At 38.1% G+C, this 72,089-nt stretch overlaps 3 protein-coding genes and 2 non-coding genes across 5 annotated transcripts in view; 1 reads left to right on the top strand and 4 right to left on the bottom strand.

Moving 5' to 3' along the window:
* The window catches only part of LOC110780094 (uncharacterized), a 4,879-nt gene extending 518 nt beyond the window's left edge, over nucleotides 1–4,361 (bottom strand). The window contains exons 1-6 of the mRNA XM_056840413.1: nucleotides 4,186–4,361; nucleotides 4,075–4,105; nucleotides 1,116–3,339; nucleotides 699–1,019; nucleotides 525–624; nucleotides 1–428 (exon numbers count right to left, since the gene is read on the bottom strand). The exon at nucleotides 1–428 is cut by the window's left edge and continues 518 nt beyond it. Coding sequence (XP_056696391.1) covers nucleotides 1–428; nucleotides 525–624; nucleotides 699–1,019; nucleotides 1,116–3,328 — 3,062 coding nt within the window. The 5' untranslated portion in view covers nucleotides 3,329–3,339; nucleotides 4,075–4,105; nucleotides 4,186–4,361. The remainder of the gene's footprint in view (nucleotides 429–524; nucleotides 625–698; nucleotides 1,020–1,115; nucleotides 3,340–4,074; nucleotides 4,106–4,185) is intronic.
* Nucleotides 4,362–7,727: 3,366 nt separating this feature from the next.
* LOC130471180 (small nucleolar RNA snoR86) lies at nucleotides 7,728–7,855 on the bottom strand. Its single transcript, XR_008931842.1, has one exon. It is a non-coding gene; the product is annotated as a small nucleolar RNA snoR86 (small nucleolar RNA).
* A 227-nt stretch (nucleotides 7,856–8,082) lies between these two features.
* Nucleotides 8,083–8,178, bottom strand: LOC130471178 (small nucleolar RNA R41). The gene has a single exon (XR_008931840.1). It is a non-coding gene; the product is annotated as a small nucleolar RNA R41 (small nucleolar RNA).
* A 27,503-nt stretch (nucleotides 8,179–35,681) lies between these two features.
* LOC110783515 (ATPase family AAA domain-containing protein FIGL1) lies at nucleotides 35,682–42,589 on the bottom strand. Its single transcript, XM_021987861.2, has 13 exons — nucleotides 42,235–42,589; nucleotides 41,073–41,205; nucleotides 40,337–40,720; nucleotides 39,827–40,065; nucleotides 39,000–39,127; nucleotides 38,799–38,917; nucleotides 38,622–38,714; nucleotides 37,170–37,271; nucleotides 36,827–36,929; nucleotides 36,325–36,408; nucleotides 36,131–36,226; nucleotides 35,907–36,034; nucleotides 35,682–35,801 (listed from the first exon to the last, which is right to left on the bottom strand). Exons 1-13 carry the CDS (start codon nucleotides 42,507–42,509, stop codon nucleotides 35,700–35,702), a joined length of 1,986 nt encoding a protein of 661 aa, XP_021843553.1. The 5' UTR covers nucleotides 42,510–42,589; the 3' UTR covers nucleotides 35,682–35,699.
* Nucleotides 42,590–60,379: 17,790 nt separating this feature from the next.
* On the top strand, nucleotides 60,380–61,090 carry LOC130469748 (uncharacterized). The gene has a single exon (XM_056839206.1). The coding sequence runs from the start codon at nucleotides 60,380–60,382 to the stop codon at nucleotides 61,088–61,090; it is 711 nt and encodes a 236-aa protein (XP_056695184.1).
* The last annotated feature ends 10,999 nt before the right edge of the window (nucleotides 61,091–72,089 follow it).

Genomic DNA, 72,089 nt, shown 5'->3' with positions numbered 1-72,089 from the left:
CATTGGGCTTTATCCCTCTTCAAACTGGGGTAGTGTGCAAAGTATACTTGACTAACTTGGTAAGACAATACAAACGGGTCATACTTTGGGTATCTCTTAGAATGATTGACCTCAACAAGTTTGTATTGTTCATGAATGTTCATACCCTTCACGGAATCCATCCAGCTGCACTTAAACAAGATTGTCTTGTACTCTTGAAGCTTACCACAATAAGAAAGTTCAACCACCTCCTCCAAAATGCCAAAGTAGTCAACTTCATCAGGACTTTGTACACACACTCCATAATTCATAGTTGACTTGTGTTTGCCGTAGTCATGAGTTTGAAAATTATATCCATTCGCATAGAACCGGCTCCATGTCCTTACTTGTCTAGAGGGGCCCATCGCAAGCGCCCGTGTCACATCATTAGGACTCAAAGACCGGAGAACCTAATTCGTAGAATTAGTTAGTAATTTTATTTTCCTTTCAATGACTAGTGTAAGTAATATTGTTTATGAATGAAAGCAAAATACAATTAATCTCACATGTGATTTAAACCATTCAGGGAACTGGGCTTCGCATTTACTCCAAATATCCTCCATTACTATGTGAGGTTGAGTTTGGATAATGTGCTCCTCAAATTTCCTATGGTAATTAAGGAAATAAAGGTTAAATACGTCGTTAGAAGAGTTTACAATAATTAAATTATAGTTTTTTACCTTTCATATTCACCTAAGATGCCACTGTTTGCAAGCACATAAAGATGTGCTCGATCATACTCCATGTCTTGCAAGAAGCGCAAACGGCCATTAGTAGGTGCACGACCACAATCCACCCTGAACATCTCGGGGATATTAACGTCATGTTGGTTCTCAACAACCGAATGGACATTTCTTCCTAGATCCCTTGCTTTGGTGTCAACCTCAGGTTGAAAATAGTGGGAACAAAAGTTCGTAATCTCCTCCATTAGGTAAGCATTGCATATGGAGCCTTCTACACGTGCCTTATTTCCAACCTTACGCTTCAAATGGTTAAGAAACCTATAAATTATGTAAGTTTGATTAATAGTTACTAGTAAACATATAAGATATTTAAAGTAATAATTTATTTACGCTAATTTGTATTATTTTGATTACCTTTCAAATGGGTACATCCACCTGTACTGGACGGGACCACCAACCTTTGCCTCATGTGGAAGATGAACTGGCAAGTGTTCCATTGAGTTGAAAAATGCAGGTGGAAAAATCTTCTCTAGCTTGCACAAGATCTCAGCTATATTCTTATCCAAGCGATCTATGTCACTCGCTTTGATAGTGGGGGCGCATAAGTCTCGGAAGAATTGACTAATCTCTGTAATTGCCTTCCAAACATGCAAGGGAAGCAACTCCTTCAAAGCAACCGGAAGTAACCTCTCCATGAAGACATGACAATCGTGGCTCTTCATTCCATACAGCTTGCATGATTGAAGATTAACACACCTGCTCAAGTTTGAAGCATAAGCATCCGGGAATTTCAAGTCTCGAACCCATTCACATAACACCTTCTTTTGAGCCTTGTCAAGTGCAAAGGGTGCTTTTGGCATGGTTTGATTTCCATTTCCAAGCTCTAACTGCCGACGTTTACAATACTTAGCCATATCTTTCCTTGCACTAGTGGTGTCCGAGGTGCTACCTTTCACATCCATCACAGTGTTTATGAGTTGGTCAAAAAAGTTCTTTTCAATGTGCATGACATCCAAGTTGTGACGAAGAAGCAAATCCTTCCAATATGGGAGTTCCCATAGAATACTTTGTTTGAACCAACCCATTTTGGCACTCTTCAACTTCTTAAGAGCTTCAGGACCATCAGTTGCTTTAGGCAAGTCCTTCACGCATTGCCACAATTCTTCTCCACACATTATATGCGGACCCATGCCATTTTCAACTTTGTTTTTGCAGAAAGCTGTTTTATTCTTTCGAAAAGGGTGATCATGTGGAAGGAATTGTCGATGACAATCAAACCATGAAACTTTACCTCCATGTTCAAGCCAAAATGCCTTGCTTTTATCCATACAATAAGGGCAAGCCTTCTTTCCGGCCGTGGACCATCCAGATAGCATTCCATATGCAGGAAAATCACTAATAGTCCACAAAAGGGCTGCGCGGAGGTTGAAATTCTGCTTGCTTGAGATGTCATAAGTCATAGCCCCAACCTCCCATAACTGTTTCAACTCTTCAATGAGTGGTTGCATGTACACATCCAAGTTTCCTTTAGGATTTTTAGGACCGGGAACGAGCAAAGAAAGGAACATGAATGGTCTTTTCATACACATCGATGGAGGCAAGTTGTATGGTGTAAGAATAACCGGCCAACATGAATATTGGGATCCAAATTTACCATGGGGGGCAAATCCATCTGTGCACAAACCAAGCCTGACATTTCGTGGCTCTGATGCGAAATTAGGAAAGGTTGTATCCAAGTGCTTCCACGCTTGACTATCACTAGGATGTGCGAAGGTGTTTTGAACTCGGGGATTCTTGGCATGCCAAGTCATATCCTCCGAAATGTTCTTGGTAGCATACAACCTTTGCAACCTCGGTGTGATTGGAAAATAGATTAGAACTTTTGCTGGAATAAGCTTACCCTTTGCAGTCTTCTTATACCGATCACTTCCGCATACTCTACATTTATCTAACTGTGCATCGCCTTTCCAGAAGAGCAAACAACCTTTAGGGCATGTGTGGATCCTCTCATGAGGAAGTTCCAAGCCCTCAAGAACCTTCTTTGTGCTATTGAAAGTTCTACCCATTTGGTTGTTATTTGGAATCGCATCATTCATCAAAGATGCAAACCCATCCACACACCTGTGTTGTAAGTTGAATTCACATTTCAAACTTGCAATTCTTGATGCCATCTCCAACACAGAGAGTTTGCTCCCTTCATATAATGGATCTCCAGCTGCCTTTAGAAGGTCTATAAACTTCTTAGCTTCATCATTTGGTTCTTCTTCAACTGAATTACCCTCTTCATTCACCAAATGCTCTTGATTATTTCCAAGAGCATCAATAACCATATCCCGATATTGATTTGGCTGAACACGCGAGGACTCTACTAAGCTTTCCCCTTGACATATCCATTGATAGTAATTACGAACAAACCCCTTCTTGTACAAATGTACTCTAACTGTTTCAGTATCATGAAAACGCCTGTTATCACACAAGGGGCATGGGCATCTTATTTTGTCACCATCATTGCATGTTGGATGCTCTTTGCAAAACTCAATGAACTCTCCAACCCCCTTGAGAAAGTCGGGCTTAAGATTGCGCCCGTCGAGTCTATCATACATCCAACTACGCTCTCTTCTTTTCATGATACCAAATTCTACATATCTCACAAAAAACATGTTACTAACCAATCTCTACACATCTCACACTAATCATGTTACTAAACCTACTATATAGTCTAACTACCGCTCGAAGTTTTCTAAATAAACAATCAAATAATTGATTTTATTAATTATATAAAAATCAATACTTATTAATGATATAAAGTTAAATAATTTATTAATGATATAAAGATCAATAATTTATTCAAACGCACTTATAAATTATATAAAGTTCAATAATTTACTTATAATTTATATAAAGATCAATAATTACTTAAACACAAGCCAATAAGGATAAAAATCAAATATAAATAATAAAATGCATTTACAATAAACACCTAAACATGCACAAATTTATTCAATACACTTACTTACTACTCAAATTCATTCTCTAAATTATTCGTTGTTTCTCATATGACATTCCTTGAAACTTTGGCATAAAATTAAATTTCATAAAATCTTACACCTACACCTACATCAAAATTCTTACACCTACACCTACATCAAAATTAAATTCCTTGAAATTTTGGCATAAAATTAAATTTCATAAAATCTTACACCTACATCAAATTAAGTACGGCATTCCTTGAAAATTTCATAAAATTTCCATAATTTTCCATAATTTTCTAACAAGTCATTCCATAAATTCATTGAAAAAAATACCCATTAATTATCTAACAAGTCATTCCATAGTTATGGGTCAAAAAATTAGAAGAGAAAAAAAAGATTACCTTCAAAGATCGAAGAGTTCACATACAAGATCTACAATTGATATAAACAACAAAGTTAGGGTTTGAAAAATTAAAGCATTATATTATGAAAAAACTAAGAATAAAGGTTACCTGGAGTGGAAAACATCGACGATTGAGTAGTCCGGTCCGGTGGGTGGTCCGCCTGGGCTGCTGGCTGGGGGCGCCGTGCGCGGCTCGGGGGGGGGTTGGGCGTGGGCTGGGCTGCTGGCTGGGGGAACCGTGCGCGGCTGGGCTGGGTGGGTCGTGCACTCTGGCCGAGTCGGGGGGTTAGGGTGGCGCCGTCGGGGGAGGGGGGTGGTTCACCGGCGGGGGAGGGGGGTCGAAGGAGGGAAGGCTCTTCAAGTTTTTTTTGGTCGAAGGAGGGAAGGCTCTAAATTGGTCGAAGGAGGAGGAAGGCCATACAGATTTTTTTTTTCTTTTTTTAATTTAGTGACCGTTTTTGGTCATTGATTATTTATTTATTTTTTTATTTTTTTTTTTAATTTTAGCGACCGCTTTTTTGGTCGGGTATATTATATAGGCGGTTGGTAAAATTTTAAATTTATTTTGAAAATAGTCGGAATTTACCGACTGCTAAATAGTCGGAATGAAAGTTTATGCAGTCGATAAATTTACGACCGTTATGAAAGCGGTTGGTAAATTTTAAATTTACCAACCGCTCTACATTCGGTCGGTAAATTTAGCGACCGTTTCTATTTCGGTTGGTAAATTTATTTTTACTGACTACTTTCACGGCGGTCGGTAAAATCAGTTGGTAATCAAGCGCTTTCTTGTAGTGAAATAAAATAATCCTTAATAACATACAACTTTTCCAAAAATAAATATAACAGGATATCTTAACAACCTCAGTAACAGGATTTCCATAATACATAATTTCTCATCTCGATATCTCCATAATAAATAACCAACTCCAGTAATAACTCTCATTTGAGCAACTTGAGCTCCTTAATCGAACCTATACATCATCGTAAAAATAGAAAACAGGAAAAACACAGAAAATACAAAAATGAGTGGAAAACTCAGTAATATTACTCCAGCCCGTCAAAACGGTTTTATTTTGAAAATCATTTGGCACATATCAATCATTAACATTTATTGTTCGGAAATAACTAACTTAATCTCGTTATCTTGAAAACTGTGTCGACAAGGAATCATTTCCTTTACAGTTCATTGGCAAGTACAGGTTTTGGCGGGACTTTTCTTACATCATTTCAGAGGGGAACTGTTTCCCAAACTTTAACTTTAACTTTAACATGGCCTCTACCTGTAACTTGCCCATTTACTAGTTCAGTTCACTTTTCCAGGCCGACAAAAGCAACATCGTATTTCTTTAAAATAACTTTATAAAAATCATAATTATTCCCGAACAATTAACATCATAAGATAGTAATATATTATCATAATCGTACTCATAAACTTTAAATCATACATCATGCCATTAGCACATAAATCACATAATAATCATATAATCACACATAACACACATACGGGCATATAAAGCTTAAATACTGGACATAATAGTTACATAATAACATATACGGGCATATAAGATAAAATGCTAGACATAATAATTACACCTTAAAATATTATACGGACATAAATATAATTGCTGGACATAATAATTACACCTTAAAATATTATACGGGCATAAATATAATTGCTGGACATAATAATTACCTTAATCACTTGTCCTTATTCCTTAAATATTACCTTCCATGTAATCAAGCACTATCGTAATTTCCCAATCCTCCAAGCTCATTTTCATGCAACATAAACCTTAGTTAGAAATAAATTACCCATCATAATTTAAATATATAGATAAACCTCAATTAAAGTAGGAATACTTACTTTTATCCAATAATACTTATTACTCTTTATTTTCTTTGTTTTCACGGTCCTCTAAGCCCATAATTATTTTTGCCCCCCTTTTTTTTAAAATTGGAATTCAAGACCCACACAAATAAACCCATTCCCTTTTCTTTACTTTTGGGAGTATTTGATAAGAGATATAAGCAGCAGTAGTAAAGCCACGCAACAACAACAATACCCGCAGCAACTGGGCCACAGTGGGCGACTCCGGCGACGGAAAAACAAGATGACGCCGGGTTGAGGGTCTGAAAAAGGGTGGTTGATCCGCCGGAAGAAGGTGGTGGCTCGGCGGTGGCCAATGGGTGGCTCCGCGGTGGTCGAATGGAGGAGAGAGAAAATGCAGGAAAAAGCTTCAAGATTCATCAATGGAGTACCCATTTTCTCTTACTCATTTCTGAATTGGGTTTTTGGTATTGCAATTTACTGAACATTAGGAAGCCATTTATAAAGATTTCTTGAGATGGTGAGTCATGAAATTGAGAAATGGTTTAGACATTTGGCTATCCGAAATTGTGCCACACAAGAATGAAGAAAGATGAATTGGCTTTTCTATGCATTTGGACAGAATTTGGAGACAAAGGAAAGTCAAAGGCTTGGTGGCAAAGCTCTCCATTTACACGTATGGAGAAGGAACAAGAAGAAAAACGGGTCTTTGGTTTTTCAATTGATATAATGGCAAAATAGTAATTTATGAACTTAGAATAGAAATAAAGATGAAATAGAAATCAGATTTTGGGCAATAAAGTTGGCTTGAAAGAGCAAACTCATCGTATGAAAAATAAATTGGGCTTAAATAATTGATACTAGTCTTATATGCACGCGTTGCGTGCGGGAATATACATATAAAATTAATATTGTGTTATTACAATTAATCATCACAAAGAATAGGCAAGAAAAAAAATTATTCACAAAATTCATCTAAAAAATTTAGAGATCATCGATCTCAAAGTAAGAGTACATTTTTAGCTAAAAAATAAAAAAGTACACTATAAAGTTTTATGACTTATAAACAGACTAATGTAAAACGTTATAGTAAATGAATGTAATTTTCCTTGTATATCTGAAAAAATAAAGGAATCCTAATGCATATTAATTAGTCGTTAATAAATGTGTAAAAAGACAAACGTAATGAACAAAATGAAATGGAGGGAGTAACTGTTACAAATCAATCATAGGATATAATTATGGGAGAAGTTTATTGAGCTAATTATCCTAGGCTATAATTGTTAGAATATATGAATATATTCTGTAAATATATCTCATTATTATCTTGTAATATTAACATTTAGGCAATGATTTAGCAAATCATGCATTAATAGCAAGAGTAATAATATCTCACGTGATTGTAGCAAGGGATATTATTCTCTCACGTTATTGATTATGTAAATATATAAGTGTATTATTGGATTAAGATAATTCAAGGGATTAATCTCTTTCAATAATATTATTTGATTTACCTTTTATATAGACTTGCTTTTAAGTTTTAACTGTTAGTCGTGTCATATTATAGACGAAATCGAGTCCCTTATTTCTTTCCGTAATTATAGGTTGAAGATGACACGACTAAAATTTATATTCTTAATCAATAATTAACTTAATACATGAGAAAGATTTGTGAAAGTGTAGAGGGTAGTTTTTTCCAAGAGGGACACCAAAAGTGAATTTACGAAAATAACCTTATCTCTTAACTTATAGAATTAGATATTAATGCATAATAACCATAAAAATGAAATTGCAAATTTATTTAGTGTAAAGAAACCGAAAATGTAGTGACTTGTTCGAGGCCATAATCGACACAAACAGAATTCAAAAGGCACGAAGAATCATGCAATATTTTTATTGCCAACCTTCAATGCAAGATTGCATTACTCTAAAATTAGTGACCTTGCTCTGCAAATTGGCTAGTCTTTAGAAAAAATTGGAAAAGGAGCTATTGGATCAGATAATTGTAGTATGTAATTATTGTCGACATATTTTACATTCTGACTCTAATTTCATCACTTCAACCGCTCCATTTTCATAATCATATCATCAAAAATCAGTACCAAAATATGAAAATTAAGAAATCACTGTAATTTCATAAAAAAAAGGTTTTAAAAAATAGAAAAATTTTGAGAGAGAAAAGCTCGGAAGGATCCATTGGTAAATATTGATCAAAGAAACAATGAAGTTTCCCAGAAAATAGGTAGTTTTGAATCATCATTGCAATTTCTCTAATTTCTTTCAAATTAAAATAACAGAAAATGCAATAAAATGAAAGAGAAAGACGAAACAAGAAGATAACTATGAAATTGACTGTTGTGAAATGGGGTTTATATAGGATTACGGTGAATGTGATTAGGGTTAGAGAGTAAAAAGGTAGAGGACATATTAGTCTTTTTGATTGGGGACACCAAAAGTGGGATTACGTTATTGCCCCTCCCCTCTTCCCTTATGTAATAGAGATTAAGTAACAATAAATAGATAGACATAAGTAGGATAATTAAAATAGCTCGGAAAAATTTAGGACGTAATTACGTTAATAATCGTAATTACAGAATAATAAAACAGGCTTAAAAATACGGGGTGTTACACCCTCCGTCCCAGAATTATAATCTTGTTTGACAAAAAATACGGGTTTTAAGAAAAGAGGAATATAGTGTATGGGAAAGTGGGAAAGTGTATGGGAAAATGGGAAAGTGAAATATAGTGTATGGGAAAGTGTAAAAAGTGGAATATAGTGTATGAGAAAATGTAAAAAGTGGAATATAGTGTATGGAAAAGTGGAATAAAGTGTATTGAATAGTGGGAAAAGTAATGTCCAAATAAGAAAATAGGGCTATAAATTTAGGACGTTCGAAATAGAAAACAAGACTATACTTTTGGGACGAAGGGGTAAATTTTTGATGTGCAGAGCTTGGATTGTCTGAAGGGTATGCTAGTGGTTTCGCTCTTATATGGTCAAACTTATTTTTTTTGGTGCAAATTATATGGTCAAACTTATGATGGCCATGTTGTAATTTTTTTTTATTACCGGTCAATAGTCGGTGTTGCCTTTTGGGTGCGTGATAATAATCGCAAAAATTGATACTTTGTACTCCTATGTTCCATGATAATGTTTCTCTTCAAGTTTTTGATACTATTTACAGTTAAAGATATTCTTATAAAATCTTTCTAATATATAAGAAAAAAACATAATTGTGAATTATTTTATTTGATTTATCTCAATGAAACCTTTAAGAATATCAAAATTTTCTACGGATAATTGTTATATTGTGTAATTAAATATAAAATGATATAAAATACGCATTGGCAAACGTAAAAAAAGAAACTCAAATATCATTTGCACATCGGTCCAAAACCAGACTGGAACCGCAATCAAGAAATTTTGTAGACCGAAAACTGAACTGAAAAAATTCCGGTCTGGACAGGATCTGACCTGTAATTTTTGGTCTGGTCCGGATTTAGACCGGATTGGACATAAATTATTGAATATGCCTCAATACAATTTTCGAGGTTATTATTTCCAAACAAAATATAGTTATTAAATTTTTTAAACTTTAATTCTCCAAGTTTAAGGGAGTAGAGAGGGATAGAAGACTAGAGTAGGAAAACAAAAGAAAAAAACACATGATTTTAGGGCACTAAAGAAGATTAATATTTATTAAATATAAACCAGATAACCGGTCCGGACCAAAAAATTCTGATTTTGGACCGGACCAGAAAACCTGAAACCAAAATTTAAAGGACCGGAGATTGGATTTCGGACCGATCCGGTCCCAAACCGTTCCGATTTCGGTCTATTTTCCGATCCGAACCTCATTCTAAACACCTCTAAATATCCTTATGAAACAGAAGAAGCATATGACCTTGTTTATCTCAATATTTTCTATGATTTGTAAAATACAGGCAACAACTTGTAATAATGAATTAAATGCCATCTAATTAGCTAAATATAAAACTAATTATTGTGTATACTATATTGGGCATTTGGAAGAGAGGACAACAAGTATAAATAGGACTCCAAATTCTCCCTAAAAATTATAATTTGTTCTTCCAAATATATTAACTCACATAACGACAATGGAGGGAAAGAATAAGAAGATCAATATATTTGCAAGCTTGATTATCCTTGTATTAGGTAATTATAATATGGAATATTAGTTTTAATTTGTATTATTTTATCTTAATTATGGATTAAATTTTAAAAATCAACCAAAGATCTTGCACTCACAAGGTGTATAATAAATTTATTCTATATCGGGATAACGTTTAGTTTTTTAAAACTTTTAACATATTTTGATTAACTTTTTATTTGAAAATAAGTTGGTGAATAAACAGTTTAAAGAGTTAAATAGTTACCTTTATACATTATTAGAGATTTTTGAAAAGAAATTTTTTATTAAAAAGACAAATTTTATAACTAAAAAATAAATAACTTTTACATTATATATCGGGGTAACCTTTAAGCATTTTAAGTTCACGTTTACACCAATGTACAAAATTTGTCGTACACCGCCTTTAAATAAGAATTTGTGAATATATGAAGCATGAGTAAAATTTTAACCATTTCTTTCGATTGTTTAGTAATGCCCAGCAGGAATGTGTTGGCATGTGAAGGGCGGACTTGCCATCCTTTAAATGTGTGTTGTGAAGGGTTTATTTGCAATCGTAATGATGGTTGGTCTGGTGTATGTAAAAAGGGTAAGTCATGACAATTTGCGGGATCATCATTATTCATATTATTATCATTGCCCTTAATTCGTTTGCCTAATAGATTCACACTACGTATATAACATGTTTTGGTCAGGCTTGGCCTAGTGATAATTTTTTGGCCTCATAACTTCAAAGGATCAAACCCCACTAGGGGCTCTTTGTAGGTGGGGATTTTCCTTATAACCCCGCTTATTTCCAATGAGTCTGACCTCAGAAAATGGCTGAAAATACCTATACGAGGTAGCAGTTCAGTAGGGGCAGGAGTCAATTTAGGGATTGTTATATCCTAATTATTCTTACAATGGTGTATTGGAAAATTGCAGACGAAAATTGCTTTCCTGAGGGGCATGTTTGTGGGATTTTGCGAGAGAAATCGGGGCATTGTTGTGACCCGTTAAGATGTTCAACTTATGTTGGTGGTAACTGTGCTGGCTACTTCGCAACTTAATTTGATTCACTGAATTTAATTTGTTACAATACCTATGGTTATATCAAAAGTCTCCCATTGGGTTTCTTTGTATGAGCTTGAAATAATTCAATGTACTTGAGAATTGACCTACCTCTCTAGACGGAACTGTATCCAAAACTAGATGATTCGGTCCTAAATCGAGCCAACACGGCTTAAAATTGTTATCACGGAAATTGATGTATTATTATTATTATTATTATTATTATTATTTCTTCTATTATATGCAAAGTACTTGTTATTAAACCAATGAAGACTCAACTTGACTTGAATTTTACTGAAGAGGGATAATCTCCGGGGTATATATGATAAAAACCGAAGCAAGAGATCTTTTCTTGTACTTTCAAGAGTGAGGAAACAAAAAAACAACAAACACAGTAAATCGTAAACTAAAATTTTATTGACCGTAAATTGTTGAGCAATTTCTTCCAATTTGAGGAAAAACATTCACTGTAATGAGTTTTATCAGAAATATTATAAATATCCCTCTTCCACTGGCTTCAAAGAGCTACAAACTTACAACCAGTATAAATCTTGTAAGCCAAACAAAATCCAGCTTCCACATCAGGATGTTTATTCACAGTTTCATTGTTTTGGTTTTATAGATGACAGAACGATGTTGAGATGATGTGGACCTTGAGAGAACATCTCTTACACTTTAGGTTGCACCAAAATTGGCTAGATGGACACGGACAAGATACGGCTAAGGGGAAACTCTATCTTAAAAATAAGGGACACTCGGACACGGGAAATAATAATAATAATATAATATGTCAAAAAAAGTATAAAATTACAATGACTAATAAAATAATGGAAATTTTGTAATTATTAATCTAACCTTTGCCCGGTTTTCTTTAATTAAGCCTACCTATGCAATATTTCTAAATAATCCAACCTTTATGACCCAACTACTATTATTAAGCCTGGATGACCGGTTACCTGCTACAAAGTCAAGGAAAATATGTAATTATTAATCCAACCTTTTCCCGATTTTCTTTAATTAAGCCTACCTATGCGATATTTCTAAATAATCCAACCTTTATGACCCAACTACTATTATTAAGCCTAGATGACCGGTTACCTGCTACAAAGTCAACGTTAAAAACGTTGACAACCTAAAGTTGGTTTCCCTCCTAAAATATTGGACACGTCATCATCACTTGCCACCTAAACAAGGATTTCATTTTTTTTCAAAAAACCCTTAACCCTTTTCTTCTCTGTACCGTGTTTCAATTCCTCTCTCCTCCATTACTGCTGCTTCAACCACAATTGTACTGGTTCATGACATCATCAGCGATTTTCTTGTGGAAATAGGTGACTTCATCCACGCGCATTCAAATTTCGTCTCCAAAATCGTACAATTGAAGGTGAACTTACGAACCTTAGCGTTTTTGTTCCTTTTTATGTTGTGGGATGTTGGTTATTGTGGTGTTGAAAATTTAGAAAGAAAAAAACCTTGAACTTGAAGAAGATCCAGATCCAACAGGCAATTGCTTTACCCCAGCCATTGCAATTGCTGATTATTTTTGATGAACTTCGAATGGAGAGGTATGACCGTATGAGGGATCGACAATGGTGGAGAAGAGGTAGAAGAGAAATAATGGAGAGGAGTGCAGAGATGAAGCAGAAAATAACAGAGGAGAGAGGAACGAAACTTAAAATAGCAATTAAAGAAAATAAGGGGAAAAAAATAAAAAAAAAATTATAATTGTTATATGTCATGTAAGGGTGAATACCGCCTATAGCAGGTTAGTAACTTGTTAGGCTTAATAATAGTAGTTGGGTCATAAAGGTTGGATTATTTAGAAATATCGCATAAGTAGGCTTAATTAAAGAAAATCGGGCAAAAATTGGATTAATAATTACAAATTTTCCTAAAATAATATGCAAAGTAATTAAATCTAGTAACGACATTCAAATAGGTAAATAAAATTATTCTATACAAATTGACACAATAGTTAATATATTCAATCTATATAGAAGGATTAATTAAAATTGTCATACGAGTACAAACCAATATCAAAGCATACTCAAATTCCTTACAAATTCAAGTCTAGAACCCTAAATATACCAAATGATAGTGTTACAAATTTAACCAAGTCAAACGTCTTCGGCTATATTATTTTCATCAACATCTTCCAAAGTACAAATTATTATTTGCAAGTGGTGTACAATAAATATACACCGGATTAAAAGTTACATTTATATAGGTAAAAGTTATTTATTTTTTGTGATAACATATTTTCATTTTAATAAATATTATTTCTTGAAAATCACTAATAATGTATAAAATTAATCATTTAACCCTTTAAAATCTATTAAATTTTTTTAATATAAATGTTAACCAAAACATATTAAAAGTTACAAAATACTAGATAAAAGTAACAAATAAGTGGGTAAAAGTTATCCTGATGTACAATAATTTATTGTATACCTTATGCGTGAAAATTAATTGCATACCTTATGTGTGCAAGACCTTTTGTTTCCAAAGAGAGGATATTTTCCTATTCAGGCTCACTGAGAGAGAGGTCTGTCATTCCTAAAGAAATAAAGTCCGCTAAATTTCATAATCATCTGAATACTGACTAATTCTTAAATATGTGTCCAATAAGTGTCAACTGTGTATTCAGTCCGTATCCCTGCGTCCTGATATTTTTTTAAATCAGACACTTAATTTCGTGTCTCGGATACATATTTTCGCGTAGAAGTATCGTATCCAATACGTGTCCGGCACGGGACAAGTGTTCTGACACGCGTGTCCGTGATTCCTAGCTAGCTTACCGGGATACTTTTATGACATAGTTACCATAAGAATATTTTCAACATAGGGGGACGTCTGACTTCCAAATCCGTTGGAAGGGTCATTTTTCTTTTTGTTTAGGAAAGTCTTGAACTAGACAAGTTGCAGATTTTAATAAGAAGTTTCGGGAGGATCGATGTATATCCTATTTTAATTTAGAAGGTAAGATGAAGGACCCACTAAACTAGTATCTCGCACAGGTATTTTCAGCCACCTTTACAGGTCAGACTGATTATAAGTGAGGGGGATTATAAGGGAAATCCTCACTTTAAAAAACCCCTAGGATAGTTTTTTTTTTAGAATGTGGATTTCATTTGAAATGCCATATTTCAATTCAAGAATTTCAAAACCTGGCAATCAATTCCAAATTATGTGTTTGGAGAAAGATGGGATTCTAAATCCAGAATTTCAAACTCACTAGCTATCTTGTTTGACTAGGCATTGGAATTTCGATTCTAGATATTTTTTCCCACTATATCTTGATGGCTGCCAATTAATCCTTATCTACAAATCAGTTATGGATGCCTATTTAACTCAAAAAATTATCTTGATACCAATATCTGTTGGAAATATCATCTTTTTATAAACCAAATCGGAGTACATTGTTATCGAAAGCAACACAAAAACTGCAAAAATAAATTAATCTGTTTTTTTTGGTATTGGATCGAAAAACAATTGTGCATTGTTACAACAGTTGATTAATAGCAGTGGGAAAAAGTACAAATCCTAAAAATTAAACTCTTGGTAGTAGTCATAGTACTAGAAGAAAAATCTCTATTTGGCGACGAACAATGGAGAAACTAAGGAACATGCAACTAAAGGAGGAGTGGGTAGCTTGATCTTCTCTGGAGGCCACCTATGGTAAGTTAATACGTTTGCTTTTTGTTGCATAAATGATGAAGGAATGAAGCGTACGGTGGCTGGTGGTGATGATGATAGAGGATCATATAAGGTGGAGAGAGGAGAGAGAAAATGAGTTTATTCTGTTGGGTGCCTGGGTAAGAGTATTCTGATAGTAATTTCAAATAACATCATTTGAGATGTCATTTCAAATTCTTAACTTTATTGGCCTTTTCAATTGTGATAGAATTTGGGCCAAATTCTGAATTTCAAATTCTTGTCCATACAAACATATGAATTGGTCAAATCCAGAATTTCAAATGAAATTCTGGTTTCCAAACGGACCATAGTGGGATTTGATCCCATATCTTGAGGTTATGAGGCCAAGCCTTACTTGGTATGTATATCCTCATATTGACTCATCTTTCTATTTTATTTTTTGGGATAGGTGTTTCACGTACTTTATTAACAAAGGGTAAAAGGCATAATAATTTCTAATTTTGTCAGTGTCCCACTGTATTTTCCTTTATGAAATCCGATACCATTAGATTGTCAATTAACATGACAGACATGTATTCTTAGATGTGAGAACAAGTTATCTTTAAGCGCTCAATTATCTAACCAAAAGTTGATGTATTTCCATTACGTACTTTCCAGCGTATACTTTTTCTAATGTTTTTTCTTTGAGAAAAACTTTGTTTCCAAAATATAGTGAAGCCTTTCTATTAAAAAAAATATAGAGTTAGACAAATATGTTTCCCGTATGATCTTAGTCTGGAGGTTGATTGGACCTGTGAGTAATTTCCACCCTAATTTTTCTTAATGAGAAGATACGAAATATTTGGAGCTTCCGCAATTATTTGAATTCTATTTTGTTTCCATAATTGGAGTTGGCTTGTGTTAACATAATAATGAGGACTTCCATGCAAAGAATGAACAAATAAGGAGAGAGGGGGTACCGTTGTCTAAGACTTCTAGTAGGTTTAAAGTGTTTGTTGTTAACCCATTGATAATTAAGAGTGTAAGAAAAAAAATTCACACATGCTTGTATCCATGTTACCCCTTGTTGCGAGAATCCAAGGCTTAAAGAATGGACCAAAGAAAGTCCTATCCAATTCTATCATAGGCTTTCTCTCCATATCCTTTTTGAGGACACACCATCCCATTTTGTATTTTATTTTTGGAAAGTGTTTAGCATCTCTTGGACAATCAATAAATTTTAATAAATGAAACGAGAAGGCGTAAACTCGTGAAGGAATTTCGGAAAGTGCTAATGCTATTTTGCAAAATAGCGCAAAGATGTCGCTTAACTACAATGTTTGAAATAGCTTTTTAAATCGTGTTACAAAGACTTATAGGTCTGAAATAACGTGGATGTTCTGGCATATCCACTTCAGGGATAAGGGTGATAAGTGTATGGTTAACGGCAGGAGGAATACGTCCATGGAAGAAAAATAATTTTAATAGATTAAAGTTTGTGGATCCACTATGTGTCAATAAGCCTGGGAAAACTTGGGTCAAAACTGTTCGATCTGGGAGCTTTGTAACTATGTAAGTGTCCATAGGTAAAAGAGCATTTTTATTTCTTCGTAGAGCTGCAAATGAGTCGATAGGTTTCCTAACAACTCCCCAAGCTCGGTCAAATCTCGTTTGTCAAGTAATGAACGAGCTTGAACAAAAATCTTAGGCTCGATAAGTAAACGAGTCAAGATCAAACACCATCACTTTTGGCTCGTTATTATTCACAAGCACTCATTTATAACCCCGTTTATAACTCGTTAAAGCTCGGAAAAACGATTTGATTATGAAATAAAATATAATTTTTTTATATAAATATGACCTTTAAATGTCAACAAATATTTAAAAATAAATCTAATCAATCATTTAGTATAATATCTCATAGAATATTTCATTCATATTCATATCTTTTGTTAAGTTTCTCCTGGATTATATTAGTTTGCATCAATTTAACGATTTGATTGATTGATTCTCAACTCGCACAATGCGAATTTCTGGATTTCCTTTTTTCCAAATTCATTCTTTAATTATTGTTTCTCTTCAAATATCATTGGCTAGTATAAATACCCCCATTAACCTCCGGAGCAGAACCGAGGATTTAACCAAAAGCATGCTCTATTTTTAAAAGAGTGAAGCGACACATTTCTAATGGTACTGGGATCATCTTCCCATTGACATGTGAAGTACCTCCCTCGTCATTTTTTAGATAACACAATTATTTAGGCATGAATTGTAAAAAAAGTTGATATTTGAAAAATATTTATCGGGACAAATATAATAAGACTCCACACGACTATATTTTTTCTTAAGTGTAAATCACAAAAGGAAGTCAAATGAGCTTGTGTGAATAACTTCCAAAACCCAATTGTGTCATCTACTAAGAAAATTAGGAATATTTTTCAATTTATCATATTTTTTGCTTTCATGTCTTTTATTTTATTATGAAAATATCTGGAATGTCTATCAAACCGGCTAACCAAATTTTTCTTGCAGTATTTCCCCACGAGGTTTGCCTTAAAAGGAAAAGTTTGCCGAAGCTAGTTGGTCAATTCTCTCAAAAACACGAGAGTGTATCTCACTTCGTGAGTTAGGGTTCCATCTGTTCATCTTCTCTTTTAAAACTACCTCAATCTTTCCCAATCAAAATTCAATTGTTCTTAATTAATTAGACATCGGGCTTTGTCTTTTAGAGACACCTGGCTTTCATGCGTTAATTGCATGGTTTAGATTTCAATTTCTATAAGCTTCCAGTTAGATCATTATTCTTATAATAGCATCTCCTTATCTTCCTCTACGTATTCTCTATCATTTTTCAGTTCAAATGATTACCTATTATCTAAACACATACAGAATCTACCAAACTTTCCTGGTTGGAGGAATTTTAAGATGGGTATTCTAATAGACCCTCCGGCCGAAGAACTCTTAGGGTTTCCAATTAATTGGGATTCTTCAGTCATCGGAAGGTTTGTCGGCCCTAATCCACCACCTCTTTAGGTGGTACAGAATTCTTGTGATACTCAGTAGATTAGGTGAGGCCCAATTCAAGTCCGTCAAATTGGACCATATTTTGCGTTCTTTGCTCGATTGTTGGCGATGCAGAAGCGCTTTTTCAGGTTCATACAACGATTGTGGATGGCAGGGTTATCACCTTCAGACACGGTTTTTCGTGATCTTGTCCTGAGCAATCTTAACTTTAATAGGGTGAAATTTTGGGTTCGAGTTCATGGTTTTCCCCTTAGCCATCTCGATGTTGAATGGGGTATTCAAGCTCTTCGACACGTCGAAATTGTAGTTCGAATTGACGGGGGTTATCAAGACGTTCCAAAAAAATCAAGATATTCGAGTTCATCTCTTAATCGATGTCTCTAATCCCTTAATTCCAAGTTGTTTTTTACCTCTCTCATCTAGTCGATTTATGTGGGTTTATTTCCGTTATGAGGGGGTGTTTAAATTTTGTAAAAAATGTGGTGGTATTGGTCATTATACTTGCAATTTTCCTTTATCTGATTATGATGCTACTCAGGTTATTGGTAGTCACTTTGATAATCTAGAAGTATCAATTTTATCTATTATGCACGGAAATGTCCATCAGCATTTTTACACTAATCTCATAGAGGGCTTAACTGACAGATTTTTTCATAGGAATACTAGACTTAATCTGCTTTTCTATCATTGGATTGATAATCCCCAAACTTTTGAGGGGGTCATTGGGGAGATAATGATAATGATGGTATTGGGGGAATAATTGGGGAAGTGGTGCTAATGGTTCAGAAAATGGTGGCTATAGGTCTGACTACCACCCAGCTTCTAAACATATGTATATATGATGGTGACCTTCATGGGAAGTGTCCTCATCATTATCCTCCTACACAGAATGGGTTTTTCCAGCCTTCTAATAGTATGAATTCAAATTGTCAGTCTAATGGTTCTGGTTTTCATCGAAGGGTTTTTTCCAATGGTGATATGTATGCTCCATATCATCGAAGAAACTTTGATTGCTCGGGTTCTTTTCATGTTAGAGCTCCATATTTTGTGGATGTATCAACACATATTCAGCATGGTCTTACCTTTCGTTTTGTTCGACATAATTCAACCTTTGAGATAGGTGAATCTTCAAGAAACCCAGCTCCTACTCAAGTTGTTCGAGACTTTCCGATTACAGAACAAGAGCAGCATGCTCATATTTCTCAGAGACAACATTCTGTGCAACAAGGTTGGGTGGAAGGAAGACCACAACTCTATGTTAACATTGTGTTTACAACCATTCTAAGTCCATAAAGAGCTCTTGATGGACGAATTGATCATGTTCATGTTTCTCCTCCTCAACCCAGCTTTCAGGGTACTTTACAGAGGTATGGTGGGGGTGGTAGTGTTCCACCACCTTAGTTATTAATTGAGCAGCTTCTAATTCCCCAGTGCAACATTCAGCTTCTTCTGGTAATTCTCTTGTGCATCACAAATCTCCTTCTGAGGCAGCCCTGGTCAATTCTTCCCTACAGACCCAGAAACTCCAAATCAGGCTGACATTCGAAGGTTACAAATGTTCACAAAATTTGATGAAAAGTGGCATAAGAAAAGGTGCAGACCTAAAGGATTTGAGAGTGAACGAGGTAGTTTAGTTTAGGAGTTTCCTTATCACCGTTAAGTTAATACAGATTGGCATCATAAAGGACATAAAATGAGGTTGAAGAAATGGGAGCATAAAGGGGGTTTCAATCGATGGATGAAAGGTGAGGCTTCAACAACTTTGAAAGCTAAATGTGTTACAGATACAATGATGGCTACTAATCTTGGTGTTGAATTTGGCTCTTTTGGTCCCTGGGTGGGTAATTCAGGTAAAGGAAAACGGTCTATGGAGCATCTCTCTCTGTTTGTGTGTAAGCTTAGTAAAGCCAATAACATTTCACCTTCTTCCTCAATTGGTTCAAGGGATTCTGATATAGGGTCTCGTTTTTCTTCGGCTTTGTCTCTTTCTGAAACCAATGCAGAGGCATCGCCTTCTTCACCTAAATGAAGGCAATAGCCTGGAACACTAGGGGAATAATTGAGCTGGACTCTCCTAAACTTCCTTGTATTTTGGCTCTTGAATGTGCATAATTCTAAGTTTATATTTCTTTCAGGAACTAAGATGAATGTAGCTAGTGTTGTAGATAAGTTTAAGACGTGTAACCTTGGTTTCTCTTGTGGAGTAGAACCAGTAGGTACTGGTGGTTTTGGGTGGAGTCATTTTTCTATCACTTGTGTATTTTCATGATCTAACGTTGCAATTTTAGTGTTCAAGATTCTAGTGATAATTATTACTATATTTTCTTCTTTTATGGTTCTCCTGTTATTGAAGATATACCTTCTGTTTGGGCACAAATGCTAGATTTAATTCATTTGTATCCAAAGTGTTTAGTTTTGGGAGACTTTAACCAAGTTTAAAATCATTGTGACAAACTAGGGGTTCGACTTTGATTCGAGGGTGGGATGAGTTTGTAAGTTGGAGATTAAACAGTCAACTTCTTGATGTCCCCTTTTCTGGGCCTAGATATACATGGAAAAATAAGAGAGAGGGGCATCGTTTAATCTTAGAGAGATTAGATAGGAGGTATATGTCTAATGATTGGTTTACATCCTTTCCGGACAGTAGAATTACAAACCAACCTTTTCTAGCCTCGGATCATGCAGCTATAGTTTTTTCTAATGACAGAACTCAAACTAGGAAAAACATACCATATTAAATTGAAAAATGGTGTCTTCAATTTGCTGATGTTTGTGACATAATGAAAAACATTTGGAGAACACCTACCCAAGGATCGCCTATGTTTATGTTTTCTAGTCGATTAGTTGAACTTCGTTTGAAAATTAAGCGATGCTGTTTGCATAATAAAAAAATTTGGGGAGTTAATTGGAAGGATTTAAATGATTACCTCACAACAGAAGGAAGTTTCATATTGGATATTTCTCAGGCATGAGAATATATGGAAAAGGTTGAACAAGATTTTTCACATGCTTCCATTAAAGTTAAATTTTGGAGGCAACGTATGATAGAGCGTTGGGTTTCAGATAGTGGTTTACCTACATCCTTGTTGTAAACTAATGTTAAAGTTTGGAAAATGAAAAATGAGATTCTAACCTTGAAAGATCAAGATGGTGTTTGGATTGAGGGGCAGCAACAAGTGAAGGGTGTTTTGGTGGATTCTCTGAAGGAATTTTTTCATTCAAACCAACATATTGTCTACAATGATGATCTAGACATGGTTTTCAGAGAGTTGGATCTTCCACAATTTTCTCATGAGCAGATTAGTAAACTCGAAAGACCTTTCTCGCATGGTAATATTAGATCTGCTATGTTTGCAATGGATAATTCTAAATCCCTGGGTCCAGATGGCTTCACAGCAGGGTTCTTTAAACTGCATTGGGATATAGTTGGACGCTCAGTTTGTGACACTAATAAGAGTTTCTTGGTCACTGGGTATCTATTGAAGGAGTGGAATCACTCTATAATGGTAATGATTCTTAAGAAAGACATTCCTGAAGAAGTTAGCAATTTGAGGCTTATCAGCCTGTGCAATACAATCTACAAGTGTGCTTCAAAGTGCCTGGTTATGAGAATGAAATCATTTCTTCCTTCCATAGTTTCTCAGTCCCAACATGATTTTATCTCAGGTAGGTTTGTGAAAGATAATTTTCTCATTAGTCATGAACTTATTGACAAGATTAATCGGCATCGAAAAGGTATGGGTTACCTAGCTTCAGTTAAAATTGATATGATCAAAGCCTAGAACAGAGTTCATTGGGATTTCCTTTTGAAAACTTTAAGAGCATATGGCTTTCCTTGTTAGGTTATGATACATATGACAATTCATAAATCATGCGGAAAAACCATAAACCCAGGAAAACATATTATTTACACATAATCATTTAGCATAGATTAGATGCATACTCTTTGTTGCGTGCCTTCCCTAGCTGCGCCCGAACCGAACAAGAACAAGTCTTTAGGACTCCAAGTGTCGTCCCTCCGTAGATAGTCCACAGCACGTCCGGATCCGCCTTAAGATTGACCAACTAGAATTGCCCTTAAGGTACTATTATTTTCGGCACTTTATAGGCAAATGTGTGACTGAATTTTTCTCTCAAAAACTCACTTTGAATACTTTGAAACTTGTGTTATAAATTGTGAGCCCTAGCCTCATATTTATAGCGGTATGGAAAGGGAATCGAAATCCTATTCAGATACAAATTAATCAAACCTAGAATCCTACAAGAACTCTAATTTAATTAATTTATCAAATAGAATTAGGAATTTAATCATTAACCGAACTCTGCATGTTTTAGGAAACGTGCACGAACACAAACACTTGCACACACACGCACGGCAGCCACGATGGGCCTCATGCGTGCGCGCGAGCAGCAGCCCACTCAGCGCCCGCGCGCGCTGCGCGCTGCGCGCAGCCTGCTGGGCCTGGCCTTGCGTTGGGCCTGGCGTGGCTGTTTGTGCGGCGCGCTTGGCTTGCTGGGCGATGGCCTGGCTTCGTGCTGGGCCTCGTCCGGCAGGCCTCGTCCGATGCTTATTCGTACGATGCGCTTCCGATTAAATTTTCCGATTCCGGAATTCATTTCCGATACGAACAATATTTAATATTTCCGATTCCGGAATTAATTTCCGTTTCGAACAAATATTTAATATTTCCGTTTCCGGAATTATTTTCCGATTCCGGTAATATTTCCGATTCTGACAATATTTCCGTTTCCGGCAATATTTCCGATTCTGGCAATATTTCCATTTCCGATAATATTTTCCGACACGTACCATGTTTCCGTTTCCGGCAACATCTACGACTTGGATAATATTTATATTTCCGATACGATCCATATTTCCGTTTCCGGCAATATCATCGTTTCCGGAGTATTCATTCCTTGCCTGTGACGATCTTAGCTCCCACTGAAACCAAGATCCGTCGGTTCCGAATATTCATAGATGGAGTATTTAATGCTATTAAATACTTGATCCGTTTACGTACTATTTGTGTGACCCTACGGGTTCAGTCAAGAGTAAGCTGTGGATTAATATCATTAATTCCACTTGAACTGAAGCGGCCTCTAGCTAGGCATTCAGCTCACTTGATCTCACTGAATTATTAACTTGTTAATTAATACTGAACCGCATTTATTAGACTTAACATAGAATGCATACTTGGACCAAGGGCATTATTTCCTTCAGTCTCCCACTTGTCCTTAGGGACAAGTGTGCATTTCCTAATTCCTTTGTCGCTCGATGCTTGCTCTTGAACATAAGGTAAGAGTTGTCATCCTTATTATGTCCAGAGGTGTTCCTCGGTTTCAGAGTTCAACTGATCAAATAAACAGATAATCATAGCCTATGATTCATCCGAGCACGGCCATGCATTTCACAGTTTCTAGCTCTCCGAGTGGCCTTGTACAACTTTTAAGCATCTCATCCCGATTTATGGGAGGACAATCCCAATCTTGCGATCTTGAGATTAGACTTCGTTTGATAGGTGATTACCTGAGCGTTGCCTTTATAGCCTCCTTTTACGGTGCGACGGTTGGTCAACGTCAAAGCAACCAGATCTCAAACAAGTAATCTCAAATCACTCAGGTATTGAGGATTTAGTGTCTAATAATTTAATGAAATTTACTTATGACAGACTTTCATCTCTTACAGTAAAGTTTCATAGGTCTCGTCCGATACTAGTCTTCCCAAAGTAAGTATCTATGCAAATGATTATGACATTGCCATGTCCACATAGTTCAAGAAACAGAACTACTAGTCATCTTGCATTCTAATCGTCTAACGTTTTCTATGCGTCCAATTTTATAGAAAACTCCGATTAGGGACCATTTTCAACCTTTGACATTCAAGTTCACTTGATAGACATTTCTTAGTCACAAGACTGGTCCTGACAGTCTATCTTGAATATATCGTCAAATTGAAGGGACTCATCATTTAATAAACCACAAATTAAATGGAAAAATGAATTCTTTTCATTTATTGTGAATGATTAACCAATAATGTTTTACAAAGATTTAAACTCTAAAACTTTAAAACATTAAACAGAGACATCAAAGCCATTCTCCAATATGCTTGATTCCCATAGCTGCAGTGTGCGAGTTGTGCTTCGCCTGCGGCAGAGGTTTAGTTAATGGATCTGATATGTTGTCATCAGTTCCAATTTTGCTTATCTCGACTTCTTTTCTTTCAACGAACTCTCGTAGAAGGTGAAATCTACGAAGTACATGCTTGACTCTCTGGTGGTGTCTAGGCTCTTTTGCCTGTGCAATAGCTCCGTTATTATCACAATACAGGGCTATTGGTCCTTTAATGGAGGGGACTACACCAAGTTCTCCTATGAACTTCCTTAGCCATATAGCTTCCTTTGCTGCTTCATGTGCAGCAATGTACTCCGCTTCAGTTGTAGAATCCGCAATGGTGCTTTGCTTAGCACTTTTCCAGCTTACTGCTCCTCCGTTGAGGCAGAAGACAAACCCAGACTGTGATCTGAAATCATCTTTGTCGGTTTGGAAACTTGCGTCCGTATAGCCTTTAACAATTAATTCAGCATCTCCACCATAGACCAGGAAGTCATCTTTGTGCCTTTTCAGGTACTTCAGAATGTTCTTGGCAGCAGTCCAATGCGCCTCTCCTGGGTCTGACTGGTATCTGCTCGTAGCACTGAGTGCGTACGCAACATCCGGGCGTGTACATATCATAGCATACATTATTGAACCAATCAATGATGCATATGGAATCCCATTCATTCGTCTACGCTCATCAAGTGTTTTTGGGCACTGAGTCTTGCTTAGAGTCATTCCATGAGACATGGGTAGGTAGCCTCGCTTGGAGTCCGCCATCTTGAACCTATCAAGCACCTTATTGATATAAGTGCTTTGACTAAGTCCAATCATCTTTTTAGATCTATCTCTGTAAATCTTGATGCCCAATATGTACTGTGCTTCTCCTAGATCCTTCATCGAAAAACATTTCCCAAGCCAAATCTTGACAGAGTTCAACATAGGAATGTCATTTCCGATAAGCAATATGTCGTCGACATATAATACTAGGAAAGCAATTTTGCTCCCACTGACCTTCTTGTATACACAAGATTCGTCCGCGTTCTTGATGAAACCAAAGTCACTGACTGCTTCATCAAAACGTATATTCCAGCTCCTGGATGCCTGCTTCAATCCGTAGATTGACTTCTTTAGCTTGCATACCTTTTTAGCATTCTTTGGATCCTCAAAACCTTCAGGCTGTGTCATAAACACAGTTTCTGTTAAAACGCCGTTTAAGAAAGCAGTTTTGACATCCATCTGCCATATTTCGTAATCGTAATATGCAGCGATTGCTAACATTATTCGAATAGACTTTAGCATTGCAACTGGTGAAAAGGTTTCATCGTAATCCACACCGTGGACTTGCCTGTAACCTTTTGCAACCAATCTAGCTTTGAAAACTTCAAGTTTCCCATCCTTGTCCTTTTTCAGTTTGAAAACCCATTTGCTTCCAATGGCTTGGTAGCCATCTGGCAAATCGACCAAATCCCATACTTGGTTTTCAGACATGGAGTCTAATTCAGATTGCATGGCTTCTTGCCATTGCTTGGAGCTAGGGCTCGTCATAGCTTGCTTGTAAGTCGCAGGTTCATCACTTTCAAGTAATAGAACGTCATAGCTCTCGTTCGTCAAAATACCTAAGTACCTTTCCGGTTGAGATCTATATCTTTGCGATCTACGCGGGGTAACATTTCTAGATTGACCATGATTCTCACCAGATTCTTCTAAAGATCTCTGAGTTTCATCCTGAATGTCATCTTGAGCATTCTCTAGAGTTTGTTGTTCGACTCGAATTTCTTCGAGGTCTACTTTTCTCCCACTTGTCATTTTGGAAATGTGATCTTTCTCCAAAAAGACACCATCTCGAGCAACAAACACTTTGTTCTCAGATGTATTGTAGAAGTAATACCCCTTTGTTTCCTTTGGATAGCCCACAAGGATACATTTGTCAGATTTTGGATGAAGTTTGTCTGAAATTAATCGTTTGACGTATACTTCACATCCCCAAATCTTAAGAAAAGACTCATTTGGAGGCTTTCCAAACCATAATTCGTATGGAGTCTTTTCGACAGCTTTAGACGGAGCTCTATTTATAGTGAGTGCAGCTGTATTTAGTGCATGTCCCCAAAATTCTAATGGAAGTTCGGCCTGACCCATCATTGACCTGACCATGTCTAGCAAGGTTCTGTTCCTCCGTTCTGACACACCGTTCCATTGTGGTGTTCCAGGAGGAGTCAATTCTGATAGAATTCCACATTCTTTCAGATGGTCATCAAATTCATAGCTCAGATATTCACCGCCTCTATCAGACCGCAGTGCCTTAATCTTCTTGCCTAATTGATTCTCTACTTCACTCTGAAATTCCTTGAATTTGTCAAAGGATTCAGACTTATGCTTCATTAGGTAGACATAACCATACCTACTGAAGTCATCAGTGAAAGTGATAAAGTAGCTGAAACCACCTCTAGCATTTGTACTCATTGGTCCACATACATCTGTATGGATTAAACCCAATAGTTCATTTGCTCTTTCTCCAACTTTAGAGAAAGGTTGCTTCGTCATTTTGCCAAGTAAACACGATTCGCATTTACCATAATCCTCTAAGTCAAATGGTTCTAGAATTCCTTCCCTTTGAAGTCTTTCTAAGCGTTTCAAGTTTATATGGCCTAATCGACAATGCCACAGATAGGTGAGATCTGAATCATCCTTTTTGGCCTTTTTGGTATTTATGTTATATACTTGTTTGTCGTGATCTAATAAATAAAGTCCATTGACTAATCTAGCAGATCCATAAAACATCTCTTTAAAATAAAACGAACAACTATTGTCTTTTATTATAAAGGAAAATCCCTTAGCATCTAAGCAAGAAACTGAAGTAAGACTTGGAACATGGAAACATTCTTCCAGTTCCAAAACTAGCCCGGAGGGCAACGACAAATAGTAAGTTCCTACAGCTAATGCAGCAATCCGTGCTCCATTTCCCACTCGTAGGTCGACTTCACCCTTGCTTAACTTTCTACTTCTTCTTAGTCCTTGTGGATTGGAACATAAGTGTGAGCCACAACCTGTATCTAATACCCAAGAAGTTGAATTAGCAAGTATACAGTCTATAACGAAAATACCTGAAGATGGAACGACTGTTCCGTTCTTCTGATCTTCCTTTAGCTTTGGACATTCTCTTTTGTAATGGCCTATTCCATCACAATAAAGACAGCTTGATGTGGACTTGTCCTGCTTTGATTTAGCATTGCCCTTGGACTTTCCACCTTTCTTGAATGGTCTCTTTCTAGCCTTGAGTAAATCTTTGGCTTCACAGTCCAGTACTATTTCAGCCTTTCTGACAAGGTGAATAAATTCTGCAACTGTTTCTTCTCTTGGTTCACTTAGGTATAGTTGCTTGAAGCGACCAAACCCACTGTGTAGTGAATTGAGCAAGACAGAGACTGTCATCCTTTCGCTTATTGGTGTTCCTAGTAGACTTAGGCGATCAAAATATGAACACATAAGATCCACATGGAACCTCAGTGGGACGCCTACCCTTTGTTTAGTGCGAAGGAGCTGAACATGTGTCTCTTGGACCTCCATCCTATAACACCTGTTGGGAGAACTAACCTTTAGACCAGACATTGATTCAATCAACTCATGGACGTTCAGGTCCCTGTCCTCCGTACTTCCACGACAGATATCCCTCAGATTCTTGATGAGCGTAAAAGGTTCATAGGCTACAAACCTTCTAGCCCAATCATCAGGGATATTGTTCAGCATGAGACTCATAACCTTTTTGAGATCCGCATCCCAGGCGTAAAATCTCTCAGGGGTCATGTCTCTGGCATAGTAGCTTGGCATGGGATGTGACAGTACATACTCAAGTCCATTGAGTTTGACTATTTCAACTAGCTTAGCTTCCCATTCAAGAAAATTTGTCAGGTTCAGCTTGACCATAAGCTCAGAACCCATGATGATGTTTTGATTGTTGTTTGCCATATTAAAAACTACAATTGAAAAGAATAAACAAATAAATAACCATTCACAGTTCCTCTTAATAAACTTAAATTCTAGCATACATGCATAATTCAATGTTTATTAAGCATTTTATTCAAATTATGTGTTCCGGCAGGTGTGAATAAAATGATTCCAAGATCCTAAAATCATTGAAGAACTAAGCACAGTTTGTCGACTTAATCCTAGAACATCTTAGGTAAGCAAAAGCCTTTTGCTAATAGTCTAGAAACTATTCTTGGTTGATAGGTACGTCTAAGAACTTATTAGGTAAACCTATCGAATTTGCCACGACATAAAAGGACTCCTTACTTATATCGTTGAGTTTCACCAAAACTAACATGTACTCACAATTATTTGTGTACCTTGCCCCTTTAGGACCAATAAGTAACACCTCGCTGAGCGAAAACTATTACTAGATTGATGTAAAGGATATCCAAGCAAGTGTATATTTTGGCATGGCACCTTTTAACTCAATTTTTAAGTTTGGAACTTAAGGCTCTTACTATGTTGGTTAGATTTTAAGTGAACTAAAATCCTTAATCATGCAACATAATCAAGCTTTTGATCTCATGCATTTTAAGACATATTTAAAACAATAAATAACTTAAAACATGCATAAGATATTTGTGATCTAGTATGGCCCGACTTCATCTTGAAGCTTTGACTTCAAAGTCCGTCTTGAAAATCTCCGTGGGAGGCACCATTTTCTTCAAATAGGATAAGCTATAACTAATTACAACTATTTGATGGTTCGCAGACCATATTTGAATTGAAAAATAACTTTGGTACTTTAGACCAATTACATTCAAATTAATGGTACGCAGACCATATTTTCTATCCTATTTGGGCCATACTAGTCACTTCATAACCTGCAAAACAGTACATATACAATATATACCATTCACCCATTCATTATCATGAATGGCCCACATAGCTGGTTAGTAAAACACATTATGCATCACGTAAACATTTGCAGCAATTAATCAAGGGCACCAATAATCTACCAATTATTCAGTCCTTATTAATTCTAATCAAGTTGTTTTAACCTTAAGGATTTGTAGACCTAATCAAGAGTTTATGACTAAAAAACGCTCCCACTTAAACCAATAAATTCATATGCTTTACCAATTTTAAACATAAAAATGTATTTCTAGTCTAACCGGAAACATACAAATTTAATTAAAATTTAAAGCTCATATAAATTTATAATTGAATCCAAAAAGTTTAATTTAATTTCAGTCGCATTTAAATTAATTTATGATTTTAATTTTAGTAAAATAATTAGAATAAATAACATTTATTATAATTATAATATTCAAAATTAAAATCCAAGAAAATAATTTAAATTATTAATTTTAAAATTAATTAAAATTACGTGAACTGAAATTTTCAAATTAAACATTCAAAACGATCTAATCGTAACGCAAACACCCTACGCGTTGCACGCCCATGGGCCGCACGCACACAGCCATTGCTGGCCATGTGCGCGCAGCCCATGCGCTCGTCGCATAGCTGCTGCATCCCTATCGCAAGCCTCCACACGCATTGGTGCTCGCTGCGCGCGCCAGCGCTCATCGCACGCGGGCTATCGCTCGCAGTGCGCGCGCGACATCGCTCGCTGGGCGCGCGACATCGCTCGCTGGGCGCGCGAGCCATCGCTCGCTGGGCGCGCGACATCGCTCGCTGGGCGGGCGACATCGCTCGCTGTGCGCGCGAGCAATGCTAGGCGCAGCGCTCGTGGCACGCGAGCTTGCGCTCGCTGCGCGCTCTTGTGCGAGGCAGCGCGCGTTGTGGCGCAGCTCGCTTGCTGCCCACACGCGACTGCCTTGGCTCGCCCTACGCCCATGCCCATTCGTCCATTGGTCGTGGCACACGACACAAGGCAGGGCTGCTGCCTTGTGCTCGTGCACTACGCCCTTGCTCATTTCATTCGTGCCGCACGGGCGACGAGCTCCCTTGCTCGTCGTCGCATGCCCGCATTATACAACACCCCTTAAGGGTAACATGAAGCGTCCATTGCTTCGTGCGTGCAAGTTATATGAACGAATCGCATAAAAATTTAAAATTTATATTTAAAATTAATGACAAATTAATAAATAATATTAATTTCATAATTTTAGGGCGAAAAAATCGAAAATTTATTATCCAATTGATTTCCGATTGTTATGGATTCAAGTCTAGGTCATAAAAATTTAAAATTTATCGTAAATTTACAATTTTTATGGTGGTTTTTAATCATAGGTTTCTAATTAAATTACAATTAATTATGAAAATCAAATTAATTCTAAATTATTCTAATTTTCAACAAATTAATCATAATTACAAATTAGATTGCATAATTAACAAGACTAGGCATTCAAACTTGTTAAACATATGCAGTAGGTCAATCAAAAATTCAAGATTTATCAACAAGAATCGCAAATATTTAATTTAACATCTTAAATTTACGAAATTTTGCATTCGAAAAACTAAAACCTTCGAAAAGTCATAGTTAGGCTTCGAATTTGAGAATTCTGGGTTCGGCAGAAAAATACTAATTTTGTCAAAATTTTAGAATGCTTTTTACATGCGGAATTGACACAAAAATCACTCAATTCGGATGAGTAACGAAGAAACTGCCGAAAAACTGCGTACGTATAATTAAATAAACGCAATTTGCAATTAATTAACAATTACGAAAATTAATCACCCCTTTTAATTCTTGCAAATTTGTAATATTTAACCATGTTCATGCAATTTAGATTATGAAAATAATAAGGGGCTCGTGATACCACTGTTAGGTTATGATACATATGACAATTCATAAATCATGCGGAAAAACCATAAACCCAGGAAAACATATTATTTACACATAATCATTTAGCATAGATTAGATGCATACTCTTTGTTGCGTGCCTTCCCTAGCTGCGCCCGAACCGAACAAGAACAAGTCTTTAGGACTCCAAGTGTCGTCCCTCCGTAGATAGTCCACAGCACGTCCGGACCCGCCTTAAGATTGACCAACTAGAATTGCCCTTAAGGTACTATTATTTTCGGCACTTTATAGGCAAATGTGTGACTGAATTTTTCTCTCAAAAACTCACTTTGAATACTTTGAAACTTGTGTTATAAATTGTGAGCCCTAGCCTCATATTTATAGCGGTATGGAAAGGGAATCGAAATCCTATTCAGATACAAATTAATCAAACCTAGAATCCTACAAGAACTCTAATTTAATTAATTTATCAAATAGAATTAGGAATTTAATCATTAACCGAACTCTGCATGTTTTAGGAAACGTGCACGAACACAAACACTTGCACACACACGCACGGCAGCCACGATGGGCCTCATGCGTGCGCGCGAGCAGCAGCCCACTCAGCGCCCGCGCGCGCTGCGCGTGCTGTGCGCGCTGTGCGCGCTGCGCGCAGCCTGCTGGGCCTGGCCTTGCGCTGGGCCTGGCGTGGCTGTTTGTGCGGCGCGCTTGGCTTGCTGGGCGATGGCCTGGCTTCGTGCTGGGCCTCGTCCGGCAGGCCTCGTCCGATGCTTATTCGTACGATGCGCTTCCGATTAAATTTTCCGATTCCGGAATTCATTTCCGATACGAACAATATTTAATATTTCCGATTCCGGAATTAATTTCCGTTTCGAACAAATATTTAATATTTCCGTTTCCGGAATTATTTTCCGATTCCGGTAATATTTCCGATTCTGACAATATTTCCGTTTCCGGCAATATTTCCGATTCTGGCAATATTTCCATTTCCGATAATATTTTCCGACACGTACCATGTTTCCGTTTCCGGCAACATCTACGACTTGGATAATATTTATATTTCCGATACGATCCATATTTCCGTTTCCGGCAATATCATCGTTTCCGGAGTATTCATTCCTTGCCTGTGACGATCTTAGCTCCCACTGAAACCAAGATCCGTCGGTTCCGAATATTCATAGATGGAGTATTTAATGCTATTAAATACTTGATCCGTTTACGTACTATTTGTGTGACCCTACGGGTTCAGTCAAGAGTAAGCTGTGGATTAATATCATTAATTCCACTTGAACTGAAGCGGCCTCTAGCTAGGCATTCAGCTCACTTGATCTCACTGAATTATTAACTTGTTAATTAATACTGAACCGCATTTATTAGACTTAACATAGAATGCATACTTGGACCAAGGGCATTATTTCCTTCATTCCTTGTCATTGGATTCAGTTGAATCACCAGTGTATGCCAACGGTCTCTTACAAATTTCTCATGAATGGTGATACGTCGATCAATTTAGGCCAAATTGCGGAATTCGACAGGGTGATCCTTAATCGCCTTTTCTTTTTCTCTTCTGTATGGATATTTAATCTTGTATTCTGTAATTGGATAATGATATCCATTCATTTCAAGGGATTAAAATCACTAGGGGTTGCCGTCAGATATCACATATTTTCTTTGCTGATGGTGCTCTTATGTTCTTCAAAGCTATAGAGGATAGTTTTAATCAAGTGAACAACATTATTGCTAGATTATGTGCTATTTCGGGCCAACAACTTAATCTTCAGAAATCTCATTTGAAGGTTAGTCGTAATACAACTTTGGAAGTTCATCAAAAATTTAAAGCCATTTTTCAAATGGACATGGTTCCTTCCTTATCAACACATTTAGGTGTTCCTGTTGATATGGTTGGTCCAAAGCATTCTAACTTCCAGTTCATTATTGATAAGATCGCGTCGAAGGTTAATTCTTGGAATTCTATACCTCTTTCACAGTCTCAAAAGTTGATTCTAATTAACATTGTCCTTAACTCCTTATTGTTATGGCGGCTCATGTTCTGTCTTGTATGGAAGTTCCTATCTCAATTGCGTCTAAAGTTTATCCAATTCTGGTGAATTTTTTCTAGGCTAATAATAAATTGTATGGTGTGCACTGGGTCAATAGAAAGACCGTTCATCTTCCTAAAAGTATGGGAGGTTTGGCATTAGGTTTTTGGAATCTCTGAATAAGGCTTTGCTTATGAAACAAGCTTGGCGGATTTTCAATAATCCTCAATCAATTTTGGCGGGGATATGTGGAAGGAAATTCCCAATACTACTCTTATCAGGAATTCCATCTAAATGTGTTGGGAACGATTTCTTATCGGGAAAGAGAGGCATTTGTTGTGCAAGTAATCTTCTCCTAAAAGGGTGTGAATGGAAAATTGGTATTGGTCAGAGAGTGGTGGCAGGTAAGGACAAATGGGTTTTAGGAGATATCCCGGTTTATAATTCTAAGGTTCACCTTCAAATCGCAAGAGATTTGAGGGTTAATCATTTTATTCTTTCTTCGGGGAAGGAATGGAATCATGCTAGAATTAAAGCGAATTTTTATTTATATTACGCTCGCCGAATTGTAAGTATGGAATTTCCTTCTCAAGATCAAGAGTATACTCTTTATTGGCGTTATCACAAAGCATGTATGTTTGCAGTTAAAACTGCTTATGCAATGTTAGTTGCGGAGGATTTGACTCTTACTCACCATATACCTTCTTCTGATTATTTTAAGAACTTGTGCTCTCTGAAAATCCCTCCTAAATGGAAAATGTTCCTGTTTCACAATGGTCTAGCAAACAAGTTGAATCTTAGAAGTAAGGGGATTCAAGTGAATGTTGTCTGTGGTACATGTGTGAATGGAGAGGAGGATATCCAACACATTTTCAGATTTTACGTTATTGCAATACAAGTTTGGAGGGATGGTTTGCTTGCAATCCATTCAGAAATCAATGAAACAATTTCCTTTGTGGATTGATTTTTGTATTATATCCGACGTTTTCAACTTCATGATGTGAAGAATAATCACATAAGTGTCTATTTCATCAGTACTACTTGTGCTCTTTGATTATCAAGGAATAACAAAGTTTTCAGGAATGAAACTACTACTATCACGTCGGTTTTTGTTGTATTGAAGGTTGGCCTCAATCGGCATGGTTTTTCAGTTCGAAGCCTTGTAGTATGTTGCAATTTCTACATCCTTCTGAGAGTGATCCTGCTATTCCACCGGGTTTCTTTAGAGTTGTCATTAATGATACTGGTAATAACGGTCCAATATCTATGATAATTGTGGACGGTTCTTGGCATAAGATTACGAGAAATGCGGGGATGGCATGCGTGTGGGAAGATTACCAAAGTATGAATGGAAATGTGTTAGTCACCATCTTACCTGATTCTTGGGTGTTCGATCACATGCTTTTGGAAGATGATTCAATGAGTGTTGAGATTCAGTGGACAATTCAGGATATCAATCGTGTATGTAAGAAGTTTTCATGATACAGCATTCATAAAGTGGACAAACAACGGGTTGATCAAGCTCGCCATCTTGCTAAAGGGGCTTCTAAGGGTTTACTCTGCTTTTCTAATTTTATGTAATTCTTGTTCAGTGAGCTATTATCACACAAAAAAAAAGAGGAAAAGTTTTTCCCATTGTTTAATCATTCTGTTAAGCTGGTTTGCAAAATGTGGTGTATGGTCCATAAGGATTAACAGAGTCCGGCATCAACATCATACAATGATAAAAGTATGTAGTACTTCTATATAATTGGGTAGAAACAAAGCTTAATTGTTTCACCTTCAAGAAAGCTTAACCATTTTCCCGGAAGAAAGATTTTAAAAAGTAGTTACCTAACAAGTAAAAATGGAGCCCATAAAGTCACACATGATCAACTCGTACAAGAATTATGCTGAAGTACTGAGTATATAACAAAGTCAGGCAATCAACTCTGCTGCCTGAGTGCCATATACTAGCTCTGAATTAGATACTGTATCAATTTCCTACTCTTTCACATCTACCAAATACAGTACACAACAGTTGGCACTACATTTACAACAACCTGCAGCTCTACAAAAGTATTGTTTTTGTATACTTCACTCGACTGAACAAGTAAACACATCAGCTAAATTTTGCCGCTCTAACTACTCGATCGCTAACCTCCAAACTCAACCCTGATAAAGTTTTAAAACAAAGATTGAACATATATTATGACGGATGGTAAAAAGAGCTGTTGTACGTCCTCCAATTTGCACTGCAGACAAAGGGAAGAATATGTTATAACGAATGCAAGAAAGATAAATTAAGAATGTAAATGACGAACACCAAATTTAATGAGATTAGTTAACTATGTGTTAGCTATGTCCACATACAAAGGAGAGGACATCTTTATTGATCTTGAGTAATACAGATTACATATTTACTAGGTTAAGACATGGAGAGTTTATATATTTTACTCTCTAAACAGATGCGGAAATAGAACAGAAAATCACCCCAAACCGATAACCCTAGACCCAAATAACATGCACCGTGTTAGGTTGTTTGAAGGGGACTTAACCGGTTGAAAACACATTCTAATAAAAAAGTTACACAAGGTCCGCTAGGAGAATAATTAGGCACCACCTAAATTTCAAATGCAGAAATATGTATAGAAAATACATTTCAAATTTTAGTTATTATTTTCTTTTTTGCAAGTTACGACTTTTTTTTAGCAGGATCCAACTGAGGCACAACTTTCCTTGTTTTGGTTGTATCTATGCATTCCAGTCAACCGTGTGGTAGTAAACAATGAATATGCAGAGACAGAAACTCGCAAGCTTTGGGTTTGTGTACTAAAAGCACTTACCTACAAATTGTGCTACAATTTCGACTCCGACAAACCTCCAACAATATGTCCTTTAACCCTCCATGTTTCTCTTCTTGAAATACACTGCAGCAGTCAGCAATATAGAAATTTCTTTCTGGAAGGGAGAAGGAGAGAAGTTCAGGATTAAGTCATTAAACTGAAGATCTGAAGCTCAAAAATCACTGAATGTCGGATTCTGTGACATTTCTCAACTTACCTTGAATCCTGATTCGTATTACATTGCCAAGCTTCCAAACTGTTTGTTCCAATTTTCAAATGCACCAAGTTCATTAGGAGAAACCGACGGCCTCACCTCCTGCAATGCATCTTTAAAATCCTACAAAAGTTGGGCAGAGCAAGGACTTACTTAGCTGGTAAAATTTATAAAAGGTGACATTAATAGTGTATATGCTATTTCAAGTAATAAGTATGGCTTGCTTGCCTGTCTATTTACTGGCCTCATTGCCTCTTTGTCCAACTTTGTAATTTCCATGCCCTGCCTCAAAGCATCTCTAAGTGGACCCATGGAGGCGTCTTTTACAAGATTTTTCATGTCAGATCCAGAGTAGCCTGAGATGAGGGATGAGATATAAATGGTGAAAACAAACAGTTCAAGCCCACAAACGTGTCATCCTAAGGTCCGTAGATAGTGTATAGGCTAAGAACCTTCAGTCAATTTGCAGATTATGTCCATATCCTCCTTCGAGAGTCTAAACAATCCATCTTTTTCCAGGAGATTTCGTACTATCCAGGCTCTTGCTTCTGTTTACCAAAAATAGTTAGTTAAGCTGTTAAAAAAAATAAAAAATAAAAATACTGTCACTGAACTCGAATTTCAGGCAGCAAACAGAGATGCTGACCTGCTGAAGGGAGTGGTATGTACAATCGTTTTGTAAGTCGCCTCCTCGCCGCTTCATCAAGTTCCTGAGGCCTATTAGTAGCTCCTGCATAATAATATACATATTTGATATCGGAATTACTAGTTGCACCATACAAAAAACATAAAGGAGACCATTTAGTGCAATGCCTAAGCTTACAAGTCCCTTCTGTAATGCTCATCAACAGGCTAATGCCACAGTCTAACCGGCTAGCCCTTGGCATTCAAGTGCAGCCAAGTTAGCGTCAGCAAAGACACCAGCATGGATAATATAATAGATTGGGGAAGTCAAAATTTTACAAGAGAATCATGGAAGTTAAACATCTTTTGCTGTAAGACCTGATATTTTTTATGCAAATTTTAAAATCATAGTAAGCCTTATCAATTTATTCCATTTCTATTACTTAACCTAATGGGGCAGCATGGACATTAAAAGAGCATCAACAGTCAATTTAATCTCTGACAGAAAAGAAAGAGCAAGTCACCTATTAGCAAAATTTGTTCACTCCCACTGTCAAAGCCTTCCATCTCAATGAGAAACTGTGTCTTGAGTCTCCTACTTGCTTCATGCTCACCTTCTGATTTGCGCTGTCATAACATAAAAAATTCTGTAGGCCTTTTCACAATGGAGAAAGTATGATTCGTGCAGGAACTGACACATTTATCTTCTTAATAATTTATACACGTGGCCACGCTCTTAATAAATTTAAAATCTCAAGAATTGCATACACTGAGGCAAATATTTGAATGTGCAGTCAAGCCCATAAAGAAGCAATAAGGATAACAAAGCCCTTTTCTCTAAAGCAAAAGTTCAGGGACCAGCATTACCTGCGACAGAAGGGAATCAATTTCATCAACGAAAATAACAGCTGGTTGACGGCAACTGGCAACTCCAAAAAGAGCCCTCACTAGCTTTTCACCTTCCCCGATCTGCATTTACCAACACGCCAAGGTTAAAAAACTCTAAATGTGTCACATGCCAGTTTTCAGCTTTTCGGTTCTGAATATACCCATAGATTAAAGAAAACTGGCATGCTTGGATTGGGAAAAATGTATTAGGGGGATCCACAAAAGAAAATAAAACGAAGGAAAATGGGTGGGGCTAGTGGTGCTTGAAAGAATAGGAGGGATGTGGAAATGATTGGTCTATTAACCTCGTTTGGGGGTATTTTGAAGGGATAGCCATTCCCTCACCCCTTTCCTCCTCCCTTATCCACTACCACCACCAATATTCCCTCTCTTCATTTTCTCTTAGTATCCCCATAAATCTTTACCCCTTATCCAAGCGTTCCCTTGGTCATATTAGTAATCCATAGTTCGTATTAAATAACTACTTAACGGAAGGAAAAGTCACTGAAAAACAAGAAATAGCTGGACATGCCTCCATGATTCAAGAAATTTATATTGTATACTAAAGCGCAAAGCGCACTAAAGCGATATGAGTCCTAGAGCTTAAACGCAAAGCGCAAGTGCAAGGCGCGCGCTTCATCGAAGTGAAGCGCACTTTTTAAGAATAAAGGTTTTTTTACTATTATGCATATATATCTTACTAAAATAACCACAAAATATATAAACATCAGATTTGCTTCCAAATATATATTACTCTTTGTTTTGACAAAAATAAAGCATATAACATAGTGTTTATCCAGAAGCTAGGGTCGGCAGTTGTAACTGTTGTCTTCTTCTTTTCTTCTTTTTCCTTTTCTTTTGGACTCTTGGTCTACTTTCTATTGTTAAGGATTAACAGGGACTCAAGGAGTGGTCCAAAACACAATAACAACATATGAAAAAAAGCTCTCTAACGTAAAGTATTAAAAAAAAAATCAATGAAGCGCCAAAAAGCACGCTTTTTGCGCTTCGCAGGCTTCATGCGCTTAAGTGCGCTTTGGCGCGCTTAATCACAAGAGCTTCGCTCAAACCTAATTAAGCGTTTTGCCCTAGAACTTCGAGCTTCAGGGCTTAAGCGCGTTAGCAAGCAGGTTTATGTTTCTTTTTTCTTTTGAAAAAAAGAAAACAGAATGTAAAAGCCATTGTTTAAAGATGATCAAGTGAAGTTCCACATTAATATTGATTTTAGGTTTATCAGAGAAGTATTCTTTAAAGTTAATGGAGGGATGAAATGGACAACAAAAATGGAGTCTGCACTCTGCAACATAATTATTAACCTGGAAAACTTACTGGTTATACGAACATGACCCTTACATTAAGCAAGCAGCAAAGTAGCTAACATAAAACAGAATTATCTCGGTAGAAATATGTGGACCAAGTCCTCAAACTTACCCACTTGCTAGTCAGTGAACTGGCAGATATATAGAAAAATGTCGCTTTAGCCTCTCCAGCTATAGCCTTCCCTATCATTGTCTTACCAGTTCCCTGAAATAAATGGATGAGACAAAATTTATGAAACAGTTCCTCTTGTAGTCTTAAGCGTTGGAATTAAAGAGCTGTTGTACTCACGGGTGGACCAAAGAGCAGAAGACCTCTTCCTGGAGCACGACATCCTTTGAAAATGTCAGGACGCAATAGAGGCCACACCACCATCTCCGTTACACATTTCTTGGCATGCTCTAACCCAGCTGCAAAAAGAAAACAATGAGTGCTGACGTATTAACAAAAAGTTGCATTGCATATTTGCAAATAACAAATACTGCAAATTACCAATGTCATCCCAGCGAACATTGGGATCTCGATCCATGATCTCATTGCTAACATGCTCAATGAGACGAGGCTCCAAATTCCTCAGCTTCTCCGGAAGCTCCCCGTCAGGACCACACAGCAATTCCAAACTAGGAAAAAATTAATGAGCTGTTAGGAGACCTGATCATCCTTCAAGCAGTTTAGTTGACCTCAGAAAGTAGACTGTGGGAAGTTCCACTACAGAGCTGTTTGGTTGGGCATATAAATGGATGTTTGGTTGACCATGAGAAGTAGACTTATCTAGAGAGGACTAGCAGACTAGGTAAATAACATTGTGTAATATTTATAATTTTGTCTGAAGAACTTCTCATCATCTGTTTCTCTTCTTTAACCAAACAATACCACAATTTTCTACTTCCCAAGATGTACAACTTTCTGTGTAGTTCTATGTCAGATTGTCAGCCAAACAACCACTTAGATACTTTCTGCAATTATAACATAGCATAGGGAAAGAATGATCAAGAGTGTACCTAAAGGCTAAAACTAGCTCTTAAGGAGCATTATGCTGACAAGAAAATGATAAAAGGAGCAAATTAAAAGCATGTTTCAGCTTCAGGATGATGACTCAAAGAAGAGTAACAAGGTGTCACTTTTACAAAGCCAGATAGAAAGGAAGAACAATTCCAGGATCTTTTCTTAAAACTTTAAAAGGGTTATTGGGAAGAATAAACTTCTATCAAATGAGTAATTTGTGAAGCTATTGTCCAGACAAAAAATAAAGCAGTAAACTACAAAAGGTTTGTTATCAACCTAAGTTTGGTAATACATTGGTGAACTAAAGGACATACCATTTCCTGGTTGAGTCCTCCGCAGAATCATCGCACTTGGCACCAATTCTTGCTGTCAAATTTCCGGTGTTGCTACCATTGGATCTGATTGGAGGAATAAAATTACCACGTACTCCACGGCGCGATACACCATATGATTTTCCACTATAACCCCGGCTGCAGGAATTGTAGTCACTAAGGGGGGAGGCAGAACAGCTTGGCGAACCCCCCAATCCTTTCTTTTGCTTTACATCCATTTCCTGCCATAGGAAAAGAGGAGATAAATTTCAAGAAAATAATTGGGAAGTTGAACAAGTCCCAAGCTTCTGATACTTTATGGATGCAGTTTGATATCGGAATTACTAGTTGCACCATACAAAAAACATAAAGGAGACCATTTAGTGCAATGCCTAAGCTTACAAGTCCCTTCTGTAATGCTCATCAACAGGCTAATGCCACAGACTAACCGGCTAGCCCTTGGCATTCAAGTGCAGCCAACTACTATCAAGATGTAGATGCATTTGGCCTTACCAATTTTGCTCTAGCAGTCACAAATGCATTCCCAGAGACTTCTCTGTTGGGTTCCTTGTTGCTCAGAGGTGATCCGGTGCATTCATTTCTCGGATTCCTTGTTTCCATGTGAGTACGCTTTACCCCCAAATTATTTCCAAGTGATCTTTCTTCTTCTTCAGCATGTGCAAACACAGAATGATCTCTGGTATGATTGTTTGCTGCACATGCCTTTTCCAAAATGACGCAGTCATTAAAGGCATTATTTTTGGACGTTAGGGAACCTTTTTCACGAACATTATTTCTGCCCGTCATGTTGTTCCCATGCCAAGACGACAAGTCAGCCTCAACAGTGGTTGTGGAGGTCTTCCTGGTCATTCTCCCATGCATGTCCTCTAGGCCTCCCTGCACATGGCGTAGATAAAGAAGAGCACTTAAATCGAAAGTCCTGCTCCATACTGGCCAAGAAGCCAAACAATGAGCACAGATTACTAGGACAGTCGCAGAATTAAAAAGATCCAAACTACACTAGTCAAAATCAATCAGTTGTGATCTTCGTGATCTATTGAGGTGCTTATATAACATCAATTGCCCCCCTCTCCAACAAGAGGTATATGATTGACATAATGAGACTAATTGAGACGTAGCTATTCATATTTCAAATAAGGAAATATGAGTATTAGAAAACCCAAACTAACAATCACATGCGAGTCACTAGAAGTAGAAAATTTTCAAGACCATAAATAATGACACATACCAATCCACCTGTATTTCCTTTGGAAGACTGCTGAATAGGGACACGGAAATATTTTGACTGCTTGATCTTGTCAATGTCTGTGTTCATGGAGAATATTTTTCCAGGAGGTAAGCCTGCTGCTTCAAATGCTTGGCTGTCGCATAGAAGGCACATATAAATCAATACTGCATAGATGAAACACAATTTCCTACAGGAAAACAGATACAAGTAGCTGATATACACATAGATAATATTATAAATAATTACAAGTAGCTGATATACCGAGGAAAGAAATCAATAAACCTATTTTTTGTTCACAGAGAATTACACAAGATGAAGAATTGTTTTTTCCTAGCTAATTCTTGGAGAATCTAATGCACCTGTCTCGATCCACAGTTTTTCAGAAGTTCAAAAGCAAGATAACCCTAACAACCAATTTCAAGAACTTAATCCAGTTTATGTGTGCCAAATTTGTAGGCTTATACATATAAATTCTACTGATGGTCCAAGTTCCAAAGCTGGGATGTGGTATCAGCACCACGGAACTTCTCCAACTAACGAAATCGCATTACAGTATACGTCTTATTGTCCCTTTTTAAGCCTGAACAATAACATTATGTTGAAGCTTCAACTCTAATTATCAATGGCATGATGTTCTTCAAAGTTCTGAGTAAAGGATAATTAAGTATATTTATTTTGGAATCAAGCACCACAAAAGAACTCCAATCAATGAAATTGAAAATGATTTCAGTTTTATCTGCAAGTATGACTGAAATGTTGTTCGCAATTATCATTCTACAGTAAATTCAACTCCTAAAACAACAACTAACATCAAAAGAATTCATCCAATTAAAAAAAAACCTAACACGTTTTTTCCAAAAAAAAATGCGAGATAACAAATTTAGTTCGAATTGTAGCTCAATTCGATAACAAAACGCTGTAACCAATTATAATCAACAACAAAACCAAACTAAAATTAACGCTTATATACGAATTTCCGTCGAAATTTTCAGATAACGAAATTATTTGGCTATTCAGCTCCACTTCGCAATCATCGTCATACCAAAAATAACCAAAATCCAGAAAAATTCCTCAGAAACTAGAAATTAAGAAGGACTTCAAGCGAACAATATATATATATATATATATATATACATAGATGCATAAAGAGAGAGAGTGTCACCGGTCGGAAATGGGAGTGAGTTCATGGCGAGCGGCGGCAAGCTTCGACAAGGCGTCGCGTCGAATAGGATGAAGAAAGGAGGCGTCGTCTTCGTTTTGAGAGCGAGATTCGAGAAAACCAAGGAGGCGAAGGCTGAGGAGTTGCGCGGAAGAGTAATCGTTATTCTTCAAAGCGATATCGGCGCCGAAGAGATAAGATTGAAGACGTTTGCAGTTGTTGTCGACTTCTTTCCTCCAATTTAGCTGGTTCTGTTCTCTCTCCTCTTCTTTCGCCATTTTGCACCTCTTCGGAGCTCTTCTATGACTGCAAGTTCCAAGGACAGAGAAAGAGAAGCTTTTCTAATTTTTTGAGGGGTTTCTAATTATTTTTATTCTCATTTCCCGCTTAATTTCATTTTTACATTGTTAAATCCCAAACCTTTAAGATGCATGAACTTAAAACACTATGTTTAACAATAGTGTATTGAGAAAAAAAAATTGCATTCCTTCCCTTTGAGAGCTCTATCATGCTTGCTCAATCAACCACGGTTCAAACCTTGGTGCTTGCATATTTCCAAAAAAAAATTCCCTTTTTCTATTTCCTCATTTTCATTTCTGGCGGTTCCCTTTTGTTTCTTTCTCTCTCCTCTGTTTTCCCTTTTGCCTCACCTTCTCCGCCTGTTTCTTCTTCTTCGCCTTGCTCCCTTTGATCCAGCTCTCTACTTATTCGCAGTTCGTTTGCTCTTGTGCGGCGGTGGTATTCTTCTACGACTATCGGAACTCTTCCGGCCTGTGGGAAGCATTGAATTGCTTATCCGACGAATTAGGCAAACCCTAATTCCTAAGTGATCATGCAATTGGTAAATAGTTCATTCCTTTCCACATGCTTGAAAGCTTTTTGCCTTTGGTTACTGGTTAGGATGGAGGCTTGATTAACAGCTTGATAGGTTGTTAACAGGTATGATGTATCCGTATCATCCATTAATTTTTTAGATTCTTTTGCCATTTAGTTTTTTTTCGATTGCATCTGTAAATTGTTGAGTGTGTTGCAGTAATTTGTGGGTTTTTTTTTTGTCATTTAGCTCTTTTCTTATTGCATCTGTAAATTGTTGATTGTGGTGCATTAATCCTCTTTCTGTGAATTGTTGTTTCTTCCGTTAATTCTCTTGATTACATGTTCATTCATAGCCTGGAGTGTTAACTATGGTATTTTATCCCCTTAATCGATTGCATCTGTAAATTGTTGGTTGTGGTGCATTAATCCTCTTTCTGTAAATTTTTGGTTCTTCCATTAATCCTCTTGATTACATGTTAATTCATAGCCTGGAGTGTTAACTGTGGTGTTTTATCTCCTTAATTAGATTTCTAAGACAACCCTGTTTTTTTGGTTCAGCTTGTGCACATTCCCATTTTCCTGGGATAGTACAACCTTCCCCTTACTCAAAATCAAACCATGCTGCCTTTTTTTTATCAATTTCTTTTATACATATCCCTTTTTTTGCGGCTGTGTTTTTGTGGTCGTGTGTCAAAGGGCTTTATGAGTTGTCCTTTTTTCAATTTTACCTTTTTTAAAAATTGCATTTCTAGAGCTGCTGGTTTCCAAAACTACACAGTTATATATAAGGGGAGGGGGGTTATCTTTCCTTTTTAGGGTTTTGCTTCACCATTTCTTTTTCTTTGTTTGGAAAGGTAGTGCAGTTAGCTTTGCTCCTTTTTACTACTAACAAGGTTAAGATTAGATATGTGTTCATGTTAACTCACATAATTAGAGTAGTTGTAATGTTGCTTCTCAATGGCCATTTGTTGTCTAATCTAATGTAATCTCCCTATTTCGTATCCCATGACATATGATCTACCAGAAACTTTGTTTACCCTTAACGAAAATCCTCCTACGACCTATGGACATGTAATGGTGATTACTGAATGTGCACTTCTTGGTCCTTTGCTGGTGTTTTTTTAAAATAACATCCGTTTTTTGTTCATTTGTTCAGTGTTCTTTTGTATAATCCGTACACATACTTGTAGATTTATTGTCTGTTCTTCTAGGGTGTCATTGTTTGAGTTAACACACGTTTCTATATAATACAAGATGAAGATCATTATGCATTAAGATAGTTATGTAGTCATATCCCTAAGCTCTAATGAAATATTGAGATATTTATGCACTGAAATCCCTGTTTCAGTTTGCCATCTTTATTGGTAACGTGCCTGAATTTAGAGGTTCAATGATGTAACAAGTTGCCTTGTTTCTTGGTCTTTGTATTGGCTAGGTCGTCGTGTTTCCTTTTGCTGCACTGCTGCCATGTCACTTGTGTGTGTGTGTGCGTGTGTGCGCACACACACAATATAGAATTATTTTGTTTATGCATAACTGTACTCTAATGCTAATTTCTAGCCGTGTAGTTTGAAACGAACACGTGCCTCTGTTTCCAGTTTTTTGAATTATTCATGTTTTATCCAGTTGTTGCTTGGTATATACCTGCTAGAGTAGTTAGATGCATATTTTACGTAAATTGGTGTGTATGCATTAAAAACAGTCGTTTGTTACTCTCTAAGTTTTGCATTTTTGGGCCCTGCTTTCATTTGCGAACAACTAATTGGTGCTTTGTTCTTGTCTGTTGTTGCATAGGCAGGAAAGGTGTTACAAGTATCATAGCTAAGTTTGATTCTTAGTGTTTGCGGCTATCCTTGCTTTGCCTCTTGGGTGCGTTAGGTCATGTCCTAACTATTCTGCCTGCTCTTCATTGTGCTGGTAATTATAGTTTTTTTTTGTCCTAGTTTGCAATAAAGGCAACGTTGGTTTGGATAGATCGTGTTTTTGTGGCTTAGTTGTATGCATATGCATGTTATGCCATTGCCTGCTGGTTTATTTACTCTCTTGCGGGTTACCAAAGCACTCATTTCCGTAGAAGTTTTCTCTTTTTCCCTGTAATGTTTGGGTCACAACATTAGAGGTAGTCAACCCTTCAACCGCACTCTATCCTTAGTCTTTTATGCTTATAGTGTAAGCCCTAGGTGTGCGTCCATGTGTATGGTGATGTTTTGTTCATTGACCTTATTATATATGTTGCTTTGGCTTGTTGTGATAAAATACTGAAATGGGACAATTGGGTAGCAGTTAACATAGCATTGTAATTTCTAGCGGTAACGCACTAATCACTACGTAGTGATTCGGGGTACCAATCTGTTAGTATTGGTGGAACTCGAACACTGTTTTTATTCTTTTGATGTGTAGTCGTAATATAGATGGATTGTCGTGTATTATGTGTTTGCTGGTAGTGTTTAAGGTTTACACACTAAAGAGAGTTCAGATGCCCCTGGATATACAGTGCCACTAAGATCCCCCAACATACAGAATGGCTCAATATCAATCGAATCCTAATACTATAACTAAGTATGGCTGACGGAGTCACTGTCTCCCTATAGTCTGCTTGACTGAATAATTACCTATAGTGTGCTTGCTTGAATCAGACTGTGGCCTATAGTGTAACTGCCTACAAGAGTTAACGAGAACCTAAGTCATTTGGAAGCGACCCACCCTTTTCAATTGGTGCTAACTGACAACACGTAAACACAGCTAATAGTTGTGAGGCCAGCAAGGTTTCCACCCTTTATGTTTACCATACACTTCCACCCCAATATAAAAAAGTGTCCATTGTTAAGTCTAGGTTTGCGCTGGGGTGGTTAGCCAGCATTTTAGTGTTTTGGTTTTTGTTGCTGCCTGTGGAGAATTTGTAGAGTGGGCTAACAAGTTAATTGCCTTGCTCATTTTGCATGGTCATCTACAATCCTAATTTTTAGTCTAATAGCGAGTTCTTGTTCTTCTTGCTTTGCTCGGTATGCCTAACCATATATGTGCCCAGTATCAGACTATTTGCCTGCTTATGTCCCTAAGATCCCCTGAAATTAGCTCTTTTCCATCACAGGTTATGGTTGTGCCACCCGCACAAATCCGTATTCCTTTCCAGCCTCTTCTGAGGCAGGTTGTAGAGTGCTTGCACTTTCCGAAGCCAATGTACGATATGTTAGATATAGATAAAAATAATGTTTGTGTGGCGGTGAGGCTGGGATGAAGGAAATAATGTCCTTGGTCCAAGTATGCATTCAATGTTAAGTCTAATAAATGCGGTTCAGTATTAATTAACAAGTTAATAATTCAGTGAGATCAAGTGAGCTGAATGCCTAGCTAGAGGTCGCTTCAGTTCAAGTGGAATTAATGATATTAATCCACAGCTTACTCTTGATTGAACCCGTAGGGTCACACAAATAGTACGTAAACGGATCAAGTATTTAATGGCATTAAATACTCCATCTATGGATATTCGGAATCGACGGATCTTGGTTTCAGTGGGAGCTGAGATCGTCACAGGCAAGAAATGAATACTCCGGAAACGATGATATTGCCGGAAACGGAAATATGGATCGTATCGGAAATATAAATATTATCCAAGTCGTAGATGTTGTCGGAAACGGAAACATGGTACGTATCGGAAAATATTATCGGAAATGGAAATATTGCCGGAATCGGAAATATTGCCGGAAACGGAAATATTGTCAGAATCGGAAATATTATCGGAATCGGAAAATAATTCCGGAAACGGAAATATTAAATATTTGTTCGAAACGGAAATTAATTCCGGAATCGGAAATATTAAATATTGTTCGTATCGGAAATAAATTCCGGAATCGGGAATTTAATCGGAAGCGCGTCGTACGAATTAGCATCGGACGAGACTTGCTAGACGAAGGCCCAGCACGAAGCCAGGCCTACGCTCAGCAAGCCCAAGCGCCCAAAAACACGCTGCCAAGCCACGCCCGGTCCAGCGCAAGGCCAGGCCCAGCAATGGCCTTGGCGCGCGCACGGGGCTGCGACGAGTGGGCTGGCGCTGTGCGTGGGCCGCAAGGCCTGCCTGCGGTGCTAGCGTATCACTCGAAGTGTGTTACTCGAATCCTAAGGCTACCGGGATTTGTCATATGATTAAATCTAATCCTAAAAGATTTAGTTTATTTAATTAGAGTCCTAGTAGGATTATAATTAAATAAATTAGTATCCTAATAGGATTCCAAATCCTTTTCCATAACTCTATAAATAGGTGCCTAGGGTCACATATTTATATAGAGTATTCAAGTATTCAAAGTGAGTTTTTGAGAGCAAAATTCAGTCATACAATTGCCTATAAAGTGCCGAAAATTCTAAGTACCTTAAGGGCGATTCTAGTTGGTCAATCTTAAGGCGGATCCGGACGTGCTGTGGACTATCTACGGAAGGACGACACTTGGAGTCCTAAAGACTTGTTCTTGTTCGGTTCGGGCGCAGCTAGGGAAGGCACGCAACAAAGAGTATGCATCTAAACTATGCTAAATGATTATGTGTAAATAATATGCTTTCCTGGCTTTATGGTTTTTCCGCATGATTTATGAATTGTCATATGTATCATAACCTAACAGTGGTATCAGAGCCTCTTATTATTTTCATAATCTAAATTGCATGAACATGGTTAAATATTACAAATTTGCAAGAATTAAAAGGGGTGATTAATTTTCGTAATTGTTAATTAATTGCAAATTGCGTTTATTTAATTATACGTACGCAGTTTTTCGGCAGTTTCTTCGTTACTCATCCAAATCGAGTGATTTTTGTGTCAATTCCGCATGTAAAAGGCATTCTAAACTTTTGACAAAAATTTTATTTTTCGGCCGAACCCAAAATTCTCAAATTCGAAGCCTAACTATGACTTTTCGGAGGTTTTAGTTTTTCGAATGCAAAATTTCGTAAATTTAAGATGTTAAATTAAATATTTGCGATTCTTCTTGATAAATCTTGAATTTTTGATTGACCTACTGTATATGTTTAACAAGTTTGAAAGCCTAGCCTTGTTAATTATGCAATCTAATTTGTAATTATGATTAATTTGTTGAAAATTGGAATAATTTGGAATTAATTTGATTTTCATAATTAGTTATAATTTAATTAGATACCTATGATTAAAAACCACCATAAAAATTGTAAATTTATGTTAAATTTTAAATTTTTATGACCTAGACTTGAATCCATGTTAATCGGAAATCAATTGAATAATAAATTTTCGATTTTTCGCCCTAAAATTATGAAATTAATATTAATTATTAATTTGTCATTAATTTTGAATATAAATTTTAAAATTTTATGCGATTCGCTTATATAACTTGCACGCACAAAGCAATGGACGCTACGTGTTACCCTTAAGGGGTGTTGTATAGTGCGGGCATGTGACGACGAGCAAGGGAGCTCGTCGCCCATGCGGCACGAACGCAATGAGCAAGGCCATGGTGCACGAGCACAAGGCAGCAGCCCTGCCTTGTGTCGTGGGCTGTGAGCAATGGACGAATGGGCGAGGGCGAAAGCAAGGCACAGCAGTCGCGTGTGGGCAGCAAGCGAGCTGCGCCACAGCGCGCACTGCCTCGCGCAAGCGTGCGGAGCCTCGCGCACAGCGAGCGCAAGCTCGCGTGCCACGAGTGCTACGCCCAGCGTCGATGCCTTGCGCAGCAAGCGAGGCTCGCAGGATCGAGCGCTGGCAAGCGCGCGCAGCGAGCAATGGCCCGCATAAAGCGAGCGCTGGCGAGCGCACGCAGCGAGCGCTGGCTCGCATGAAGCGATCGCTGGCGAGCGAGCGCAGCGAGCACCAGCTCGCGTGATGCCTTGCGAAGGAGAGCAGCAGCAGCGATGCGACGCAGCGCATGGGCTGCGCGCACATGGCCAGCGATGGCTGTGTGCGTGTGGCCCATGGGCGTGCGTTGCGTGGGGTTGTTGCGTTGCGATTGGATCGTTTTGAAATTTTAATTTGAAATTTTCAGTTTACGTAATTTTAATTAATTTTAAAATTAATAATTTTAATTATTTTCTTGGATTTTAATTTTGAATATTGTAATTATAATAAATTTTATTTATTCTAATTATTTTACTAAAATTAAAATCATGAATTAATTTAAATACGACTGAAATTAAATTAAACTTTTTGGATTCAATTATAAATTTATATGAGCTTTAAATTTTAATTAAATTTGTATGTTTCCGGTTAGACTAGAAATACATTTTTATGTTTAAAATTAGTAAAGCATATGAATTTATTGGTTTAAGTGGGAGCCCTTTTAGTCATAAACTCTTGATTAGGTCTACAAATCCTTAAGGTTAAAACAACTTGATTAGAATTAATAAGGACTGAATAATTGGTAGATTATTGGTGCCCTTGATTAATTGCTGCAAATGTTTACGTGATGCATAATGTGTTTTACTAACCAGCTATGTGGGCCATTCATGATAATGAATGGGTGAATGGTATATATTGTATATGTACTGTTTTGCAGGTTATGAAGTGACTAGTATGGCCCAAATAGGATAGAAAATATGGTCTGCGTACCATTAATTTGAATGTAATTGGTCTAAAGTACCAAAGTTGTTTTTCAATTCAAATATGGTCTGCGTACCATCAAATAGTTGTAATTAGTTTTAATTATAGCTTATTCTATTTGAAGAAAATGGTGCCTCCCACGGAGATTTTCAAGACGGACTTTGAAGTTAAAGCTTCAAGATGAAGTCGGGCCATACTAGATCACATTTATCTTATGCATGTTTTAAGTTATTTATTGCTTTTAAATATGTCTTAAAATGCATGAGATCAAAAGCTTGATTATGTTGCATGATTAAGGATTTTAGTTCACTTAAAATCTAACCAACATAGTAAGAGCCTTAAGTTCCAAACTTAAAAATTGAGTTAAAAGGTGCCATGCCAAAATATACACTTGCTTGGATATCCTTTACATCAATCTAGTAATAGTTTTCGCTCAGCGAGGTGTTACTTATTGGTCCTAAAGGGGCAAGGTACACAAATAATTGTGAGTACATGTTAGTTTTGGTAAAACTCAACGATATAAGTAAGGAGTCATTTTATGTCGTGGCAAAACCGATAGGTTTACCTAATAAGTTCTTAGACGTACCTATCAACCAAGAATAGTTTCTAGACTATTAGCAAAAGGTTTTTGCTTACCTAAGATGTTTTAGGATTAAGTCGACAAACTGTGCTTAATTCTTCAATGATTTTAGGATCTTGGAATCATTTTATTCACACCTGCCGGAACACATAATTCGAATAAAATGCTAATGACTTGTTTAAATTGCATGATTGCTTTCATTTTCAAGTTATTATTCATGATAAATGTTTAGACTTTGCATGCTTCAATGTATGTTTTAATTATTGTTTATAATTAAATATCTTGCACTGTAATAAATCCTTTTAGAAAGGTAACAGTAAATTTCCTCGATTGGTAGTGAATCCAAGAACGATTCACGGAAATGAGAGAAAATGAGCAATTTAAAATGTACGTTTCTTTTAGCGACTTTTATGGTTGTTTTCGAATATCAAAATCGAATGGCAAACCAATTGGTGCTTGTGAATTCAAAATACAATGTAGTTTTGAGATCATAAAGCATTGAGTTTAAACGCTCAGCTTTACCAATGGTTAACAACCTAAAAATCTTTTTTCCATTTAATTCTCGAATGAGTCTAGTCCCTAGACATTCGAATAGATCGATGCTTAGAGAACTTTAGAAGCTTCTGGTAAGATCATCTAGTTGAAACAAAATATTCAACATAAATTAAAATGGTAAAGAACCTTGTTGGTGACATTGGACATGTCTAACAAAGTATAAAAGTCAACACTAGAGAATTCAATTCTTAAGACTATAAGAAAGGGTACAAGAAATAGGAAAACAAAGGAACAAATGAAAGGAATTTACGATTCCGGTTCTACCTATAAGTTTATGTTTAAAGAAAAGTGACCTAGCAATCAAACTTCCTTGGTATCATATACCGCTTGAGGTTCTTACTTCGGTAATAACTCAAACAATGGAAGCTAGGCTACACTAATGACCTACAAGTGGGAAATGAAGCATGGCAATGCTACATTAGTTGTAGGGTCATCCAGTTTGTTTTAAGACCTTTCAAAGGCTGGAACTTAATGGCTATTTTGTTCCATAATCAGCATACCTAAATTTCTACTTCAAACACAGAAAGACTCACATTCAAGAAAAACAAAAACAATGCATGTTTGTTTGTTTGTTTATTTGAATGAAATGGTCATTTACGGGTTGAGTCAATATGCTTGATTAAAACAAACAACTCTTTAACAATAAAAAATTTACTAGGTTCAAATCAACCCCTTGATTTGAGTTCCACTAATCTTTGGCATTGTTGCTTAGACCATATCAACAAGTTAACATTCAAAATCTCTGTTTTGATGGAATTTTGAAAGTTGATTGATTTCTAAATCAATTTAAGACAACTAGTCTTACTTGTTGAAAGTAACAAAAGATATGAACTATTGTTAGAACGCCTAGACAATAGAGTTCAAAGCTAAAGAAAGATTTTATGACTTTATTATTTCACATGGATTTGAGTGAATATAGGTTTATTTACTCAAATGTGATATAAGTTGAATCTGTTTGGCTAGTTCAAAGATTCAGAAGTATAAAATCCACTTGGCAAGAAATCATAAAGATCTAGATTAGATCATGTTGATGATTACTTGAGACCAAATATGATCATCAATTATTGTGTGTTATAATTTCACAATCTAGGTCCATAAGATATGGCATATCTACGTTGGAATAATCGAAGTCAATTAGTACTTGATTCGATCAATGATGAATCATAAAGACTTTTCCTATAATTTCTAAAACAAAATGCTCAACTACCACCAAACTAAACCAAATTCGTCAAAGCTATTGAAAAGTAATTTCAGAATAACTTTTCATAATATATCTAAAGAGTTCCTAAACTCAGTGGGAGCTTAGTGTTTGTTATTCAACAAACTAAGGCCCAAGTATAGATATATGTTTCATTGTGATTTATTCAATGAGACACAAGGGTATTGTTTCTACCACGAATTTTTGAGAACATAATGTTTGTTTGCTCGAAATAATGTCCTTTTGGAGATTCGTTTCCAAAATGACAAGTGGGAGAAAATAGACCTCGAAAGTCTTCGAGGCGAACAACAAACATAAACGGACATTCCGGAGGCTTTTCGAAGTGCTTCAGAAAAACCGAACTTATTCTTTAAGGACTTTAGAAGTGGCTTTAAAGAATAGACATCTCTTAGAAGACTTTACAAGTGCTTCAAAAAGAATAGAATATTCAAAGGACTCTCAAAGTGCCTGTTGATATTCTATTGTTTGATGTTCTATACCCAAGTAGGCATAGAGTTCAAGTCAATGAAACTATGAGATTCTTCTATTAGATAGTGAAGAAACCTACAACTTGCAGTCAAACTATTAATGAGTTTGTGACCTGTAAGAAAGCTATGACGAAACCCAGATTCCCTAAAATGGTTAGAGGCCATATATAGACTCAAATGTTTTAAATGGTTAGAGGCCATAAAACATACTCAATGTTTTGATGACAAAATTGAAATTTTGTTGATTTGCAAAGAATAGGTTCACACCTATTGGTTGCAAGTTTTTTTTAAGGATAAAAACCATCAAACATGAAATTGTGTTCACACACAAAGCGAGATTAGTTGCTAAAGGTTACAAGCAAATTCATGGTGTGAATTGTGTTAAAACCTCATGCATAATCGTAATGCTCAAGTCTATAATTCAAGCAATGATTGCATATTGGTACATATAGCAATTGGATGACAAAACGTATTCCTCAATCAAATGTTGGAATAAACTATGTACATGGTATGTCATAGGAATTGTGGATCCAAATAAATGCTTGAAAAGGAAAGCTAGCTTATAAAATCTAAGTACAGATTTAAGCAAGCAATTGGGAATTGGAATTATATTTTAATGAAGCTAATAAGTATTTTAGTTTCATAAAATATACATGATTCTTATAGATATATAAGAAGTTTAGTGGGAGTACATAAAAACTTAATTGGTCCTATGTGTATCACACACATATCTCTCTATTGTAAAATAACATTCAAATGCTAATGACTTAGATTTGAGATTATTCATCAATGATGGACCATGGCGAAACTTAGTACATACTGGGTATTAAGATCTATTTACAAAGATCTTATGATATTGTTTTGGATTAAGTAATGACATTTACTAAATCAAACACGAAAGACTCCATTGGAGATATTCAACCCATATGAATAAATCTGAGTAAAGGATGTTTGAACTATGTATAAGCATTTACTAAGTTAAACATCAAAGAGTCTAAATGAGATTCTTAACCTATATTATATGTCAAAGAATTTAGCTGAATTTAGTATCTACTGAAACTAGATAAGCTAAAGTTACATGAATAGAATTCAATTGGGAATTATTCTGCAAAAGAATTTTTCATGTATGATATAATATGAGGATCGCCAAAAACGTATCGTATGACTTTAGGCATGACGAACATATACCAATCTCTATTGATCTAAGTGAAGATCAACTAGATTGAGATCAAGAATACTTATGGTACTTGAAAAGGTACATATGAATAGTTCTTGATTCAAGGAAATAAAGATATGCTAAATATTGATGCTACACGCATAAACACTGGCAAAGGATCAAGCAAGACCCTTTGGAGTTAACCATTGATAAGAACGAGCTATAGAGCATCGTGTTTTGAAATGGCAACATGGATCGGAGACCATGAGTTGTTGCGTGGGAAATTAAAATATTAATTTCTATGTTCTAAGATACAGTTGGAAAGTCTTCCACATATCTGTGAACTGCTTGGATAAGTAAATCCAAACAAAGCATCACTAGCAACCTAAATAGTTGAAGTAAAAGTAATTATTGCCTAAGAAGCAATAAAACAGAGTTGTTTAAAGTTCTTCACTGAACTTGGGTAGATCACCTAACTGCTGGCTTGATGGTTCTTCATTGAAAAATGCGTAGAACCACTCTTGAAGCAAGAAAAACGTCTGCTAACTTGATGGTTCTTCATTGCAAAATGCGTAAAACCACTACCGAAGTAAGAAAGACTAGATCACATAATAAACAAACTCAACAGATCTTATCATCATATCTCGAAAAATATTCGATGAAAAGGATATTAAGATTGGCAAAGCATGATAATTAAACCTATGCAACAAGTGAGAAGCAACACTCACGTTGTAGCACTGGAAATCAAGCATAGCTTTGAATTCCATGAACTGTTTTAAAGATGGGTTTGAGGCCCATGGTTGTAAAACAATGGGGTTGAACATTTATCATATATGAAATGTATTTTCATATTCCATTTAATCTTGGTTTATTATTAAATGATGAGTCCCTTCAATTTGACGATATATTCAAGATAGACTGTCAGGACCAGTCCTGTGACTAAGAAATGTCTATCAAGTGAACTTGAATGTCAAAGGTTGAAAATGGTCCCTAGTCGGAGTTTTCTATAAAATTGGACGCATAGAAAACGTTAGACGACTAGAATGCAAGATGACTAGTAGTTCTGTTTCTTGAACTATGTGGACATGGCAATGTCATAATCATTTGCATAGATACTTACTTTGGGAAGACTAGTATCGGACAAGACCTATGAAACTTTACTGTAAGAGATGAAAATCTGTCATAAGTAAATTTCATTAAAATTATTAGACACTAAATCCTCAATACCTGAGTGATTTGAGATTACTTGTTTGAGAACTGGTTGCTTTGACGTTGACCAACCGTCGCACCGTAAAAGGAGGCTATAAAGGCAACGCTCAGGTAATCACCTATCAAACGAAGTCTAATCTCAAGATCGCAAGATTGGGATTGTCCTCCCATAAATCGGGATGAGATGCTTAAAAGTTGTACAAGGCCACTCGGAGAGCTAGAAACTGTGAAATGCATGGCCGTGCTCGGATGAATCATAGGCTATGATTATGTGTTTATTTGATCAATTGAACTCTGAAACCGAGAAACACCTCTGGACATAATAAGGATGACAACTCTTACCTTATGTTCAAGAGCAAGCATCGAGCGACAAAGGAATTAGGAAATGCACACTTGTCCCTAAGGACAAGTGGGAGACTGAAGGAAATAATGCCCTTGGTCCAAGTATGCATTCAATGTTAAGTCTAATAAATGCTGTTCAGTATTAATTAACAAGTTAATAATTCAGTGAGATCAAGTGAGCTGAATGCCTAGCTAGAGGCCGCTTCAGTTCAAGTGGAATTAATGATATTAATCCACAGCTTACTCTTGACTGAACCCGTAGGGTCACACAAATAGTACGTAAACGGATCAAGTATTTAATGGCATTAAATACTCCATCTATGGATATTCGGAATCGACGGATCTTGGTTTCAGTGGGAGCTGAGATCATCACAGGCAAGAAATGAATACTCCGGAAACGATGATATTGCCGGAAACGGAAATATGGATCGTATCGGAAATATAAATATTATCCAAGTCGTAGATGTTGCCGGAAACGGAAACATGGTACGTATCGGAAAATATTATCGGAAATGGAAATATTGCCGGAATCGGAAATATTGCCGGAAACGGAAATATTGTCAGAATCGGAAATATTATCGGAATCGGAAAAGAATTCCGGAAATGGAAATATTAAATATTTGTTCGAAACGGAAATTAATTCCGGAATCGGAAATATTAAATATTGTTCGTATCGGAAATAAATTCCGGAATCGGGAATTTAATCGGAAGCGCGTCGTACGAATTAGCATCGGACGAGACTTGCTAGACGAAGGCCCAGCACGAAGCCAGGCCTACGCCTAGCAAGCCCAAGCGCCCAAAAACACGCTGCCAAGCCACGCCCGATCCAGCGCAAGGCCAGGCCCAGCAATGGCCTTGGCGCGCGCGCGGGGCTGCGACGAGTGGGCTGGCGCTGTGCGTGGGCCGCAAGGCCTGCGTGCGGTGCTAGCGTATCACTCGAAGTGTGTTACTCGAATCCTAAGGCTACCGGGATTTGTCATATGATTAAATCTAATCCTAAAAGATTTAGTTTATTTAATTAGAGTCCTAGTAGGATTATAATTAAATAAATTAGTATCCTAATAGGATTCCAAATCCTTTTCCATAACTCTATAAATAGGTGCCTAGGGTCACATATTTATATAGAGCATTTCAAGTATTCAAAGTGAGTTTTTGAGAGCAAAATTCAGTCATACAATTGCCTATAAAGTGCCGAAAATTGTAAGTACCTTAAGGGCGATTCTAGTTGGTCAATCTTAAGGCGGATCCGGACGTGCTGTGGACTATCTACGGAGGGACGACACTTGGAGTCCTAAAGACTTGTTCTTGTTCGGTTCGGGCGCAGTTAGGGAAGGCACGCAACAAAGAGTATGCATCTAAACTATGCTAAATGATTATGGGTAAATAATATGCTTTCCTGGCTTTATGGTTTTTCCGCATGATTTATGAATTGTCATATGTATCATAACCTAACATGGGAATGAGTGCACTTGCTTATGTGTACATTGGTGGAGAAGCTCCTACACCGGAGGAGTCTTGCGAGAGAGCTGCTTAGAAGGCTGTCCGTAGCCTGATTAAAAAATATGATGTTGTTGTTGAGGATTTTACTTCTGCTAGGAATAGGGGCCTTGAAAGATGTGCGAGGTTGTATCATCTCAAGAGAGTTGAGTTAGAGGGTATTGAAAGCGGACATCCACAAGTCCTGCCTCCAGAACATCATTGTATGGACATTCGAGTTTCTGTGAAACACGTGTGTCTCGATTACATGGGAGTCTTGCGCGCAGTGGTTGCCCAGACTCAAGTCTTGCTTGCTCCTATTGAGCACCTCCAGTTTGGCCCTCACACTTGGGTTTGTTGGTTGACATTCACAAGTCCGCACAAGAGTAAAGCTATGGAGTCTGTTATTGGAGACTATACAGAGACTCTTGAGGATGCTAAGCAAAGTGTTGCAAAGAATGCCATCTATTGCTTGATGCGTCTCTATGCTTTTGAACTTGTAGACGCGAACTATGGGTCTGGGAAATACGCTGTTGTTGTGTATTCTCTTGAACAAGAAAGTTGCTCGACTGTGAGGGAGCGCATGTCCGGGGTTAAAGAAACTATTCAGCCTAGCGCCCTTGTGATTGAGCAAGACTGCTTGACTCCTCGTGGTTGTCCGTATCAGATACCCTCTATGATTTCTGCTCCTCTCCCCCAAAAAAAGCGCATATCCAGGCCCTCTTTTGTCAGACCATCTGTTCCTGGTTCTACTTCTGCAGCCCCGGTCTTCTTTGTTCCACCTGAACTCGACAATGTGTTTAAGCGCCGGAAGTCTGTTTAGCCTACCGAAAAGTTATGCCTTTGGGGTGTGAGCACACCGTGCTCCGTTTTGTGAAGCTACCTCCTCTTTTGATGGGACAAGCCTAGATGTATTCCTAGAATTTAGGCGGCTTGTATATGTAATGTTAGGGGTGATAGTTCTCTTTTGGTTCCCTCTTGATGTATCGCCATACAGTTTCTCTTTTGTTAACTGTCAAACTTGTTAGTTAGTTCAAGTTGTAATGCTGCTATGTTTAGAAATTCTGGTTCGTCGTGTATGTCGATCATATGTATGCCTTCAATAGCAGTCAACTTTGTATTGAATCCTTATCCTTATATTTAAATGAAATGCAATTTGTTTTGGAACGCTCTTCTTTGTATCCTGTTTTTACAGTGCTTTTGCCTTCCCTTAATGTATCGTGTATCACTTCCCCGATGTTGTTCCCTGCTCATGTCTCTTATTTTTAATTGCATTCTGAATTTACCTTGGGTGGTTTAATATGTAAATGTAAGTGGGTGAAAACACCAAACTGACATGTCTGTCTGTTCAGGTCAGTAGGTTGTGTTCTCAGTTATTGAACGTTGGGTTCTGGTTGAGGAGAAGCTCTCACTTTTGTTGTTCGTTTTGTACACAGCATGTTCTTTATGCCTTTGTGTTTCGACTTAGCGTATTTTGTGTTTGCAGATTAAGCAGATGATGGTTACTGCAGGGAACTGAACATTTGGAAATAGGTAGCGTGCCAACCTATGTGATGAGTAAGTTCCTCCGCCTTTTCCATGCCTGTGTTTTTTTTGATCAAGTGTCTTACACACAGTCGTCTATGAATTCTGTTACACATAGATCAATTCTTGAGTAGTTCGTATGTGAGCCGTCCGAGATGCAGCAAGCGCATGAGGAGTGTGCAGGCCATGGCTGAGGCTGGTTCATGTAGGTAATGTTATATAACAAAGCCTTGTCCCATCGTTACTCTGCATGCTTATAAACAGGCTTATTCGTTGTTGTACAGTGGGTCGCCTGAGGTTAGAACACAACCACCCAAGAAACCAAGGCCAAAGAGTACTAAGCCAAAACCACCAAGTAATTATAAACATGTCCTTAAATCATCTTAATTATTAATACCTGGTTAAATACCCCGTCGCTAATATGTATACCATGTAAACCAGAGGTGCCTGCTGCAGTTATTGGACAGCCATTACCAGCTGCACCTCTTGCACTATCTCCACCTGAATATTGCCCAAATTGTTCTGCGAAAAAGTTCCAATTTGAGTTGCTGCACTTTTGTTGCGGCAATGGAGAAATTTAGCTAGCTTCCAATGCATACCCATATGAGCTTGTAAAGCTATTTGATTCCCGAGACAGTGATGTCGTGCATTTCAGAACATATGCGCGGCTTTACAATAATCTACTCCCTCCGTCCCAGATTAGTTGTTACACTTACCTTTGCACAAAGTTTTAGGTGATAAGTGGTTATTTGGTTATCAATTGTTATTTTATTGAAAAAGTAGATGTGATAGGAGTTAGTGGAATATTTTTTTAATTGAATGGGAGAGGGTGTGGGGACCAAAAAAGTTTTAGTGGGAAGAGAGAGACAATATAATAATTGTGGGGTCATTCCTAATTCAGAAGTGTAACAACTAATCTGGGACGGACGAAAAAGGAAAGTGTAACAACTAATCTGGGACGGAGGGAGTATTTGCTTTTAGCTCCCTTGGGGGGGGACTTAAGTTCAAAGACCGAAAAAGGCATATATGTCTTTAAGCTACATGGGAAAATATATCACTATCTCCCTAATTTGCTTCCCAATAATGATAACCCTAAATATTTGCAACTATACTTTTATGATGGGCAACACGAGGGTGAAACTCGGGCAGGTTGTTTACCAGAATTAAAGCCAGAAATTATCGTTATCCTAATGAATGTCATGCAAAGAAACCCATATGCTAGATTTTTTAGATCCTTACAAGAAATGGAAGTCCATGAAGATAACCAAATTTTGCTTAACAAAAACACTGTGTTAAATCAGAATGTCTATAACGCTCCTACATCCGATGAAGTAGCAGTCATTTGGTATGAAAGCACATCTTCCAGTACAAGTAGAAGTCCACATATATTGGTTTATGGGAAATCAAACGATTCCTATAGAATAATGCATTATTATGGTTATTATGATGCACTTCAATATCCACTTTTATTCCCGTATGGAGATTGTGGATGGCATCAAGGCCTTAAAAAGATGTCAACGGGTGGGAACAACAGCTTGCCACTCATCAGGATCCTGTCTTATCGTGTGTTGTCCACACTGTTGAAGACTTCTTGGCTAAGAAGAGAACCGTACGTCTTACTAACTACATTTACTCTGTTCTATCCATGGCTACATTTTTTTATAGCATATCCCTTTTGCATCTACACTAACATATGGCCTATTGTTTTACTTACCAGTTGCGCATCAAGGTCGGGAAGGATCAGCTAAGCATATCTCTTGCATAGAGTATTATGCTTATAAGCTCCAGATACGCCCTTATAACATGCTGCTAAGGACAGGGAGGTGCTTGCAACAATACATTATTGACATGTACGTGAAGATTGAAAACACTCGGTTGGACTTTTTCCGAAGGAACTATTAGACTATCAGGGCAGATTTGTACCAAGGTATACTCGACACTGTCGAGAATGGGGGAAACAGTGCAGCTAATGTGGGGCATCGAGTTGTGTTACCACCAAGTTTTCTACGAGGGCCTAGGGATATGAAAAAGAGGTATTTGAATGCGATGTCCCTAGTTAAGAAGTATGGGAAGCCTGATTTGTTCCTTACAATGACGTGCAATCCTAATTGGCCAGAGATTAAACAAGAGTTGGCTGCTGGAGAGGAGGCACAAAATCAGCCAGATTTAGTTTCAAGGATTTTCCGTGCCAAACTGATAGCGCTAAAACATCAGATCATGAAAAAAAAAAGTATTCGGTGAAGTTAATGCTATGATATATGTTGTTGAGTACCAGAAATGGGGGTTGCCACATGCTCATTTCCTTGTTATCCTTAAACCCAATTCTAAGATTAGATGCCCTGCTGACTTTGATAAGTTCGTTTCTGCTGAGATTCCTTCTCTTGCCAGCCCTCATTTGAGGAAGATTGTTCTGCAACACATGATGCATGGCCCCTGTGCACAACTGAACCCTGATTGTGCGTGCATGAAACGGAGAGGTAATGAGGGGCACTGCAAGTATGGATATCCGAAGAAATTTGCTGACAAAACAACTAATAGCAGCGATGGAGAAAGTGTTTGTATTCGCAGGGTTAATATGGATAACAGGTCGGTTATTCCATATAACCTGTACCTATCATCACTCTTTGATTGCCACTTAAACGTTGAGGTTTGTTCGACCATAATGGCAGTTAAATACTTGTACAAATATGTGTACAAGGGCCATGACAGGATCTCATTCAACGTCGTGCAGGATGGTAGCACTGCTATTGTTGATGAGATCCAAGAGTATCAGGCTGGGAGGTGGGTTTCCCCGTGTGAGGCAGCATGGAGGATTTTCGGGTTCGATCTGCTTGAGATGTCTCCATCAGTGTTGCCTCTGCAAATACATCTAACTAACTTGCAGACAATCCAGGTAATACCTCATGAGAATTTAGACGAGATCATTTCAAATGACAAAAGATCTCGAACTCAACTTACATAATTCTTTAGGATGAACGCTGCCACGCCTGATGGAACGGGTTATACATATGCAAAATTTCCAGAGCATTATAAGTGGGAGGGTAAAAAATGGAAAAAAAGAAGCAACAAGACCGTTGTTGTTGGCAAGCTCACTTTTGTAGCACCTGCTGAAGGGGAACGTTACTTCCTCAGATTATTACTGATGCACGTGGATAGCCTGCGATCCTTTGATCATCTTCGGACAGTTGATGGATATAAGTGTGCCACTTTTCAGGAGACAGCTTTGCATTACGGCAGCTCTTTTCAACAGTCCTGATCTTCTGCCAGCCAAGGTGACCCCAATGCCCTCTGGTTAAAGTACTATGACGCTCTCTCTGAAGATTTTAGGCACCAGTTTTCGGGTTCTGACAGCAAGTGAAGGGAGCTCACTGTTAGATCTGTTGAGAAATATCTCGAAGCAATGGGAAAATCATTTAGAGACTTTGGTCTACAACATTTAAATGACTTTCAAGATGAAGAGTTCAGGCGAACAAAAGACATTATCGATGCACTTGATGCACTGATACCTCAGGACTGCATAGATGCCCGTAGCACATTAAACCAAGCACAGCAGGAGGCATTTGACATCATTATTGACCACGTTCTAAAAGGGAAACCTGGTACATTCTTCATAGACGGGCCCGGAGGAACAGGTAAAACGTTCCTATACAATGCTCTCTATGCAGAGGTTTGCTTGATGAATAAGATTGTCCTTCCAACTGCCACATCTGGAATTGCAGCATCAAATATACCTTCTGGGAGGACTGCTCACTCTCGGTTTACAATACCAATAGATTCTGATGCTTCCCTTGCTTACGATGTTCCTAAACAGGGCAGCCTTGCATGTTAAATAAAAGAAACATCATTGATTATTTGGGACGAAGCTTCAATGTCAAGGAAAGAAAATGTTGAGTCCCTAGACATGCTTCTCCGAGACTTGTGTGATGAGAATGCCCTTTTTGGTGGCAAGCTTGTGGTTTTTGGTGACGACTTCCGTCAGGTCCTGCCCGTCCTACCCCGCAAAACACGGCGAGAAGCTCTTGCCGCTAGCTTAGTGAGTTCTGTTCTTTGGCCTCGGTTCATAAGGTTCAACCTCACTGAAAATTTCCGGGCAAGAGAAGATCCCTAGTTTTATGTATTTTTGCTTTCTCTTGGAAATGGTGAGCTGCAAATCGGCGATAATGACCTTGTGCAATTGCCAATGTAGATAGTAAACCCTTCTAAGGGCACTTATGATCCTATTGCCGAACTTACTGCAAATGCATTTCCCGGGGTAGATGTTCGCAGCTCCGCCCGAAGCAATTTCACAACGACGGCTATACTGACCCCCCTGAATGAAGATGTTGACGATATCAATGTTACCCTGATAGAAAAATTCCCTGGAGAATCTGTTATGCACAGGAGTTTCGATACAGTTCTGGATGATAATAGCGCGACCTATTCTCCTGAATTTATACGCACCCTCTGCCCAAGCGGAATGAGCCCACACAAGCTCGTCTTGAAAAAAATAGTCATGTTCTTCTGCTTCGCAATATCCTACCTTCGTCTGGCCTGTGCAATGGGACACGTATGATATGCAAGAACTTCTACCCAAATCTGATTGAATGCATGATCACGATGGGGCAGCACAGCGGAAGCCATGTTCTTATACCCCGAATTAGGCTTCGGTCGTCTGCATCTTCCAATTATCCTTTCCAGTTTCAGAGGAAACAATTTCCTATAAAACTAAGCTTTGCAATGACGATTAACAAGTCATAAGGGCAGACACTAAGCCAAGTCTACATCTATCTTCCCCAGCCATGTTTCTCCCATGGTCAACTTTATGTGGCGTTGTCTCGTGCTAGAAAAGCATGTAACGTCAAAGTTGTTTCAAAACAATCTCCGGAACACCAACCTGAGCACCGTGTTAGAAATGCCATCTCCTGTGATGTGCTCAGATTAGCTGGTATCATATGATTTACCAGGTAATCTATCAAAAGCCTTTTTATCTGCTTCCTGACTGTGCATTTACAGCTTGCTTCGGTATTATTCTTGTATGGCTTACTGTAACCAAACATGTTCATGCCATGCAGTCACTGCCCCTTTTTGTGCCTTTTTGTTTATGCTGCAAATACGCCCGTGGAAGACAGCCCACTTGTGTAGAAAATCATGCAAGCACATGCATTCCAATGTCACCTGCATGTTCCTGTTGTAGAGGAAATGGTAAACAAGGTATATACCCTGCTCAGTTTTGTATGCCCTTATTTTGCTGCCTTTGTTTACGAATTTTTATAATTGAATACATCCTTGGTGAACATTTGTTGTTTCAGTGCGACTAAGTAATCTAGCATTACCCCTTATTTGCACCAGACAATAAAGCTAACTTATGTATAGAGACAGAAAGCTTTTAGCTACAAGAAATTGAACAAGTTCAGCATAGGATATTTCAAAATTATTCACTCCGCATTTCAACGTTACTATCGTCAAATATATATATACATGTTCTTGCTTGTTCTTCCATTCAGCTAATAGCAGTTAATACACACGCTGTTTTGCTGTTTGCACCATATATAATTGTTGAAATTATAGCTCGCGGTTGCCTCCTGATTCCTGATAGATTTAACTGCTTGGTTTATTTTATTCAAGTTCTGGCTAGCTCTTCTCTCAGAAATTGGCAATAACTCATAGACAAATTGGAAACTTGGTGTGTCCCTTTATTCCGGACTTTGTGCCTATGATCCCATGGTGTCATGCCAAATAATGTGCCAGGTAGCTGTCCATCCTCTAATACTAAGCTTCAAGCTTTGTTTTGATGCAGATCAAGAAGTTCCTGGTGTTCATATATGCCAAGTGAGAGCTCTTACAGCTCATACAACCTCATATTATTGTTTCTGTAAGTTCATTATACCCATCTTCTTAAATAACAACTTGCAATTTGGAAGTAGGTAACTGATAAACACGTTTGCATATGTGCTATTTTGGCAGTATTTTGTAAGTCCCTTAGTGTTGTGCTCTCATTATCAAAGCGCTTGAGATCAATCGATTGGGTGGCACTAAAACCAGCGTTATTAGGTCATTTAAATGCAAGACCTTGAACTTTAACATGAAGTTATCATAATAGGAAAGAGATTCCATGTTCTTCTGTGTTGCTTCCTTTTCGTTAATCCTTCTCCTTTTTTATTTTCCAAAATAGAAATGTATATCCTGCCATAGTACTTTCAATCATTATCTTCCTGCTATGCTTAACTGAATTATGCCTTGTACACCAGGGATAACCCCTTTTTTCGTACACAGACCCCGGGTCCCAATAAATGTTGTCAAAGGTTCTTTCTGTAGGATATTAGTATTTATAACCAGGCCGTTCAGATTTCTGTGGGGTTTTTTGCTTGCATGTTCGCTCATTGTAGTTTAGATCCAGAACCACCAAATTTCGCACGTTTGCTGATTAAACCGGTATTATGACATGCGTTCATATTGTAGGTTACTCAACACATTCATTATAGGTGATAGATATTAAGCACCACTTCCAGGTGAAAGAAAATAAAGTGCACACTTGTCTAATTTAAGCAATACAATGCATTAGAGAGAAATAAAAAAATGCAAAAAAGTAATACGGACTGTCATTCCATTCTCGTTTCAAAGTAGAACCACATGTGAACATAGAAGAGACCTCATCTTTCTTTATTTTGAGAGTCAACCAAATGTAAACTGAAAGTTAAACCGCCGTTGCTTGCAGGTACGAGGGAAGCTCATGACGTATCCCCTCATTTTGCTCACATTTCCAATGGTTTATGCATAATTTAGTGGCGATCAATTTGTAAGAATAGACTGCTAAATTTGGTTTTGAGATTTGTGTTCTAAACTGTTATAATGTCGTGAACGTGCATTTGTTTCTGGAAAGTAAGCATCCTATTGAATGTAGGCGTCTTTTTGGTCAATCTTCGAAAGGTTAGCCACCAATTTTAGCAAGTTTCCTAATCGAACCGGTTTTGTGTCACCAATTTTAGCCACTTTCCTACTCGAGTATTCCTAATCAAACCGGTTTGTTTCCTATCAACTTATCCCTAATTAAGCACATGGAAAAGCATGAGAATATCACTTTAGATCATTACAACTTTTCTATTACTAACTGCTTTTGGAATATACATTCGGACACTGGTTATACGAAGGTAACCATCTGGTGCTACAGATGTTGCTCGCTGTAGGGGGTGTTTTTTCTTTGCTTTGTGTGCAATTCCCTACAAGGGGGCGGTTCTTTAGAAAACCATTGTATTTTTGTACCTGGAAGGAGTCCCCACCAAACATTGTTTAAAGTCTCGTTTCAAAATACCGCAATTGACTCTATTTTGGATAAGGCTTTGAATCCTCGAAACGGATGGGTGAGATCCGGGCACGGGAACGAAATGCTTATTCCGCGAGCTTTACAAATATTCAAGTACGTTGGCACAACATTTTCGAAAATATACCCTAGATTAGACTATGTGGGTTTGAATTTAGAGCAAATAGAATCTCTAATTGTATGGTGGTCACTTTGCTTTATAGATTGATTTAATGGAATCTTTAAAGATTGATTTAAAGGAACCTAAGGCCGGTTTGTCCAAGAAATTATCTTTGTTAAGCGTGATGTAACCTTGTATTTTGTTGTATTTAGCATGTGCGGTGATGAAAGCAATAAAGCACATAAAGCAACATCACAATACTAAATAAAGTGCGGAATTAGTAAATACAAGACCCCCTAGAGATGGACTAGGGAGTAGGTCCAAATTGCCTAGAAATGGACTAGGCAAGTAAAGATGCGGAATTGAAAGTGCGGAATTGAAATTGCGGTATTGAAATTGTGGTATTGAAAGTGCGATATTGAAATTGCGGAACTGAAAGGTGCGATATTGAAATTGCGGAATTGAAAGGTGCGATATTGAAATTGCAATATAGAATGGTGCATAATTGAAACTTGTACTTGGGCACATGAGATTCGAACGCCAAGCGGCTTCTTAAAAATAAGTGCGCCCGACACGAATTCAAAGCCAAAAATCTCAACTTGGGAGAGGTTGCTCAACCCAAATATCCTAGATTTTGCATATTGAACTTGAACTTGAAAACTTGAATATTGAAGTATTGAATTTGAAAGCTTGAATATTGAATTATTGAACTTGAAAATGCTTGAACTTGAAAGGATCCTAGTTTAGAGAAGTAGCCAAGAACAACCCTAAACATGGTGGGATCTTGAAATTTGAAAACTTGAACTTGTATATTGAAAAATGGAGTTTTGAATCTCAAAAGACTAAACCTTTAAGGATTAAAAGGTGTCATCTTTGATTACTCCATGCTTGAATGTGATTCTAGTTCAAAGAAGTGATTATAAACAACTTTGAACATCCTTGAATCTTGAAAGTTTGCATTTTTGTATTTTGAAAAGTTTTGATTTTTGAAAAACATGTATGATTGTTGCAAGTGGCATTTTTAATAATAAAAATGCCAACTTGCTAATCATTTTGAAATCAAAACAACATAATTGATTAGAGTGGGATTCGGATTTACCTATTTAGGTTTAGGCAAGAGCTCCCAATTGCTTTTGAATTAGAGATTTTGTATGTGTTTTGAAGGGTTTTTGATTTGTATTTTGAGGTGTAATGTCGGTATTACGACGTTGTATTCTGTTTTTCCTCCCCCTTTTGACGCTGAAAATGAGGGGTATTTATAGGAGGGATGGGTGCAAAACGCCAGCATATGCCAGCGCAGCACGCCGAGGCAGCGCTGGGCGCTGGTGACGTGGCGTGAATGCCGCCAAAACAAGGACGCGGGCTCCGTCCTTGTTTCGTCTTGTAGTGTTGTACCTTTGTACGAATAGTACTACACTTGGCGTTTTGTGTTTGCTTGGAGGTTAAGGCATTATTTTGCGTCTAAAAACAAGCCTTTCTCGGGTTTTGAATTCCGGTTGTACGGGACGGGGCCCGGCATGCTCGGTTTTGTGGGTCAGCGCCCGAACTTGACTTGCCTTATATGATTTTTAGTGGAAAAGGCGTAGTAAAACCAATGGGATGGTCTACTAGATGATATTGTACTTGGATTTTGAAATTGGATTTGGAAAGTTGTATTTTGTACCGAGAACCGAAAAGGGAATGGTCTCGCGGGTTGGATTTTGGATCTTGAATTTTGGAAATATTCTTAGCAATTGGGATTTCCGCCTGGAGTTATTCCAATCACCTAGTAAGGATAATGGTATCGTCATCATCCCAAAGGGGAGACACAAATTAGGTGTCTACAGAAGCCCCCACTTTGACTGAGCGTTCGGTTAGGAAAGCGCAGGTCAAAGTATTTCGAAAGGGACGGTGAATGATCAAGATGTTCTGCAATCGAGACCACTCTTTGTACGCCGGTACCTACATAAAACAGGCGTTAGAAAAAAAAAAGGATAGAGTCTACCTCGGTGCGGTTGTGACGACTCCGATTTGTATTTGTACTTTTCCGCCTTCAGTTAAGGACGGAGCTTGGCATCAAAAATTTTGAATCTTGAATTTTTGAATCTTGAATTTTTGAATTTGAACACCCGGAGTTGATCCATTAGGGATGTGCTTTGCTGGGGATAAGAGCTTTTTACTGGCCCTTAAAACTTTGAAATTTCGACTGACTTTCCCGAAGCTTGGGTCCGTTGGGAGTTGAACGCCTGAGTCGTTGTATTTTTTTGGACTTTATATTCTTGAAATATTTATCTGTTTGTACTTGGAGATACAGGTGTATACCCGTTTATTCGATGGATGGCCTGATGCGATGTTTGATGCTTGGTGCGGAAGACCGTAGCAGCAAAGCACGTGCAATCAGCACGGGAGACCGCACGCGCTGAAGATTCGCGCATGCATCGGGCAGCGCTGGGCGCTGGACTGGTGTACGGCGCGGGGCTGCGCTATATAAGTGCCCCTTGCCGTGCCATTTTGAGGAGCAATCTCTTGCTTTCTTGCTCTCTTTCTCTCTCAAAGGTCGAATTGTCTTCCCTTGGTCCTGTTCTTGCCTTATCCATGTAAGTATTTCATGTTTTGCTTATGTAATAACTCTAGGATTGCATGTAGTTTTGATTTTCTCGTACTTTGAAATGATGCTTGTATGCTTAAGCTTCTTGAATCTTGTAAAAGATTGTTTGATAGCCACTTGAACTTGAACTGTTGGAACTTGTAGTTTTGAATTTTTTTGAAAGTTTTCTTGAATGTCGTACCTGGTATTTGTAGATAGTAGTCTCACTGGTGACCTGGCGGAGTCTCAGGTAGAGAAATAGGTTAGGATACCTTGATGTTGCTTTGTAGAGTTTTGAAATGCTGGCTTCGGCATGGGTAGCCTAGGCGTTGATGTTGAACTTGTATACCTGCTTCGGCATGGGTAGCCTAGGCGTTGGTGTTGAACTTGTATACCTGCTTCGGCATGGGTAGCCTAGGCGTTGGTGTTGAATCTGTATACCTGCTTCGGCATGGGTAGCCTAGGCGTTGGTGTTGAACTTGTACTTTGAACTAGAGGTCCACTGGGGATTTGTTTTGACTTTGTATAGGCTAGTATAGGATATCCCCCAGTTTAGAATTTTGACACTTTGTACTTTACTTGATTTAGTATGCCTCGTCACACTCGGAGAAAGCTTGCCGAATTGTCTGCGGTTCGAGCTGCTGAGGAGGATGCTTCAGATGATGAAGCGGCTGCAATAAACGCGCCAGGTGGGGGTATGGTTCCCAGGGAGGCGCCTACTTTTGCTGGTACTGGTTGGAGTCCTTCCGACCTGGTGTTTCGGCCGGAGTGGCACTTGTCTCAGCGGCCTCGCGCTGGCTTGGTGAGTCTTGTACTGTGTTTTGAGTTTGTATCTTGTACTTGTATAGGTTTGGAATTGACTCGTTCACCTGTAGGCCGATGAAAAGCCATTTCGTACTTTCTGGTCCTTGGTGGAGGTTCAGAAGGACTTTAAAGCCCTTCGTGTTGATGAGGAGGCTATGGAGATTTGGTCACAGACTGGCCTGGCTGATTTTTGGCGTGCCATGGGAGGCACTTCGAGGAGAACGGGGATCAAGCCCCGGTTGTGGGCTTTGTTGGAGCGGTGGTGGGATACCACCAACACTTTCCACATGTCATGGGGGGAGATCACCATTACCCCCTTTTAGTTTTCTATGATCACGAGTCTTCCTTTTTCTGAGAGGAACGCGACCTTTGATCCGGAGCTGACGTGGCGCTTTGCCGCTGCCAGGGACTTGCTTGGCCCTGTTGTTGACTTGTCGGAGGACAACACCCATGCCTCTATGACGGCGATTGTGGATGCTATCTGCGGTGTAGGTGTGACTGCGGAGCAGAGAGTTAGGCTCTTCCTCCTCGTTTTGGTGAGCAGAGTGATGGCCCCGAGCAGGAACAGTCGGGTGCACATCAGATTCCTGTCCGTTCCGAGGGACTTGAGGGCTGTTTCGAGCTACAACTGGGGTGGTTTGGCGTATAGCCACCTCTTGTATGAGATGAAGCAGGCCTCCCGGACTGCGCCGGGGAGCGACCCGAGCATGGCTCCTCTGTGGAGTGTGCTGGAGGTATTTAAGACTCCTTGTACTTTGTATGTTGTACTTGTATGTTTGTATTTGAACTTGACTGATGTTTTGCTTACTTCTTGAAAGATTTGGACATATGAAAACTTTCCGACTTTGGCGCCAGATCGTAATAGAGATGCGGCTTACCCGTATGCTGCCTCTTGGATAGGAGCGGTGCGCGTTAGGGTGCCTCTGGCGACTTCCCGCATAGCTTGGAGAGTTCTACCTGCTACCGAGGTGATCTTTTGTACTGTTTTGCTCTCTTGTATTTGTATTTGTATTGTTGCCTGAGTTATCTGCTTTGCAGGTGGTGTGGCGTCCTTTTGCCAATGCGCTTGTACCTGCCTCGGCTGCTCGTGCCCATTTCCTGTCTGGGCGGCAGGTTTTGCTTCCAGGGGTGTACCGCCACATGTGGTACCTAGGGGAGCGAGTGTCCCTTCAGCACAATTCGAGGGATAGACTTATCCCCAAGGACCCACCGGGGTCCATGCTAGCGTCGGATGAAGAGCTTGCCCGGCTCTATGCGGAGGCTAGGGGCGATGCTGTCTGCCGTTCTTGGAGGGATTTTGTACACAGGAAGGGTAGCTATGACGACTTCGTGAGGAGGCTGGCTCCACCAGTACGCTTCGTACTGCTGGTGAGCTTTGAACCTTGTATCTTGTATTCTTGTATTCTTGTATGATTGTATGCAGGAGGAGGAGGTTGATCCTGAGGACATTCCCCATGCTGATAGGATCCTCCGCTATGAGAACTCGGACGGGGAAGAGGTGGTGGAGACCATCCCTGTAGTTTCTCCTCCGCACCGGAGATCGTATGAAGTTGTACCTGAGCATTATGCTGCTGTAAGTACTGCTGCACTTTCTTGAAACTGATTGCAATCTTGTATTTGGAAATTGATCTTGAATTTTGTATGCAGGCGCCTCGGGCGAGAGTGCGTCGCTGGATGCTTTTGCTTGATTCCTAGAAGAGGCATTGTGCCAAGCTGACCCAAAAGCTTTATGGACGGGACAGAGAGGTGCCTTACTTGATCTTGAAATTTGTATTCTGGAAATTCGAACTTGGATGTTGATTCTTGAAATGGTATTTTGTATAGGAGCGCCGTCGAGATCGTAGAGGATCCATTGACAGAGAACCCCAGGTGGAGATGTCCTTGAGGCAGGAGGGACCGAGCTTGGAGCTGGAACAAGGGTCCGGTGCTGGTGCTCATCAGAGGCATTCTGATGCTGAGCGGGGAGCTTCCCCTTTTGTACATGTTGATCCTACTAGGCATTCGTTTAGAGGTGCAGGCAGTTCATGGCCCTTTGTTTCTTCCCCTGGTTACTACTTCGGAGGGAGTGGTCCTCAGTCTTGGGGTGCAGATTCCTGGGCTTACTATGCAGAGATGGAGAGGATGCGCCAGACTCAGATGTTTGGTTCGTACCATTATATGGAGATGCCGCCGCCGTATCAGTATTCCTCTCCTCAGCAGGGAGTTCATCCCTCTCCTGGCACACTTCGTATCTCAGAGCAGGATCCTAGTACCCCTGGGACGGAGCTGGATCAGGATCTGGAGCGCCTTAGGAGGCGGAACAGGGACAAGGCGCCTGTGGTTGATATCACTGCTGGTGACGACTCGGACTGACCCTGCATGGTAGCGAGTTCCAGCTTGCCTGGGTTGATTTTGTATAGGCTGGATTGTATTTGTATGGATTTGAAACTTGAATTTTTGTATGGTTGTATGGCTTTGAACTTGAATTGGTTTGAAATTTTTTTTGAAGATTGGCTTTTGTATGTTTGAATGTTTGGAATTGTATGCGTTGTGTGTGCCTTGAAATTTTTGGCTAGATGCATGCATGAGAATTTTGCAAAAAATTTGAAACAATTTGCCCCATTTTTCGGGTGTATATACCCACTATAAGCCCCCACTTTGACTGAGGTTTTTTGGTTAGAAAAAGCGCAAGTCAAAGTATATTCAACTCTTGCTTATGCATATGCAGACTCGACTTAGGACGCCGATCTAGGACTAGAATGCTTGAATTTTGAAATTGATCCGAAATCTGCCCGAAGCGTTGATCCGGACTGCTTGAAATTGCGCGGCTTGCGGCTTTGGAATCTTGAATAATGGAGATTGTACTCTGCTGTCCGAAACACTAAAGAGTGTGTACTCGGAGTCATAAAAGAGGAAGGTGGCCTCGTCCTTCGATGCAGGCCCCTGCGTCTGGCGCAGGCTTGGCGCCTGCTGCCTGTGAGCTGTCGTGCAAGCCAACTCTTGTATAAATAGGGAGCTTGTTGGATCGCTTCTTGCATCAATCCTTCCCTGCTATCATTGCATACTGCTTCCTCTCGAAAAGAAAAGAGAATATGGATGTGTCCTTTGAGAGTGCCTTGAACTCGTGGCTTGGTTCGCTAGGCAAATTGGAGAAAAGGGAGCTTGATGGCATGCATCTTGGGGTGCTCGTCTCTTTTCGGTTTGTAAAATTGGAT

This window comes from Spinacia oleracea, chromosome 3 (genome assembly GCF_020520425.1).
Source record: "Spinacia oleracea cultivar Varoflay chromosome 3, BTI_SOV_V1, whole genome shotgun sequence".
NCBI lineage: Eukaryota > Viridiplantae > Streptophyta > Magnoliopsida > Caryophyllales > Amaranthaceae > Spinacia > Spinacia oleracea.
This window is presented reverse-complemented; position numbering and strand designations above follow the sequence as displayed.

What these genes read in the sequence shown, in the direction of transcription:
- LOC110783515 (XM_021987861.2), bottom strand. Translation starts at nt 42,509, where the DNA reads ATGGCGAAAGAAGAGGAGAGAGAACAGAACCAGCTAAATTGGAGGAAA. An exon ending in TGACTGCTAGAGCAAAATTG is followed by an intron (nt 40,066 to 40,336) that starts GTAAGGCCAAAT and finishes TTCCTATGGCAG; the next exon opens with GAAATGGATGTAAAGCAAAA. An exon ending in TTCTGCTCTTTGGTCCACCC is followed by an intron (nt 38,715 to 38,798) that starts GTGAGTACAACA and finishes CATTTATTTCAG; the next exon opens with GGAACTGGTAAGACAATGAT.
- LOC130469748 (XM_056839206.1), top strand. Translation starts at nt 60,380, where the DNA reads ATGATATATGTTGTTGAGTACCAGAAATGGGGGTTGCCACATGCTCAT.